This window comes from Chelonoidis abingdonii, chromosome 8, assembly GCF_003597395.2.
Source record: "Chelonoidis abingdonii isolate Lonesome George chromosome 8, CheloAbing_2.0, whole genome shotgun sequence".
NCBI lineage: Eukaryota > Metazoa > Chordata > Testudines > Testudinidae > Chelonoidis > Chelonoidis abingdonii.
In genome coordinates, this window is record NC_133776.1 from 9,666,421 (window position 1) to 9,728,117 (window position 61,697).

Here is a 61,697-nt window from a genome sequence, read left to right on the forward strand (position 1 = left end):
TTTCCAACCGCAGAGCTCCACCTAAAGGTAAAATCACCCCATGCAGTATTTAGTCTCCAGCCATCTGTCTCCTGCATACAATCCCATGATTTTCTCTCCATTCCATGTTGCCATCCATCACGACCTCCTGAAGTGCTGCTGCATCCCATCCAAACGCACGCACATGCTCCTCTGGTCAAATCCTTTTTTTACAAAATTGCTCCCGTGGCAGTATCGACAATGTTTGTGTCTTTAGTGTGGTGACAGAAAGTGTAACTGAGTTGGCGTGAAATGTTCATTTTTGTTTTCAAGCCTCTCATAGGAACCCTAATTGTGAAAGAATCTATTAAACCACAAAACAAACACACACACCCAACAATAACTTTTCCCTCCGTTTCATGATTGGGTGGGGGAAATACCCAGCCACCCTGCAATGTTCCTCTTTCTGGTGTAATGTGTTAAATTTTTATTTGTGGGATCACTTAGGCTCAGTAAGAAACTGTGGTCAGCGGTTAAGAAAGCATGGTCTAGTTGTTAGGTGAGGGGACTGGTATGCAGGAGATCTGGAAATTATTCCTTCACCTCTCTGTGCCTCCATTTCTTCATCTGTGAAATGGGGTGTTGTAAGTCTTGACTCATGAATGTTTGGAAAACATTTAAGATCCCTGGAAGGAACTTGCTGCACGCTTCTGAGGCCATTATGCCAGCAGGAGGAAGAGGAAGTAATTTGGACAATGAAAACTGGCAATAAAATTTGCAAGCAGTTTTCTGAAATGACTCATAGACTCATAGACTTTAAGGGACCATCATGATCGTCTAGTCTGATGTCCTTCACATTGCAGGCCACAGAACCTGTGACTGTATGACGTTTTTTGCTTTTCTCCTGTGCTGATAAGTGACATTTTCTTTCCAAGTGCACCACGAGGCCAAAGGTTGGTGTAGGATAATGGAGAGTGGACGCATCAGGAGAGGAAAATGTCAAGAAACAGAAAGAGGCAAAGCGGAAGCATTACATTTAAAAAGGGACGTAACAGAGGAGAACACACCAATAACCAAAGCATCCCCAAAGTCCTTTAGGCTAAGATCAGGCAGCACTAAAGAGAGAGGGTCTAAGCTGCAAAATCCAGTTCTGGATTTTGACTCCAGAGGATGGCAGTTTTCAGACTTGGTTTGGTCAATTACAGAAACATTTGCAAAAGTCAAAATCAGTTTCAGGTTCGGACTGCAGATTCAGTTTGGGGCTGTTTGAACCCTGGGTTTTGTTTTGGGCCTTTTTCCCTCCTCTGTCTGCAATCATCTCAGTCCTTGTGGGATCTGTCTTCTCTTTCCAGGCAAAGGAGAATATTGTAGTGCTTCCAGTGCTCTCCTTATGGAGCATGGGCATTTCTCAAACTATTGTTGATTTACGGTTTACTCCCTTTAAATGCTAAGCACCCTCAAATCATTGACTTGCATGATCTGGGTCTGACTTATGATTCTTTTCACACATCTAAAACATGCTACATCGTGCATGTGCTTATTGATTTCAGTTTGTTGTTCTGTTCTGTGAGCTCAGGGGAGCTAGATTTGATCCTCTCTTGGCGTGGACAAAACCCATGATGGTAACCGCAATATATATATATGTAAGAATGTCTTGCAGAATGCTGTCATTTCCCTGTGTAGTGATGGGTTGTTGCTAGTACTATAAAGAATGGCTCATCAAGATGCAGTACACATTAGAAGAGGGGGCTTGATCAATAACAGTGACAAGACTATATTGGGGTAGTCTGTATTGCTCAATGGATTTGACCTGGACAATACAAGCAGTGTGGCTACTGTGCGGACACCTTTGCTGAACAACTCTCACCAGGTTGCATAGCTCATGGAAGGAAAAGTCCTATTTAAACGCAAGTAGGTATCTTGGCATTGACCTTTCTAGGTCCCAGTTCTGCTTTCCTGCCACCCTCAAAACTGCCCCTGAAGTCCATGATCTCCCTGATCTTTTAATGTCATCCAGCATGTATCTTCAGGGATGCTGGTGTCTGGACGAGAAAAAAAGTCACCATCAGTATCCTGAAAAAAGGAAACACTAAAGAATTAAGAGCATGAATAGAAAGTGGAATTTTAATTGCATCTGGCCATACTAAATACTGGGCCAAATTCTGTTCTCAGTTACAGCAACATAAATCTGAAGTAATTCAATTATAGTTATGTGTTGCAACTGACAGCAGAATTTGGCCTGTTGTGTTTTTTCGGGATTATAAGTGGGTGTAGAAATGTGTATACACCTGATGCAGAACAGCGTGTTTGTGCTTTTACAGGTAAATTCATATAATAATCTCTGAAGCATCAAATTTCCAAGCATATTACGGAGGCATCAGTAGCAGCACCACAGTAGTTAAGGCTACATTAAGCTTTTTACTGGGCAGCTATGGGGTCCTCCATTGTGCTAGTGTCCCTCATGAGATGTTTTGTCATGAAAAGGTGCTACAGAAGCTGCAGTTGTTAAACCAGTCACACCAATTTCTGTCCCAGGGGAAAGACGCAGTGAGAAGTGATGTTTGTCAAATAGAAATGAGGGAGTAAAAAACCCCTTGAGTGTCTGAACACTGAAATGAGGAAATACAAAGAAAAGAAAGGAAAGGAAAGTGAAAGATTTTTTTTGAGGTCACTACTAAATCTCTACAGTACTGTCGTTCTGTATAGCACACTGAGATATTTATAACATTGTAAGTCAGAAACCACCATAAAGTGTACTGCACCCCAGTGTTTTACTAGTCCTAGGATAACTACAAGTAGGATAGCAACAGAAAAACCAGGGACTCCTTCCCTTTTCATCCTCAGATCTGGGGCACCGATTTTCTCAGTTGCTGAATCCTGGAACAAAAAAGTCTCTGAAATACAATTGCAATCCTGCGAACGCTGAGGCCGTGATTCTGGCCTTAGAATCCATGGGAAATTTCAGTGCAAATAAAACAGTTTTGTTTTCATTTAAATTTTTCTTTGAGTGTTTTGAGGGTTTTGACAAAAATCTGAAAATAACACATTTTCAGGTTTTGGATGAAAATAGAATTCTTTTCACAAAATCTCTCATGGGGAAAAAGTTCCAACAGAACATTTACCCATGTTCGAATGCTAAGTCCCACTGAGGCCATGTGCCATTAAAGTAAATCACATGCCTTAAATGTTTTGCTGAATCGAGGTTTTATGCACATATGGATTGTGGCCCATTGGTATCGATGCAACTACTTGACTGAGTCAAGTCACTTGTGTGCTTGAGTGTCTGGAGGATTGGGGCCCAAGGACCCAATCCAGAAACACATAGAAGTGAGCAAATTTTCTCACAAGTGTGGTCCCACTAAAGTCAGTGTCGTTGGAGTTACTCCCCGGCCTGCTTGTTCGCAGGACAAGTGTTTGCGGGTTTTCAATAAGTTTAGAAATGCCACCTGCCTTCTGAAGCTGGAAGTTAATTAGTCCATAGGTCTATTTTATCATTTAATAAAATACTTTAAGACAAAGTCATCTGGAGGTAGGTGAGTGTAGCTCCCATCAAAATCTGTATAAGTTGTGTCCTCTCTCCAGAACTGAATTTGGCTCCTTGAAAGAAAAGATTCAGGGTTCCAGATCCTGAGCTGATGTTAATCAGTGAAACTTCCTTGTCTCCAGTGGAGTCCTGCTGATTTACATCCGCTGAGTATCAATGAATCCCTAAATACCTTAACAAACCTGGGCCCTAGCTCTAGGGTGACCAGACAGCAACTGTGAAAAATCGGGACAGAGGGTGGGGGGTAATAGGAGCCTATATAAGAAAAAGACCCCAAAATGTGAACTGTCCCTGTAAAATCGGGACATTTGGTAACCCTACCTAGCTCAGAAGTGTTTATTTGTCAGTGTTTTTCAGCCATTGGTAAATCAGTCATAACAGAACCGTTCCAATATTTTTCTTTTAAAAATCCACATAACCCATCTATTAAATGGTGCCATTTTAACTGTCCTGTTCATCTCTGTGTGGTTTGCAATTGTACTTACCCTAGTTTGGTGCTAAGGGATTAATTGGTACTAGTTCCCTCCTGCAATAGGCAGGGTGGTGTAACAGAAACGTTTTAAAAATATATTTTTCTATGCATGTCAATTACTACATTGTACATTTCTTGGCAACTGACCTTCTTCCTCTTTTTCAACTGCTGCTTTGCTTTGGACCTGTATAACCTCTCCTCCTTACTAATCTCTAACCCTGCCTTGCACTGCATCTCTCTGTTCTCCCAGATCCAGAATCTAAAGAGAGAGACGTTACCCGTCGCTTTTCTCTTGCCTCCTCCATCAGCACCACAGTCACCACATCCGCTCTGACCAAAGGTACGGTTGTGCTGCCTGCTAAGCGAGCCTGTTTCCCCTTCCTGCTGATTGTGAGACATCTACTGCCAAACACTTATGTTTAAAGAATAAGTCTGTACATCAGGCTCAAGTCTGATATATGCAGAGGGCTGCAGAGGGAGAATGATCAGGGCCAGAATATGTCATCTGCAGAGAGAGATAGTCCAAGCTAGGCCTATGTATCTGAAACATATGCATACATATGAGACCAATGAAATCATATGAAATCAATGGGAGTTTTGTTGTCAACTTCATAGTCAATCTGAATGAACATACCTTAAATGAGTCCCATCACTATTCACAGAAATTGAATTTGCTTTGCCTGAGTCCGCACCCATTTTGCGTTTTCTTCTTGTGAATAGTCTATCAGACACATTCCCTGGCAGGAATGTTCATAGAAACAGCAGACATGGATAATAGACAATCCAAATGGAAGTAGTCAGTTTTGAGCTCACAAATGCAAGGATTTGCACAAGAAACGTGATTGTAAGAGTCGTGTTCACCCAACAGTGAGGAAACTGAAGCATGTCACCATGAGATGTGTGGGTGCATTCAGGACACCCAGTTCTCACAACAAATCACTCCAGAACAATTTATAGGCCAAGAGCTATTTGCAGAAAGTATTCAGAGCTAACGAAGAAACTGGAAAAAACCGTAAGCCAGGGTGGCCAACCTGAGCCTGAGAAGGAGCCAGATTTTACCAATGTACATTGCCAAAGAGCCACAGTAATACGTCAGCAGCCCCCCATCAGCTCCCACTCCTGCACCCAGCGCCTCCCGCCCACTGGCAGCCCCACCAATCAGTGTCTCCCCCTCCCTCACCGCGTGTCCCGATCAGCTCTTTCGTGGAGTGCGGGAGGCTCTGGGGGGAAGGAGGGAGGAGCGAGGGTACGGCAGGCTCAAGGGAAGGAGTGGGAAGGGGTGGAGTGGGGGCAGGGCCTGTGGCAGAACCAGGGAGTGAGCAGTGAGCACCCCCTGGCACACTGGAAAGTTGGCGCCTGTAGCTCCAGCCCCAGAGTTGTGCCTATACAAGGAGCCGCATATTGACTTCTGAAGAACCACATGTGGCTCCACTGCCCCGGGTTGGCCATCTCTGGCATAAGCTGTTTGTGGGCAGTTCGCAAACAGAAAAAGTAGATAAATTCATTTAGTAAAATTCTTTGCTACAATTTACTTGCTTAACTCTAAATGGGATCAAGGCCCTTATTCTTAGCACAGTTGCCTTTGAGTTGCATTGGAGAATATGAGCTAAGCCATTGTCTAAGCAAAGAGATGATGAGCTCCTGAAACCCGTGTTATGCTCTGGATGTAATGGGCATGGTGTGGAGAAAGAACTTTTCATCTCTTATCCTCATTCGGACTGTGGCTGCGGAGCGAGAATCCTGATTGCCGTTGTAGCTGTGGGTAGGCTGGTGCGATGTATGGTATGACTGGGTAAGAGAGGAAAAGGGAAAACATAGCTGCACGGAAGAGCAGAGAGGGGACGTCATATCCCTGGCGTTGTTTTGTGGATTGGCTTATTAAAGAAAACATGTATAAATGATAATGAAATATCAGTTGCATTGTTAGAGTTTTCAATCCAAAAATCATAATGGAGATTCTAATCAAAACAAGATTGGTGGGCAGGTTTCTTGGCCGGAAGGTGAGAAATGGAACCTGATTCCTAATAATTTTAAGGGATGCAAGGCAGAGTCAATGATTTTCAATTACATATTTTATTGCTGTCAGTTACTTTAAGGAATGTTTTTGGGTGACATGCCCAAAGCATAAACTTTGCCTCACCCTTACCCAAGTACAGAGCCAGTCGAGATTCTCATTTGCTCATTCAAGGGCCACTATTTGCCATTGTCCCCTTATCCTCCCTGCTAACAGACTAACCCCATCATATCACCTCACCTTGGGGACGTGAAGCAGGGCACAGGATGACTATCAGTAAATCAACTTGCAAGGGGCACCCTTTAACCCAGAATACAATGGCATCCTTTCTGATTCAAGAGTATACCTCTGGTCCATTCACTGATCCAAGGCAGAGGCTCAAAGCTGTGTCTTCCCTGAGACCTTTGAATGGCCTAGTGCCACCAAACAGGAGATGAAAGTCCATTAAGTTGGAGCCAGTTACTTTTTCTCAATTGTACTTAAACTGTAAATGATAAAAGCTGCAAGAGGGGGGTTGTTTCTTGGTGCATATCACAAAAGTGTTTTTCTTCCCCTTTTACAGAATTGCTTAGTGGGTTGCTTTGGTTTTTTGGATTTTGTTTAGTAAATGCATTATCCTAAGCTTTTTACACTGGTCAATTCTAGCAATTCCAGATCATGATTCTTGCAAACAGATAATGGGAAAACAAGTTGTGCATCTAACTATATTTATAATCTTGTGCATCTGCAAACTTCACACAGGTCCCCTGGGTTCTGCAGTTAAAGTCAAGAGACATGAAATAAAGAGTGATCCAACTCCCCTGGGGTTTGAAGGTACAAGTATTGGCATCATGCATGGAATTCTTCTCCATAGTTCATTGACACCATCCATCTCTCTTCATCACCGGTGGTAGATTACATTAAAATCCACAAGGATTTATGAGTTTGGTGTCTCAGTTTATGCTTGTCACCTCATTACTTGAGCTGTGTTTAAAGAGCCTCACTTAGGGATGGGCCTTAATCAAAGCCCCAGGTCCAAACTCTCTTTGGGAAGGTGGTAAAGTTCCAGAATCTGGACCCAGGGCCAAATCTGGATTTTGTGGCTGCTTTCTTTCTGTATAAGGGTTAGAGCCCTCTGACTTGGTGGGGATAGAAAGTTATTCCAAAGCAGAATCTGGATCCCATTTGGGTCCTTCTTCATCTCATCGACCCAAAGTAGGAGAAATTAACTGTAAGTCTGCCCAGATGGGAACCCTGCTGACACCATATCAAGGGAATGGCACTTAATTGGCATTAAGTGGGGTCAGAGACATTCTGCCTTAGTTTTAATATAAAGTCTCACTGAGCTGCACCGTCACATTAAAGAGGAGAGGGGCACTGGCAGCATTAGATAACCCCTATGCTGCATTTGACCTGTAAATTCTAGTGTGGCCATTCCTGTCCCTTTCCACTCTCCCCAGACATCACACTTGTAATGGTAGCAGGTGGTATGTGCATGCTGCATAGAGAGGAGGCTAGACTCAGGCATTTTTGTCCATTAAAGGTGCAGTGTTTCATTTCCTTCACGCAGTTTAAGGCTATTACCCGCAGCATATTCTTCCACTGGGGAGAGACAGATCTGAATTGAACAAAGGATGCTAAACAGTTCACAATTCAGGGAGAGATTCGCCACCATTACTTGGAACAGCACATGCTCACACGGTGCTGTGTCCCTTTTTAATGGTTAATGGCTGGCTGTGACAGAGTTAGGGCATAGAGTCAGGGGATGGGGAGGACTCATGAGCCAGAGCTATCCAGGGAGAGGTGAACTGCAGACCGCTTCCTTCATCTGTGCTGCTCTGCAGAAATCTGCATAGGCAAGAGGTGAGTGGCTGGTCAGTGATGGAACCAATCCGATATTTGGGGCCAGCTGCCTTATCAATCCCAACAGAGGAAGCTGGGCTTCAGAGGATGGAGGAAACAGTCCTGGGTATAGTCAGGGAGCTGTGGTTCAGGGTACAGATGAAAAAGGGTTTGTTCAGTTTTCTTCTCCCTGGGGACTCCAGCTCCCGAGTGCAGGATCATCCTGATCCCCTACTGGGTAACATACCCCGCACACTGAGTCCCTCTGAACAGGAAACCATGACCATTGTCACATCTTTACTAGTGGATGCCGCTGCTTCCAGAGCTCCAAGTGAGATGCAATTAGTAACATTAAGGGATTGATTTTGCTGTGAAAAACCCTAACTCTCCCCAACCAAACTGCATTGATTAGGAATTATTTCATTCATTCCTGGTTGAGAGGAACAATTTATGGTTTTTATGAGTCCATTTTATAACAGTTGCCATTTGGATGGTCATTAGAAACCACCCAAAACAAACTCTAGGAGCTACAGAAGTATTGCAGATGCTTCAAGGACAGTATGTTAAGGGGAAAATAAGGAAACTTTGGAGGAATGGAATACTGCACCATTCACCTGACAATTATTTTTCAGACAATAAATGACATCCACATTTCTCTTTGGTTTGTTTTGTTTGCTCTCTGCACATCTCACATTGCATCTGTGTTTTGGTGGAATGCTGATGTGATTGCAGCAGTGTTTGCATTCAAGAGATAAAATTTGCTTTTTGGGGGGGCAGTAGAGGAATACATTTGGTAGTGGGTCCATGTTCAGTTTTTCACTTTTAAGAAGAATCTCAGTAAGTTACAAAATTCTACTTCCTGTCACAGACGCTTTTGAGAACGCCATCTTAGCCCAGACTAAATGTAATGCCGGTTCCATCACAAGACCAGTTCCCAGATCTGCTTCACAGACAGGTAAACAGAATTAAAATGTTCACAGTGCTTCATGCAAATCTGAGGATACTTATGACTATGTTAAACAGTCTTTACCTTAAGCTAAGTCCTCATTAGTTCCTCTCCCCATTCTTTTTTAAAGGAAACATTATTTCCTTGGAAAGAAACATAACCATAAGCCCAGGTCACTGCAGAATGTAGAAATAATGGACCAGATTCTGATTTTATTTAGTGGATTCAGAATAACTATTTTAATTAACTCTGGTAAGATCAGAATGTGGCCTGAGTTATTTTATAGCATCTCTGCAGCGTATGAAAACCTACTGAACATGTGCTGAAATCCTGTCATTGCAATGTTAATTAGCAGAGAAAAGGATGGACAAGGTGATGGAGTTATTGTAGGAATCTTTATTGCTGGGAAGTATTACAGTGAACATCTTGACTCTTGGCTGTGAATGACAATGGCATGAGATCACCAAGGCTCCGTCTGCCTAGGAACGTTTTTTTTTTGTGGCTATAATCTAATGTGTGAATTTAAATCAATGGTTTAGTTTATTTAGCTCAGGAAGGGGTTTAAGCTACACCAAAGCCCACTCTCATATTGGAAGAAGAGTGTCCACCCAGGGGGTTATATTGGTGTAACTCTATCGGAATAACTGGTAAAACTTTCCCATGTCAACAAGGCCTCTGATGTACCTTCCTGAATTGTTCTACGTCAGACCACTCCCCATTTTAAAGCATCTCTCTACGCTTGGTTCTCCAGAGCAGTGCTTCTGGCGAAACGGCGTCTGTTGCTTCGAATGATGGAAGAACAGGTTAGAAGTTTGGCACAGTTCCTTGGCTGACGTAGCAGCTAAAGAGTCAGTAACATTTGGAAGAAGAGGGACTTCAGACAAATGTGAAAAGATTTGGTCTAACTTTTTAGCAATCTTTGATTAATCTCTGCCAGATGGAAATTGAGATATCACTCTGGTGTTCCCTCCCATTCCTTTACCTTTCTGTTCTTTTGCCTTTCCCTCCTCCCCCCATTTGCCACCTATTTGGGGGGAAAGGGGTTTTTTTCAGTAATATATAAATAAAGAAACGTTGGTTCTGGGTTTGATTGTTTTAAACCAACTTTTGCTATAGAGTGTGCATACATGGCTGGGTCGTGCATAAGTATATTGTGAGAGCATCTGCCTTTGCGTCTTGTCTTTGCCAGGGGACTAATTTGTGTTCAGTAGGAGCAATGACCCACAGGCTGTAAAAAGTTTGAACCTGCATCTAAGCTACCTGCACTCTTGGATCTATTAACATGAAGGAAATATCTGCTGGGCCCCTACGTGGATTCTTCCACCTCTCCCTCCCAGCATGCACCTGTTCAGAGGCTGCCCAGTGCCCTTGTGAAGAGTAGTGTCCCTGCATCTTCTTAATAAACACATACTCCACACCTGTCTGAAAGGAGGTGGCAATGGCCCCACCCACTCCTCCGCACCCACCCTCAGAGTTGGCCAAGAAGGGGGCACATTACAGCCTGTCCCAGAGTGGCAGATTTGCCACTCCAACATATACATCCCAAGAGCCCCCTGGGGGAGGGAGGGTGGTTTCTGGATGACTGAGCCAGAATTCCTCTTGGGATATAAAATAACATGACGTCTTGAAACCCCGTCACGTGTCCGAGGGCACTAGGATGAGATGGTTGTGTCCGGGCTGGAAATCTGCCTCTTACGTTAGATCCCTGGTATTTCTTGTTGTGGCACTGTTGGAGGGAGCCCAAGAGAATCCCATCTGGCAGGATGAGGTCACTTCTGCTTCCATGGGTGCCTGCACAAGAATAGCAGAGAGAAAGGTGAAACAGTTTCAAGAAAGTCATTCAGTTCAGGTTCAAGTTTTGGGCAAAGGTTGAGACAGGGTGTGGAGGGAGAGGCAGTGATTCTGTTCATTTGTTCCTACTGTAAGTCTCATGAAGGTTAGCCTGAACGCTGGTCATTTTTCTTCTTTACATATAAATCCATGGCAACGTCTCTCCTTTTGCACCACACTTTGCAGTGGAAAGTAAGTCACCGAGGAGAGAACTTTTTTATTAATTAAAAAAAAATTGCTGAGTGCTGGAGCATTTGTGCTCACTTTCCTGGTGCAGCATCTTGCCATTTGTGAGTGTTGCCCTGGGAGGCATTAGAATGGCTCAGCTGTATGTCACAGGCTCTGTACTGCTAATAGAGAGTCTCCTTTACCTGAACTATTAGTAGCCTGGACAGGAAGATCTGAGTCCAAAGCTGTGAGGTTCCAAGTGGCCATGTGCACCATGACAGCAATGAAATACCAAGTGCCTGCAGATGTGTGGCTGTTTACACATTTCTCTCGCTTATGACATTACAGTATATTTACTGCCATGTATAAAAGCAAGAGGAACCATTCGTTTGATTTTGCTTGATATCAGATATACACTACCCTGATCAGTCAAAAAAGTGTATTCACATTAGGCATGTAAATCAGACCATCTCTTCTTGACATCTTAGCTCTGTTTGTCTCAGTGCTGTGTCAAAAGACCTGTACCCCCCTGTTGTTCTGACTCCTTTCTCTCCCTCACAACTTCTGCTTTTGGCATATGTTCCAGTTTTTGGAAGCTGTTTGGGCATAAGATCAGCTGAGGGTTGGAGCTGGGTGGACTGTGATTCAAAGCCCTTTGGCCTCAAATACTAGACACAGTGGGAGGTGAGCTAGAAGCTTGAAAACTGAAGCAGACACAGCCCACCTGAAAGGCTCCTGAAAAACCCACAGTCGCTTTGCAAAGTCATCGTTTGCCATAATTCTCTGCTCCTTGTGCCCTACATTCTCTGATTCTTCAACTGAAGATATTTAGCAATGTGAAATACATATGTAATATGGTGGGGGGCGTGGTGGGTGGAATCTATAAACTGCCTCTTTAAATGTTTGAGTCCTCTAAGAGCGGATGCCCTGTAGTTAAATCCTGTTGTTTCATTTCCTTTGCAAAGGTTGGCCCAGCAGGCAGATGCCCTCGCTAGACACCTTTGAGGATTTTGAAGCCATCCCATCCAGCACGGATGAACTCTCTAACTCTTCTGACATGGAGGAAGAGGCCAATCCTAACAATGTAATTATTTCCCCACCTGCCTCATTGTAAGCCCAGCCCGGAATGGGCATAAACTGCAGCAGTTTGGATCCATGCATTTCTGATGTTATGGGGTGTTTTAATTATGGGGGTTTGGTTTGGTTCTAGGATGTGTGCATAAGTTCAGAACTGGAAAAGGGTGCAGGTTTCCCTGAAGTTCAGGGTAGTTCACACATTCTTGGTGTTGGTTTGAGACCATCTTAGGCTTGAAAGAACCTTAAGATCTAAGGCTCGGCTGCTGTATGTAGGTATAAGATTTAGCAGTGCCCAGAATGTCCATCCAGCTTGCACCTATAGTATTTCACAGTACTGGTAGCACCAAAGCTCTGTAAACATACTGACATGCCCGGGCATTGCTTTGGGTTGCACTGAATTCTTCCCTAAGTTGTTTTGCCAGCCAGAATCACAGAAAGCCTCCCTCACTTTTAACCTCCTGATTTAAATTATGTTTAAATACATTAGATACAGAAAGAGGGGGAAATAGCATTGTCCCTTCTCCCCATCCCTATGCCTTTTTTGGTTCCCAAAACTTAGAAGGGTTTAAAACCAACAGTTATTTTGCTTTTCTCCAAAGTGAGAAATCATCCCAATGATTGCAACAATATGTTCTCATTAATATTACACCCAAGCTCAGATATTGTCAGTTTCATCCTATAGTTGGCACTGGTCAGGCCACATGTGGACTATTGCATCCAGTTTTGGCCCCCCCACTACAGATAGGATGTGGACAAATTAGAGGGAGTCCAGCGGAGGGCAGCGAAAATGACTGGGGGGCCTGGAGCACATGATTTATGAGGAGAGGCTGAAGGAACTGGGTTTATTTAGTCTGCAGAAGAGAAGAGTGAGGGGGGGATTTGATGGCAGCCTTCAACTACCTGAAGGGGGGTTCCAAAGAAGATGGGGAGCTAGGCTGTTCTCAGTGGTGACGGAGGACAGAACAAGGAGCAATGGCCTCAATTTGCAGTGGGGAGCTCTAAGTTGGGTTTTAGGAAACACTATTTCACTAGGAGGGTGGTGAAGCACTGGAATGGGTTACCTAGGGAGGTGGTGGCATCTCCATCCTTAGAGGTTTTTAAGGCCCGGCTTAACAAAGCCCTGGCTGGGATGATTTAGTTGGGGTTGGTCCTGCTTTGGAAGGAGGTTGGACTAGAACCTCCTGAGGTTTCTTCCAACCGTAATCTTCTATGATTCTTTGGACTATCTCAGCCCCTGCTATAAACCCCATAAATAAAGCAGTGTGGGGTGCTGATTCCATTCTTACTTATACCAGTTTTGTACTAGTCCATTGACATCAATGGGCCTTACTCCTGATCTACACCACCATCACTGAGAGCAGAAGCAAACCCAGGAATGGAGAAAGAAGCCCTTAACTACAGTACAAGTTTATTCATTCGTTTGGGCTCTTACACAGTGCCTCTTTCTGTAGCATCTGGGAACCTGACATTCCCTTTAAAAATAAGTAAATTCAAACACATCTGGATCACCCAAGTCAAACAGAAACCCACTGTCAGAGTGATGGCTGATTTATTAATTGCAGCATTTGAATAGGCCGGTGAGTCCTGCACTGATACCTGAATATCACTAACCTCACGCGCTGACCAAAAATAAAAGAATGAAAAAGCTACGACAGTCCCAGAAGAATAAGTCTCTGCAATGCCTGGCTCAGTATGTTAACCAGAAAGTCTCTCTCTTTTGTTTCCTCTCTTCATAGTAACTGTATGCTGTGTTGTTTCATTGGTTCTAGGGGTCCAATCTTTTACGGGTAGAAGGCAGTTATGAAACCTGTTTCCCAGAGTCTCTCACTCTAGAAAATGGAGATTTAGTGCATTTTGTACAGGAAGGAGAAAATGGACAATGGTAAGTACAAAAAGAGAAAATAGCAGCTAGGACAGCTGTAACCACATGTAGGAGGTGAAAAAACTAATTAGAAGGATCTGAAAACATCTGCAGAAACGAAACCCACAGCAGGAGAAAACCTGCAGAAAACAGAGAGAACCCCCCATTATAAGGGTCTGTGGCAGAGTCTAATATGGCCTAACGATGGGTTGTTATGTACAAGGGATATATTCCCTCTGTGATACATGCACATAACCCATTTGCACCAAGGAAATACATTGGCACCATTGTACACTTATATCAATGGGACCATTGTATGCCTGCCTAGCACCTGCAGCTCCTGTTGAAGTCAAGAACTTTTGCTGTCCGCTGGCTCAGCCCCTCTCTGGATCAGCTGTATATTGAGGGTCGTATGAGTTAACATGTATTTGAAAAGTTGCTGTGTCAGATGTGGAGTCTAAATCCAACCACCGACGTATGAAACAGAGGGATTTTAGTCCTGCTTCCAGAGTGAAAGGGTAATTAATCCCTGGAACAATTTACTAAGGGTTTTGGTGGAGTCTCCATCACTAGCAATTTTTAAATCAGGGTTGGACGTTTTTTTTTAAAAGATCTGCTCTAGGAGTTACTTTGGGGAAGTTCTCTGGCCTGGGTTTGCAGGTCAGACTGGATGATCGCAATGGTCCCCTCTAGCCCTATGGATCACAACCCAGCTTTAACAAAGGGGTCACTACGAATACCCCCACAGTTTAATGAAGTAATCTACTAGTGACTTTTCTGATTCACAGCAGTGTGACAGGAGAGGCTTCTCCCATCACTCAGCAGTGGTGCTGTGTGACTTAAGTTCAGTGACCTTGGCTGGTCCCACCTAGTCCTCTTTGGCCAGTAGTGGCTGGACATGAGGCTTGGGTGGAGAGCGACATGAAAACAGAAAGGATGGGAAATAGTTGGGCCTCTGGCAGGGGTGAGGAGCACCCATCGGAACAGAGGAAAAGATACCAATGGTTGCATCCTGCTCTCACTTACATGATGGCAACTCCATTGGCTCCATTGCACCAGAGTAACTGAGAGCGCACTTTGCCCCCAAGGGTTTGAATAGAGCTGTGTCAAAGGCGATGTGCAAGGTGGGGTAAGTTAGATTCCCTTGCTGTTACTTGGGCTGCATCTGCACTACGAGCTACGGGCGTGATTCCCGGCTCACACAGATGTACTCGCATTAGTTCTTGTCAAGCGAGGATACTAAAAATAGCAACGAAGCCCCAGCAGCACGGGCAGTGACTGCAGCTGCACAGGCTACTGCCCTGAGTACCAACCCGCCTGAACCCTGTTGGCACGTACTCGAGGTGCCAAGCTTAGCACGAGAATGTCAACACAAGCTGGGAATCACACCCCTAGCTCGCGGTGTAGCAATAGCGCTAGGCTCCCGCGACTTGGATGCCCTTAGACCTCCTCATACCCATTTACTGATGAATGACTGTCAGGAATTCTAAACTGGTGTAACTTGCATGCCCAGAAGCTGGGATACGGTGTAAGTTCTAGAGTGGCTCCCTATAATTGACTTTGTGCACTGTCTTAGTAGTTCCCTTTCCTGTCATGCTCTTCTTTGACTAGTCCTGGAATGTGAGAGTTACATTCCTTTAGGCTGCCTTACAGCCAGACTCAGGGGGCCACATTCAGAGGTGATGTGTAGGAGATGGGGTGGGAGTAAGTTTAATGTTGGAAGTCAGGTGTGAGGGGGGCTTAGTCAGTGTCACATTGATACTGAAGGGGATGACAAAGTTGTCAGATACCTCATTTTAGGCACCTCCTGAGCTGCCTCTGAATTTTCCTCACCATCTCAAAACCATTGGCCAGATCTGGAGCTTCAGTGCCATACACTGGGTCTTTGCAGTAAGCAGATTCAGAGACTCTGTAGCACAGTCACACCCTCAGGCTGCTGTCACTTAGCACTGGCCCCATGCAGCTGCCCCAGAATTGGAGAAGTGCTAAGGTGAGCTTTACATCGCCACCCTAGCAATCTACACCTCCCATCCCTGCTGCCCTCTGGCCGTAGCTGAGGACTTACCCCCGTAACATGCATTTTCATGAAGAGCTGTGCCAGTGGGAAGAGAAGTGGGGAAATGCATTGACTGTTCACTCTGAATTTCCAGGTTAGTAAAGAAGCTGGCTTCTGAGAAAAGCGATTGGGTTCCTTCCAGTGTGTTACAGCCAGCAGAAGGCGATAGCAACAGTATCCTTAGGAAGAACAATGCAGGTAATAAAGACAGTTTCTAATGATGTTTTAAAAGTTCACCGATTTTTCCTTTTTGTTTAATGAAAAGGTACTTTGGCACCTGATCAAACATACATGTGGCAGTACAATAGGTATTCAATCTAACTGTCTCACTAGGGCAGGGCTAGAGGTGGCATTTCAATCCCGGCTGGAGTTCAAGCTTCACACCCACAATCAGGGCTACGCTTTGGATTTGATGACACCAAAATCTCACAAGCTGTTGTTGCGGAGCAGGTGCTCTCACAATATTTTCACCACTCTGGGCTAACGTGTTTCAAGAAGGGCTGCCCCGGTGAGATTTCAGTCAAATCAGCACTAGAAATAGTCCTTTTCCAGTTTTGGATCTGACCCAACACCCAAACCATAGGGCAGCGATTGGATTTGGAGAGTTGCATCTGAGCACCCTCTGAAGATCAAAAGGTTGAACATGACAGTTTGGGCCCATCTCTACAATATCAGGCTGAATTCTACCCTCAGTTACATGTTGTTTCCAATGCAAGATGTAACTGAGAGCAGAACTAGTCATGAGCCATTTACTTGAGATCTGAAAGTGAGAGCTAATGATGGTTTTGTTGTTGTTGTTGTTTTTCAATTTGCTAAGATTTAGGAAAGCACTTTTGAAAATTAACAAGATTTTCTTGCTGCAGTTTAAGAGAAACACATGGGTAGTTAAAGCTGGATCCTGATGAATAAATGTTCCACCTAGACCATTGTCCTGCTGCTGGCACTAACTTATAACTGATGCTCCAGAAGAAAACCAAAAACACGTGGTGTACCAAGCCAGTTGTTAAAGGGAATTCCTTCCTGACCCTACCTGATGATCAGCTAATGCCTTGAAGCATGAAGGTTGAGATTAGGTTTTTTAAATTTTATTTTACTGCTGTGTACTCTGGGATATTAATAACAAACCTTCATATTGTAGCTTACAAGTCCTTGAGATATCACTGTAGTGACAACATGTGTGTGTTTGTTTTTCAGAAGTGTACAATGATACATGCAGCACGACCCTGGCAGACACTGAAATGAAAGAAAGTGAGCTGGCCAGAAGCTTAACGGCAGAACAGAGGGCTGGGAGTTGAACTGCAGGACAGGTTTTCCTCAGGACTCCTTCCTCTTCCTTATTTGTTTTGATGGATGCTGGATCAAGTCACCTTTCCCACAAGCTCTGAGCTTCAGACTTCATTCCAACCTCATTGACAGGAAAGCTGCTAGGTCCACGGCATGAACTGAAAAACTGTAGAAGCATTAAAAATTCAAATGGCATCAAAATCATCTTCAGCATTGAACAGAAACAAATGCTTCTCGCATTGTTTATTGAACCATTTGATAGGATGTGGCCTAAATTAGGTCGACAGCAGAGTGGAAAGTTACTATGCACTCACCTTGTGGCGACATCGCTTGGACGTTGGGTTACTTCAGAAGAACATGGTCACCAGTCACTGCTCCACCATGGGAATGTCTGGAGTTTTTCCGTTCATTTGGCTCTGCTGCTGTGCCTTCCGCTGCCTCCCTTAATTCCACTGTACAGAAAATTATATGTTCAGTCATTTCTAACTGATCAGGAGCAGGAAACTGCAGGGTAGTGGTGGGGGAAATACAAGTCCTGAATCAATGAAGCTTAGCACAGTGATGGTGTGACTGCTTCCTCTCAGTGAATGGCCTTCTGTTTACAAGATCTTTGGAGGAGACAGATTGGCAACTTTTGAATAAGAGGTGGCGATTCAGGGTTAAGCAGAAACCAAGATGTGGCAACTATTGTAACATTTTGAAGTCTTTTTTGCAGTATAAACAGATCCTTTCCCCCAGTCTGTGGTTTTTGGATCACATCCCTCCACATTTGGTGCTGATAATTCCGTTGAATTTCATTTAACATTCTACATTTGAGTAGACTGACTGCATGCTGTACACTTCCTGTGTGTGCTGGACTCTGGAGTAGGTATGGTTCATCTCCATATGGTATCAGACTCTACTTAGGCATTTGCAAATGGGCAGGTGGGCTTTAGAAGCACTGAGGAGTAGATAAAGTGTTATTGTTCAATGCTTCTTTCCAGGATATTTTATTAAAGACTGTACCAAATCTCTGCAGCATAAGGATATAATGTAGATCTGTAAAATTCCTACAGAAACCATTAGCTCTTTCAGAGCAGGTCCGACGGCATTTGCATGGAGGCATTTTGATGCAAAATGGGAGTTTTAGATCCCAAAAGCTGCTAGAACCTTAACTTTTGCAACTGTAAATATTGACCTAGGACTGTGAAAACAGAAAAAGCCTGGCCTGGAAGAAATTACACTAGAGAGCTCAAAAGTCACTGATTGATTTTTGACTAAACAAGACCCTTTTTGTACCATGATTAGTGATGCTCCATGTCAATTAAAGGCTATCATAGTTCTCAAAAGGGAGAAAAGGCTAAAGCGAAAGCAAAGTACTCATTATGAATTGATAACTCAGTGGTTTGAGCACTGGCCTGCTAAACCCAGCATTGTGAGTTCAGTCCTTGAGGGGGCTACTTAGGGATTTGGGGCAAAATCAGTACTTGGTCCTGCTAGTTAAGGCAGGGGGCTGGACTTGATGACCTTTCAGGGTCCCTTCCAGTTCTATGGGATAGATATATCTCCATATATTATATTATTATTTACCATGGGCAAAATAATACAATGATATAATGATTTAACAATGGTTTCATTGCAGGGACACAAGTGTTTTTCTTTGTATCGTGGAGGTTTGGGGGATTTTGGTGGTGCAATTACCATAATATAGCAAATCATTGAAGCATGTGAATAGTCCCAGAGAAGATAAAATGAAGGCAGGTGCTTAATTATACCTTGCTGAATTGGTTTAATGATGAGTTTGACTGCAGTACCAAACAGAATGGATACTGGCTTAGGACACCAAGTTTCTCATCTAGCCTCCAAATACCTAACTCCTTTGATTTGTGCTGCTTTCTGTTTTGCTGATTTGTCTCAAGAGGAAACACGATTCAGTGGACCAGAGCCTTCCCTCCTTTACTGAAGTCTGTGCTGTTGCACTGAGATAAAGATTTGGCCCATGTTGTCCTGGGGATAGATCTCATTTACACTAAATAACATTCAGGCTCAATATTGCCCTGAGGAACACACACACAACTCCTGCTGAAGTCCACTGAAGTCATATGAGCGACTTGAGGGCAAAGCTGAGTCCCTCCTCCAGTCCCCAGTGCAATGAAATCTTCTCTGAGTGAAGTCGTTTTCTTCCCCACAGAATAACTTCACTGTGACATCCTTGTTATTGTCAGTAGTATATGCACTGTCTGGTAACAGTGCTTCTCTCTTACCCTCACCTTTCCCCAGACAGTGGGGTGAGAGAGTTTTTATTGCATGTTCATGTGGATGGGGCTTATACGAAATTGCCAAACCTAAGATTTATTTGTACTGTTATTGTTGACTTGTGGAAAAGCCAAAAACTGCACTTTGGAATCTCTCTAGATGAAAGAGTAGGAATCAATGTTGTTGTTGATGATAAAATATCTGACTCCCAGGAGTGGGAGGCAGCGGGGTCTATCTTTTAGAGGACAGGAAATCAGGAATCCTTTGGATTCTGTTCCTGCCTCGGCCTCTTGCAGTGTTAACTTGGCCCAAGTCATTTACCCCCTCAGTGCCTCTGTTTCCCCATCTGTAAAATGGGGTGATGACATTTTGTCATGTGCAGAAGATGTCAGCTTACACACTCTCCTCACTCAGACCTGCAACGGGGTGTCAGCAGGTGCACCTAAGGTGGGGGACCTCCGGTCCTGCACCCAGTCTGTGCCCTCTTGGGCAGCGAAGCATCACCAGATTTGATAGGTGTCTCCCGCCCCCATATATACCCCTTTACATTCAAAGAGCACTAGCATAACATCCTGCCTGGGTCCTACTTGGGTGCCCTTGGGCTAGTAGGGGAACAGGTTCTTTTCTTTCAGTGCACCAAGGCAACAAACAGTTCCCTCCCTCTTTTTTTAATTAACAGGTTCTGCACATTTCTGACACTTTTTTGTTTCAACAAAGTTTGTCCTGGTTTGACCGAGGTCTGTAGGTCATGCTGATACCATGAATGTACCAAAGAGGGAGAGAATGGACAAATCATTTGCTACCATCTGGCTGTGTGAGTTGGATACAGCACTCAGGTTTCAGTCATGTTTGAGGGCGGGTTATAACACAGCTGGTCACAGCTACAGTTTAGATGCTTAATGCTCTTGCTGCATAGCATGCTTTGAGCAGTGTTTTAGCCGTGTCTGTGAACCTTGCTACCACATGCGAAAGCTCAAGGCAGTTGTATGGTCCCATCCCATCCACTTTACAAGCTCAGACCATATTTTATCCATTTTGGCCATCGCCGTGTTGTAGCTAGGTACCCTGAGAGGGCTGGTTTTTACATTGTAGTATCAACCTTAGACTGAGTTCTGTATTGTTAGGGTTTTATGATAAAGTTCAAATGCTTTTGCTTTATGAGGAGTCAAAAGTTTAAGCTGACGACTATTTGTTGAGTAGATGAGCCCTAAATCAGTCTCATAACACGTTTACACTGTTTGGAGAAGGTGGGATAGCTGCCAGGATGTTTAAAAATGGTGGTTGCTAACAGGCTTCAACCAGTGCTTCATTTGTAATGCAGGAGGTGCCGGGGCTCAAGCAGTTTTTTTTATATTTATAACTGATGCAGCAAGCCCAGAGGTCCCGGGGCTATGAAGTGCCAAGCCCAGAGGTGCCGGGGCTCAGCCCTGGCAAGCCCTCGCACACATTAAGCACTGCCTTCACCTTTCAAGGTCTCGGGCCCAGTCTATGCTATAAAAAAAACCAGGCCTCAACCTCCACTAGTTTTATGGAGTAGAGACGTGGGCCCACAATCTTGACACACAATAGTAAATGCTTGTTGCCCAACCATGTTCGAACGGTGGCTTTCATTGCCAGTGTGAATTGAGATTTGTGTGGTTCGTCTTCCGATTGCTTAGCCATTTTAATAGCCAGGCTTTGAGATTTCAACCAGGTTTGGGTGGAAGAAAGGTCAGGAGCTTCCTTTAAAAAAAAAAAAAAGTGCTTCAGGTCTGATTTGCTGTTAGATGATCGGAAGTATTTAAAGCAGCCAAATTGTGTATTTCCACCAGCAGCTGGAGTGGAAAGTTGCTACCACGATTTCTTCTGCCCAGCTGAGAATTGGTACGGTTTCTTACATATTTTCCATGTTGATGATGATGTATTTGTATATTGTGATTGATGAGAGATAATCAGACAGGAAAAAGCACAGAACTTGATAAATTGCCTGTCTCCCCTTCCCCCTGCACCCTGGTCAGGACAGAATGTATGAATTTATAACAACCACCACCAAGTGTGTGAATCTGGAATTTCTGTAAATAGGCCATTCTGAACTGTGTAAAACCATACTTTGGTCTTTATAAAAAGTATAAATACTGTAGTACAAAACACTCTGTGTAGTTGGTATTTCTGTGTAATGTAAGGAGAAAAATGAGCTTGCCATTCATTTTAAATGAGGGGGCTTAGTAAGGTCCCATCTACACAGCTGACAAATTCATGCTTATGTTGAGTTTAGCCTGAGTTATGGCCATCACATATGAAACCATTTTTCCTTTACAGGTCTCCCTTAATTGTGCCCTGAATCATGTTAAACCCTTAGAGAAGTCAAAGGCTTTACTTAGAGTACAACAGCATGGTTAAGACTCCTGTAAGCTAAGACTGTAACCAGATCATGGAACAAACCCAATTTGTAGCTGGGTTCCCCAACCCATTTATAAACGGGCCCTAAGCAATGTATTTGCAGTGTGTCATTTGGACTTTAAGTGGGTGTTTGCAAGCTATCTGCACAGCCTGAGCCAACGGCATGGGGAACGCTGCAAAAGGACAGGGAGGTAAAATGCATGAACTGTAAGAATTTATTAAGACAACTAAACCTGGAATATGTTTTCCCAAGATTGCATGAGCCAAAAATCTCATCTCACATCGGTTTTACGCTAGTGTAACTCCATTATGTGACATTTTGGGGCTTACCCAGGCCAGTAAAGGAGTCAGCTTGACTGACTCCCTATTGTTGTGCTTGTGAGTCATTACAGTAGCTATCGCTGAACTATTGTGGGCGTATGGCAAGAAATGATCTGGGAGTCCCTGAAAGATTCGGTCCCTCCCTTGATTACAAGGAACATCCATCTGGTGAGCAATCTGCCTTTACCGAGAGATGTTAGCCTCTCTCCCCACCTTTGTTGGAATTGCCCCCGGCCACCTTGCTCAGTTAACCCTTTTAATTAGAGAAAGTCTCTTCTGCTCTGAAGAAGGTTGAAAAGACTGAAGGCTGCAGTGACTGAAAGAAAAAGACGACACTGATTACCCAAGAGATTCCCTTGTCAGCCATCTCCCACTCACTCACACCCCCATCACAAAACAAGGGATTCTCAGGGCAGAAAAGAACTTAGAAGTTAAAGGGGTCCAGCCACAGGATCGAGCAGTGGGAGGGAACCTCTGCACTCACCTTTGTGCTGCAGCCCACCTTGGGCTGGATGGTTGGATGGGTCCCCCCTTTCTAGGTGCCCTGAGCAGAGCTGTCACTGTCTGTCCCAGTTGAGAGATGGCAACCCCTCTGGTCTGTCTGAGTGAACTTTCTCAGGCCTCAGAGCTTTGCTCTCTTGTGGTAGAATCAAGCAGTTCTCTCACTTCTTTAGACTGGGCCCAGGATTGCCATATCGTGTTTATCTTCCTTGCTTACCCAGCCAGTATGACTGGGTTAGGTACCCGCGGTTCTTCCCTGTGGGAGTTGCTGGCCAGTGGAGCGTAAAGTGATCAGATGGCCGCCTCAGACCAAGACCAAGGTACTGTTTAATCTTAACAGTAGAACAAAGTAAAACATAAGAGCAAAAGCATTTAAAAACAACGTCTTGTCTGTCTTACCAAGAGTCTAACGGCCCTCCTGATGGGGACCCCAGTAGGTCTAACTTCCCCCAGATCCCACACAACAGGCTGTGGGTTTTTAGTCTCAAAAACCCATGTCTCTGGCCTTAAGGGAGTTTGTGTCTCTTTTACACCTTCCTGAATCTTTTCATTTCTGCCCTTCAGAAGTACTGACTCTTTCCTGAGGAAGCCTGTCTGGCAATCCCAGCAGGGGCTCGCATGAGAGCAGCAAAACAACCGGCTCTGACATCCTCCCTCAAGTGTTTGCTGTGCAGCATATATCTGGATTCCCTTCCCCCTTCCTGGTGCACTCCTGGGCAATCCTACTATTGAATTCACTCAAAATATACATACAGCAAAACCCAGACCAACATATGCAAGTCATGAATTATCACAGGCAACACCATATTCCTCACAATCTATTTTCTGGCTATTTTTCTCTTCTATTTCTCCCTCTGTTCTGCCATTTTTCTCCTTGTCCTTTTCCTTGCAGGTGTGAGGTTTAGGGGGCTGTTTTGTGGCTTCCCCTCCCTATTCCCCACTTCCCAGAAGGCTTTGCACTGCTCTGGGTAAGAAGGATGAGTTCAGTGATAGCCATGTATGGAGCACTTTTACCCTTGTTCTCCAAAAATTACCCTGGCTCCATATCTACACATGGGTGGGATTTACAGTGTTAATAGACTGATAAAACCTGTGCACTTTGGGGCCCTGTCTACCTCTGAGACTTTCACCTTGTGCTCCAACCTGACAGTTGAGCTCAGCTGAGGCACCTCTGCCATCAGACCCTACGCATGGACGTTGCAGGTGTGGAGACAGACTTCCCAGTGAAGGTCCCTCTGATCTAGGACTTGCCTCCATTTTGGTCCCACAGAGTCTCAGAGTTGAGGTAGAGCTCATCTCTCTCCTCATAGGATTATCTGAGGTGCAGCGTGAGGTGAGGGAGTCAGCTGTAAAAAACAAACTGAGCTTTATTTTGTGGTGAGTTTTCCCGGGTTGGTATTTGCCAGCAAGTGATGTGACGCTACGTTGTTTGAAACTTTTGATCATGTGCCCAGAGGCTATATGGTGAGTTGTTTTTATAAATCTGAATGCAAATAAGTAAAAATAAGGTGCATGAGGGAGAGAGCGAGAGAGAGAGAGCAAAAGCAGCCTGTTTAAAAATCAAATCAACCAAGAAATGCTAACCTCCTTCAGTGACTGTGCTCTCTGAAATACAGCCCATTGTCCACTAGAGAGTAGCAGCTCTCTTGTTAACCATATAGTAGGAGTTGGAAATACACTAGCTTAGTTTTAAAGCCCTTCATGGCAAAGATTAATATGGAAGGCACAGTCCAGATCTTATTCCAAAGGCTCTGAACAGAACTGAGGATGAAGTTCATGTTGCTAGAGTGCAGTAGCAGTTTATAAGTACATCGACGGTGAAATTATCATATCATCTTATGCAAATGTGGATGGTTAAATTCTCCTATTGTATAGGAAGGACCCGATTCTCCGTATGAGAATCGGAGTTATGCTGGTGTAAATCAGAAGTAGCCATGGAGTTACACCAGCGTAACTCAGAGGCGAACCAGGCCCTGAATCCTGCAGCTACTAATTTGGCAGGAGCATTTCTTAGTGCAATGTAATTTATAATGAGCACTTCATTAAAGCGTGTGCCATGAATGAGGTAGTGTTGTCAACTGTTTAGAGCAAAGGACTAGAAGAAGCCAAAGATTCCTGGGTTCTAGTCCCATCTAAGCCATTGATTAGATGCGACTGTCAGCATTGTTCCCCCCACTCAGACCATTCCCCTCCTTCTGGCTTCCCAGCTTGTCAGCATTGCCCAAAGTGCTCAAGAACTGCTAGCCAGCCCTTAGGCTTTGCTCTCCCCCCCACACTCCTTCTCGCTGGGCTCTGTCTGAGTGGAGGTGGATGGACCTGGCTTCTTGCACCTGTCCCACTCAGTGCACTGTAAATGTGCAAACCTCTACCTCTCCTAGCCCTGAATTTAAATAAAGAATTTATACCCCCAATTTGTTTTAAACACACCAGGGCAAAGTAACTTTCTCTCGCTGGTCCCCGTTTAATGCTCAGTATTTTCAATCATTAAAACTGCAGCCTTCCAAGACAGGCATCAGACAGCCATAACTAGAAGCTAGAAACCTAGGGACAACATTAAGCCACTCTATATAAACTCTTGCTACCCACTTGATGGTCTGCCGGGAGGGAATGAAACACCTTGCTTAGAACACCAGTCCTTATTCTTGTTTTCAATTGCCAGCCATCATCAATCTTTTCCTCTGTGGTGGCTTAACACTAAGACACTGACTCCCCCCGCTCCACCCCAGCCTCTCTGTTCATGTGACTTGGTGGTATCTGCACAGTTTGAAATGTATCTGCCTTTGGGCAGGCATTTGTTCCTTACCTTTCAGCTCTGCAAAGAGGTAGAGCAGCACCTTACTTCACAGCTGCAGCTAGTCTCGATCCTGCCTCCACCATGGGCAGGCGTGCTCTGGAGGTGGTCCTGCTAAACGTCGCCTGTGGTGAGTTATAGCCTTCTTAGTGCTTTATAGCATCAAATGCAACTTCTGGTCATTGCAAGTTTTGTGTTTCTTTGCATTAAAAAAAATAACTTTTCATAACAGATTGGCACCTGGAGAACAAATTTGCTCCTATAAATAACGATGCAGTTAATATGTTCCCATTGCTCAGAAATGTGCTAGTAAATAGGATTATAACTTAAGTACTGTTCTGAGTTTTTGCTTTAGATATTTTTCCTTGCATTCTGTGTTGAAAGTAACCCTGAGCTTATGGTAGGTAAGGTAAATGCATGAATAAGAAGCAGGCAGTTTGAGTTAGAGATCCCCAAACAGATCCACAGAGCTCACAGAAAATATTAAGAGTTAGAAAAAGACCTTGCTGGGCACCTAAATTGGCTAATGCACAGTTAATTGAGATACATTCATCTGTATGGTACCAGGACAGGAGCGAGGGGAAACCCAGTTACAAGGGATTAATCTAAACAAAAGTGTAAGTAAAAGTCAATCTCCATTGACATTTATGACATCAGCTCCACTGAAGGGTGGAGCTACACTGATTTACACCAGCTGAGGATCTAGCCCAAAATATTAAGACATCTGTGAATACCCGCATTAACTACAAAATATCAGTTGAGGAAAGAGATGAAACTATCTAGCCTTTGAATAACGGCTGGGTGGCTCTGCCGTGTCGTTCTGCACTGATTATTAGCACCTAATGTGCAGGAAGCTTATAAGAATAGTGTCAAAAATCTTTCCCTGAGCAGCACGGACCACAGCAATATGCTGAGCAGGAGAAATGGCAGATCAATTGTACGAACAGCAACTTCAGGGATAAACCTGGACAAATTCTGCTTTCTGGTCTCCTGGGTGTATCGGGAGTAGCTCCGTTGGAGCTCACAAGAGTTGCTCTGAATGTACGTCGTTGTAAAGGAGAGTGGAATGAGACTGGGGGAAATGAACTGAGCAGATAATGTTGTGCTGCCTTTAATCAAAGGGAAGCTGCTCCCTAGGATCTTTTCCTAGCTCAGAGTTTCCCTTTTAGAAATTCTATATGAGTTTTTGAAAAGTCTGCAGAGTAAAACATGTGTGTGTGGTTGGGGGAAGGGATGCCTGGAGTCAAAGGCTGGGGGCCTGATCCAGTGTTTGGGGGCCTGAAAAGCTCCCATGGAATCTGGCCCTTTATACAACTATACTAAATTAGGTGGATTCCCACTTCCAGGGCTGGCTCCAGGGTTTTTGCCACCCCAAGCAGCAAAAAAATAACAAAAAAATTTTTTAAAAAATGCCGCGATTGCAATCAGCTCGACCACCGCCGCTTCAGTTTTCGGCGGCAATTCAGTGGCTGGTCCTTCGCTCCGAGAGGGAGTGAGGGACTTGCTGCCCCTCTCCGTTGGTCGCCCCAAGCACCTGCTTGCTGGGCTGGTGCCTGGAGCTGGCCCTCACCACTTCCTGAAGGCCTTGATCCAAAGCCAGCTGGAACCAATGGGAATAGTTCCATTGACTGTAATAAATGCTGGATCAGGCCTTCTGTTTGTCCCTATTACCAAGTCCATCAATTAAAAGCAGCCATGTATTGGGTTCAGCATCAAAAGGGAAAACCTGAGTGGCCTCTGAGCACTTAGTGTCTCCGAGCCTAAAGCTGGACAAAGGGATTTGGATGAGAGAAAAATATATTGACCGATTTCTTTATTGCCTCACCCTATTGCTGTTATTAATCCAGTTTACTATGGTCGTGCCTAAGGGTCAAGCAAGATCAGGGCCTCATCATGCTAGGCACTTATAAACAGAGTAGCAAACAGTCCCTGCTCCAAAGATCTTACAATTGAAATAGACCAGCAAGACACAGGGTCAGGGAAGGGGTAGAACACACAAGCCGAGAGAAGAATGCGATGGCAGCAAACATGTTCGTGCCATGCTTTTTGTGGGGGTGGGGTGGGGATGAGGGTGGGGGGAGTTTACTTAGGAGGAGATATCTTAAACAAAGTAAGGGAAAGGAAGGGGAATGAGGGGGAACAGGTAGGGGAGAAGAGTATAGAAGGGGTTCAGATCGCTCTAAAAACCATGGGATATTGTCTTACTTAAAGGAACAAAGGTTGAGATTTTCAGAGCCACTTAAGGGCTTCAGATGCACAATCTCCATTGACAGTCATGAAAATTGGGTGTTGTCTAAATTCCTTTGGTGGCAGTAACAATCGCAGCCTGAATCAGTGGCCATCTTCTCTGCCATCGATGCGTGAAAATGGAGATTTCAAACCCGGATTAGTAAAAGGGAACTTTGAAAACTGCCCTGTTCCTTCGATTTCAGAACTCTTGAGCTCTATTAAAGCTGAAAGAACTGCAGTGGGGGGGAAACTGAAGTTCAGGGTCTGCAACATTCACGAAATGAATCCTACATCAGCCAAGACGGAAAAAGCAATTAAAAAAGTTAAAAGTTCTCAGCACCCCAGCAGTTCATTTTTTGAGAATCTATATAAACTCCCTGCTGCTCCTTTACAGCTTTGAGTCACTCAGACACAGAAATGAGATGGGGGCTGTGACAGACTGACAATATCCTGAAGTCTTATAGAAATACGATAATTCAATATGCAGCGGTTTAAGTTACACCTGATTGAATTAGGGTTATTACCTTTGGGGTACATTGTATTAAAAATGCAGCTGTGTCTGTGTCATTATATGCAACTCCTCTAGTGAAAGGGGGATGGTAATGTATTTCCTCCATTATCAGCCCATTGAAGCCACAACCCTGCCCCCCGCCCCTTGAAGAAAGGGTAGTTTGAACTGGATTCTTCAGGGAGCAACAGACAAGGAGTTTTAGATGTAAACAGGCTGATTTTATTCAGGCTCAGGGCCTTCTTCCTGATCCAGCCAACACACAGGACCCCGGGTTCATGGAGACCCCAATCCTTAGAGAAGGGTTGGAAGAATTGGGGCTACCAAGGCCCATAAGACTGGGTGCTTGTTCTGAGCTGGAGCTGTGCATAGGTGCTGACTCTATGGGTGCTCTGGGGCTGGAGCACCCACAGGAAAATTTAGTGGGTGCTCTGCACCCACTGGGAGCCAAGCTCCCCCAGCAAGCATGGGACATGTTCTCTGGGATGAAGCTTTCTGTCCAAGTCTTTTCAGAAGATGGAGCAAGCCATCTGAATGATGTTAGAGTGGCAACACTAACTCAGAGGCACAACCCCCCGCAACCTCTTTGTGGACTGGCTGTGGACGTTAGTCTGGCGGAGAGATCTGGGGGTTTGCTAGTGACCAGGACAGGCCATGTGGAGACTCATCAAGTGATGGCTTCATTTTTGCTTTTCTAGCCTAACTAGAGGAGCTGGTTGAAATTTTTCAAAGGAAACATTTTTCCATCAAAAATGACATTTTAATGAAAAATATATTTTGAAAATGTTTCCTTTTGGTGAAAAATTCCCTGCCTCTTAATTTTTCCCTCTGAATTTTAAATTGAAAACATTATCAAAATGGATATTGAAATTGTTTTGTGTACCAAAATCTGAGCAGTACTGAACTCGTCATGTCTTCTCTATCTAAATTAATTTAAATTTAAGGCTGTTTCACAACCTTCAAGAAAACAAGTTAACTTACAGCTTCCTCTTTTCTATTTTTGTTGGGCTAATGCACCAAACCGCAACTCTGGGTAGTGTGACAAAGCTCCGACCTTGTCTCAGTGGGTCCCACGCTTCCAGGCAGATTATGCCAGCCTTAGAGGCTTACTGTGATCCTCCACGTAGCCCTTTTCTCTCTAGGGCAGGGATCTCAAACTCAAATCACCACGCCGGCCACATGAGGAGCAGTACATTGGCCCGAGGGCCGCGTCACTGACCACCTTTTCATATAAAGATACAAAAGCCCCCTGCTCTGCCTCCACCCCCACTCTATCCCTTCCATGAGGCCCCACCCCTGCCCCTTACCTGCCCCCATTCCAACCCCTTCCCCAAAGTCCACACCCCAACTCCACCACCCCCAAACTCCAACCTCTTCCTCACATCCCCACCCTTACCCCACCTCTTCTCCGCCTCCTCTCCTGAGCGTGCGGCTCCCCACTGCTCCCCCTTCCCTCCTGGAAAGTGCTAAGTGCAGCAAAACAGCTGTTTGCCGTCGGGAAGCGCCTGGAGGTAGGCAGAGGAGCAGGGACACAGCGTTCTGGGGGGGAGGGGAGCTTGGCAGCCACAAGAAATAACTCGGGGGAGGGGCAGAGAACTTGGCAGGCCACAGCAAATAACTCCACGTGTTTGAGACCCCTGCTCTAGAGGCAAGGGACACAGCCTACTGACCCATTTTCATCATAAACCAGCAAGGACAGTGGAAAAAAGCAACCCCCCCTCGCACAGTCTCAGTTGTCTCACCATTTCTGTGATTAATTGGGTAGATGGGCGGGGGGAGTCCGGGCCCACCCTCTATTCCGGCTGCAGCCCAAGGACCTAATAGTAGTAGCTATTGGTAGCTGACTTTCTGAAACAGGACAAGGACAATTCCCTGGGCCACTTCCCCACAGCAGCTCCCGCTTCTTCAACATCTACTTCACCCCTACCTCAGGGCATCCTTCCTTGTTCCTGATGGGGTCTGTCCTGCCCGGTTTCTCCAGCAGTACAGCTTCCTCCTAAGCTCTTGACATGCACCTTTAACTGGCTCACTGGGAGGCTTTTAACTACTTCCAGCCAGCCCTTGATTGGCTTCAAGTGTCCCAATCAACCTAGTTGTCTCCACTGCTTTCTAGAAGGATCTTAATTGTCCCCAGGTGTCTTGGTTAACCTGGAGCAACTGCCATTTGGTTATCCTGGTAACAGGGATTTGTTTAGCCTGGGGCTAACATACCTGTTTCTCACTACTTTTGTATAGTCATCTGGCCTTTCCCCCTCACAGTAGATAGAACAAAGCAACTGCATTTGCTCTCTTTGGACCATGGTGAATATGACCATAAGCAAGGGAATAATGCAACTGCTACCAGAGCAACTAAACTAAAGTCCAGGAGAGTCTGAACTGGGAAGATAAGTTCAAATATGATATAAAAGCATGTTGGCATAATTAGATCTCTACTGATAACAAATATTTATTTTCTGAGATGTCAGTCATGCTAACTAGATGTGACCTTTCTATTGCATTGAATTGTATTTTCAGGTTATAGTAATAGCTAGAACTAAAGTGAAATATAGTCCTTTCAACACTGAAATGAAAACAGGTCAAGATTAGAGGCAAGGCTGATCTGGGGCATGTAATTCACAACCCTCCGTTCTGTGAACAATTTTTTTGAGGGGTAGAGGTGGGGTCAGAATCAGACCCATATATCTGGATCCACTCCAATGGTTTTGGTTCAAGACTGGATCCAAAATCAAAAAGGTCTTATTTTCTGGATCCAGTTTGGATATGTCCTATGATGGTGGACATTTTGCAAGATCAGATGTTGTGCCATTTTGAACAAACAAACAAACAGTTTATGAGATTCCAGCACCAATTAATCTGAACCTTCCTCTAGGCCTGATTTAACCTAGAATCTGAATCTCAAATCCCAGCCTCTATATAATTTGGGTGCAGATTCTTATATAGCCCCCCTCCAGATGGACTAAGTTAAAATAAACTTCTCAGCTAATTTCGTGAAGATCTTCACTCATAGACCATATGCTTTGCCTGGAACATGAATCATTTTGGATCTAAGGGTACCTGTTCACCCATTAGTGGGGAAGTGATTTCTGTTCTGCTATTTCAGCTAAACAAGAAAGGAAACCGCTTTACCTACTTCCTGGATTTGCTGCACTTCAAAGAATATATAATTGGGTAGGACACTTATGACTTCTCTTAACGTGGCTGTGTTTTTACAGTGCCTGTCCCCTTCCCCCACCCCTACACTCACACAGAGTTATACTCACAACCTTTTATACTTCAGAATGTTCTTTTTTAAATTGCTTGTGTAGATTTAGGAGCTGAAGAGCTTTTTTTGTGTGTGCCTGGAGTGGGTGTGCAAGTGGTGAGATTGTAGCCACCTCATAGGTTCTGCAAGAGGCACAATAGAAACTTTCTGTAAATGTTGCAAAGTCTGAAATCTCATCCTCTTGAATCTTTTTAGATATTTACCAAAAAGCAACATAACATTAGACTTTGAAGCTTGTTTCTCTTTAAGGAGAGCTACTTTAGAGGCCTGATCCTTCCTTGGGACTATCCCTTCGGGAACACCCAGCGCACCACTTCCCTTTTTGAGCGTGTAGACACATGCTTTGCACTCATTCCTCGGGACTTTGTCTCTCACAGACATTTCACTTATGCAATGGAGTTGTGCTGATCCTGCCCAGCCCGAGTCTGTTAAGCAGTTTAAAAAAAGTAGGGGGGGAGGAGGATGGCGAGGGGTTGGGACTAGAGAGGCAGTCTGCCAGGGAAAGCTTCCATAGTCTGTCTGCTGGACCCTGACACTGGCTGCTACATGGCTGACCATTAAAGTGTCCCATCTGATCCTGCCATACTCCTCCTAAAGTGAGCCCTGATCAGAAGTGGAGTGCTACATTGATGAAATTAAACTTTTCTGTGGTCCTTGGCCAGCTTAATAAAAAGGATACTTACCACCACGTCCTGCCCCATCTAGGGATAATAAAATCCTTCTTCCCAGTGTACACTGTAGGCTGCCTATGGTACTGGTGAGACAATGGTGAGCATGAGGTAATAGCTTTTATTGCACCAACTTCTGGTGGTGAGAGAGACAAGCTTTCAAGTTACAGAGAGCTCTTCTTCTGGTTCAGGTCTGGGAAACTAAAGCCATGTCTACACTATCACTCATAGGCACCGATTTCTGCTCCTGCTGGTGTGTGCTCTACCCCTCTCTGCCCCCAGCCCCACCCTGACTCCACCCCTACCACCCCTGCCCTGTCCCCATGCCAACCCCTTCCTGAAAGTCCCCACCCCAACTCTAACCCCTATTCTGACTCCTTCCCCAAATCCCAGCCCAAGTCCCGCCTCCTCCCCTGATCGCACCAAGTTCCCGCACCTCCCCCACCTCCCGGAATGGCCAAACAGCTGTTGGGCAGCGGCCGGGCAGGTAGCACTGGGAGGTTGGCGGAGGAGGGGGTGTGTGGAACACTTGGGGCGGTTGTAGGGGGGTGGGGAGCTTGGCTGCCGGTGGGTTCTAACTAACTAATTAACTATTTAACTAACTAATAAGTTGGAGCCTATGCTACCACTTATGTTGGCAAAATGTATATCTCTCCAGGGGGTGACTATTCCACCCCCGAGTGACATAAATTATGCCAGTATAAGTGGTAGCAGGCACAACACTATGTCGGCAGGATCCCTTGTCCCACTGACAGACCTACTGCCGCTCATGGAGGTGGCTTTATTATGTCAACAGGAGAGCTCTCTCCTGTCAGCATAGAGCGGCTACACCAGTGATCTTACAGCAGTGCAGCTGCATCGGTACAGCTGAGCCGCTGTACGCTCTCTAGTGTATACATGGTCTAACTCAAAGTGTCACTGCTAAATACAAGGTTTAGCATAAGAGTTATGCTACTTACAGTACTGCTAACTATAGCTTGGTTAGCATAAAGAGGTAACACACATTTCAAGGGACCATTCAAGGTGGCCCATTAACACCCCTCCAGTCATAGGGAGGAAAATAAGGAAGGGCCTGGAGAAATCAGCTGGGGGAGTGCTGTTAGTCGGTTACAGATTGTTGTGCTAGGTCATAAATCCAGTGTCTCTATTCAGTCCATGATTCTTAGTGTCTAGCAGAGTGATGAATTTATGCTCCCAGGCTGGACATTGGAAAGTGTCGTGCAGGTTTCCTTTGAGGTTGAGGACTGATAGGTCAGCTATAGAGTGATCACTTTGTGAAAAGTGTTCACCCACCAGTGATAGGGTGTTTTCGTCTTGTCTCATTTTCCTGCGTGAGTTCATTTGGCATGTAGTGATTGTCTGGTTTCACCCATAAAGTTGCTATTGAGACATTGAGTGCACTGGATGAGGTACACCGGATGTTGTGCTAGGCATGTATAAGATCCATGGATCTTGAAAGGTGTGCTGTGGGAGGGTGTTGATCACTGTAGCAGTGGAGATATATCTGCAGGTTTTGCATCTGGTGTTCTGGCAGGATCTGGTGCCGCTTTGATTTGATGGGTCCTTGTCCGTGGGGAGCTTACTTCTGAGGATGAGCTTGAAGAGGTTGGGGGGTTGTTTGAAGGCCAGAAAAAGAGGTTCAGGAAAGATTTTTTTCAGGATGGGTCCCCATCGACTGTGGGTTGTAGTTGTTTGATGATACCCCATATGGATCCTAGTGTGGGGTGGTAGGTGACAACTAGGGGGCTGTGCAGTCAGAGGGAAGGTTATTTTTGTGTTGAAGCTGGACAAGAGGTAGCTGCCTGGGGCACTAGCCTCAGTGGCCTCCCCATTCACCTTCCGGACAGAGGTAGCTTGCAGAGGGAGGACCATGGAAGTCCTGCACCCTCGGGATCCTTCCCCCAGAGCAGCCAGCAACAGCAACAACCAAGCACACCTGTGATAAATAAAGTTTGTTTTCTTTCTCAGCTCTTCCCCCAAGGGGGGTGAAAAGGCTTGAGGGTACCCCACAAGGAGGAATTCCCAAGTGCTCTTTCCTGGGTTCAAAGGGGTTTTGTTGCATTTGGGTGATGGCAGCATTTACCAAGGCAAGGTCAGAGAGAAGCTGTAATCTTGGGAGTTTAATACAAGCCCAGAATGGCCAGTTTTAATTTTTAAAATCCTTGCAAGTCCCCACTTCCTGCACCCGAGGTGCCAGAGTGGAGATTCAGCCTTGATATGGTGGCAGGAGTGGGATTATACAGTTAACTGGATGGCTGGTTGTCCATCAAAAGGAGTTGGCACCATGAGTGCAGGACCTGGGGACTTGCAAGGATTTTAAAAATTAATACTGGCTACTCCAGGCATGTATTAAACTTCCAAGGTTACAGTTTCTCTCTGACCTTGGCTTGGTGGTAGCAGTGGAGCTACACCACCACTTTATTTATCACAGCACCAACTAAATCTGGGCCTTCCAGTCACCACTGCCTGTAATGGTGGTATAATGGAGCAAATGCACCTTCCCTCACCCTCTCCACACTAATAGGGCTACACAAATAACCGCAACTTTAGAAATGTTATGAGATGATTGAGCACCTATGAAAATCGGTACCTTCTACAGATTCCTGCCTTCTTCCTTGAAAAAAAGACTTGACCTACCTGAAAAATACCTTTTTTCTTCTCTTTTTTCCCCTTGTGTTACTGATTCAGCTAAACTCATCGCCTCCCTAATAGAAAAAGGCTCCAACGAGGATCAAAATCCCAGATCTTCAGTACCCAGCAGACATGTGGTGCTGAGAGTATGTCCTGTGACTATTTTAATGGCGTTTCTTTGCTTCCCATTGCGTCACGCTTCAAATGAAACGTCCGAATGTGCGAAGCTGCATAACTCTCCAGTTAGCAACAATATAACAGACTCAGGTATTGTTATAAAAAGATTCTTTAACAGGAGTTGTTCTACAGAATGTCAGCTCTGTTTCTTGCATTATAAATGGAGTGACAGGAGGAATCAAAATATACCAGACTCCTTATTACAAAACAAGAGGGATACTGTAAATATCAACAGGTTATAAGCAATGAAGGTTACTAGTCTAATGACCTGTTTACTCCTTTGCAGCATTTTTATCCTGCCTCGCCAATGTGGGGAATTATGAGATGGAGCTCAAATCAACCCCACAATCTACTGCGTTCCTACAGAGAACTACTTCTGTTCAGTCAGTTTCCCCATATCAGATAATTTCTTCCAGCCATGCAATCGCCACGCTTTTCTCCAGCAGGACAAGTAATATTATAACCACCTCATTAAGCCAAAAAACATCTGTGCTCCCTGCCACTCAAACAACAAACCGTCTTCCGGTAACAACAGCATTGGCCCCTAACATGACAATGCAAGCAAGAGAAAACAGCACCCAGCTGACCAGCAAGATGACCCATCTAATATTAACAACTACGGTAGCAGGTAAAAAAACAACTGCAAAGCCCCCACTGCCGACCAATGAAACTACAACCCATGTAAGAGTTACAACTACAGCACAAACATCTAACAAGACAACCATCCAGAGAACCGAGAAAACCACCCTGCCAACCAACCAAACAACCCATTCAAGGGTAGCAACTACAGCTGCAGCTAAGAAGACAACTGCAAAGCCTACATCACCAACCAATCAAACTACAGCCCTTGCAGTAACAACTACAGCAACAACCAAGAAGACAGCTGTAAAGACCACCGCACAGACAACTAGACAAACAACACATACAGCAGCAAAAACTACAGCCAGAACCAACATGACAACCATTCCTCCAAGGAATCAAACAACCAGACCTGCTACGACAGCCATCGTGGGGCCCACTCTTGCACCTGATCCATCATCACCCACTACAGGAGCCTACAATGTTTCCAATGGAAGTGTGATCTGCATTAAAGCATCAATGGGATTGGAGCTGATTGTTCAAAACTCTAAGACGGTGAGATGCAATATTCATTAGCATTAAAGAGATACATGATCTGATGCTTGTAACAAACTTTCTTCATTAGTTTGAGTTTATCCTGCCTCCTTCAAAGCAATTCCCATCAATTACCAGATGCCGCAAAATTAGACATCAGTGTAAGAAGTGTACCTTTTTCCCAGAACTATAAGTGAGTTACAATCTGAGTTGTTTTAAAAAGATGCTTAAACTGGAGAGTCATAGGAGGGATGGGAAATTATAAATCAGTTTTTCAAAGATGGAAGTCTTTGATTTGGGCTTTTTGATATTTTAGAATCATAGGAACTGCCAGGAGGATCAGACCAATGCTCCAGGCAGCGGCCATATGCCTCAGAAGAACATGCAAGAAACCCCATTCTAGCTGGTTACAGAATAACCTGCCATAGGGAAAAGATTGTCCTAACTTCCATTACTTAGAGGTTAGGATTATACCGTGAAGTATTGGAATTTATATCCTTTCCAAAGCAAATGGTTTCTTGTTTTGTGTTTTTAATCCTAACGATAGTAAATCTGGATGTTTTCATTTTGATTCTAAATGTTGTTTAAATGTGATGACTGCTAAGTGCAGATGAAAGTATCTGATACTCACTATGGTCCAGAGCTAAGCATAGCGCCTCACACCACTAAAGGACCTTGTTTCTAACCTGCAGACCTGGTCTGCTCCGGGGTTTCTCCTCACCAGATTGTGATGCATTGTTTTATTATGTGAGAAAGGCCCACAGAGGGTTAGACTGAAGTGTTCTCAGCCTTGAAGGGCCCAAGTCAAACTAAAGTCCAGGTCTGCAGAAATGATGTTAGAGACAAACAGTGCAATCTGCAGTGCTAAGTCCCTGGAAGCACAAGATCAGACTGGGTCATGCAGCCTACAGTCTCCTGCATGTAGTCAGCCACAAAGCTATTGATCCAGACCCATCAAGTCAATTTCAGAAAGCTCTTAAGTGTCTGAGGGTTTCTTTTTTTGTTTTGTCTCTAACTGAGCTACACTGGAAATTTTTTTTTTGTCTCCACAGCAGAAGAAGGGATACTTCAATATTCATCCCAGTATCACACAAACATCTGGAAGCTGTGGAAATCTGCAATCAAATCTGAACTTAACTTTTAACGGCGGCTTTATAAGCTTTACCTTTGCAAAGGTAATTGTTGCACACTTATTTTTTACAGCAAGGCAGACGTCTGAGCTGGGGAATTGGGATTCAGTTCCTGGGTTCTATTCCCAGCTCACTCAATGACTCGTTGCATGATCATGGGCCAGTCATTTCATCTCCCTGTTCCTCATTTTCTCCATCTGCAAAGACTTCTCAGGGTGTTCTGATGCTCAATAAATTAATGTCAGTAAAGTGCTCTGAGATCCTCAGGTTGAAGACACTAGAGAAGGGTGAAATATTGATATTACAACAGGGTATCACTCAAAACCTGAATGTGGATTGCACACAGCTCAAAATATGTGGCTGTTTATACCTGAATTTTTCGTTTGGCCCATTATAAAGAGAGGAGACTTTTGCAAATTCAGATTTCCTCCACCACCAAACTTCAGAGGTATTTGGGTCCAGGGTTTAGTTTGGGGCCATTTCTATTCCAAATATCTATGTAGAATACAGTATGGCATGTCAGTGACCATGTTATTCTGAACAAATACATCTCTGTGCATGTCAGGAACCTGGCACTGGACCCTAAATTAAAGAGACAAGGGACTCTGGTTTATATGGGGCACCCGTGCCTAGGTTTTTGGTGTGCAGAGGGAAGAGATTCAGTGATGGCTAACAGGGATTGTACCGTGACACCAGCAGTGCTATAAAGAGCAGTTTGTACTATGAATGCAATAGACAAGGCAGTCAACAAAAGGACTTTAAAATGGAAAAAAGACTGTAATAAAACTGTAACATCATCAACTGCCTTTGTGATTTAATCTCACAAAGCCACAAGATTGTTACATGAAGAGGGGCCCAAATCTGAACACACCTGAACTTTGGAAACATTTGGGTTTGGGTTTGGGTCTGAACTTCATAGCTGAACCGTATCTTTTTAAACCAAAACCTTGATTTTGGTTCCATCAGTCTTCCAGGACAGAATACCTCTGTCCTCCACACCTGTCAGGGAAATCATCCTAGACCCCTGTTAACAACAACTGTGTTAGGGAACATGCAAGTGGTTAATCATCCAACATTCACAATTTACCTTTGGACAAAGGGCCAGATCCTCAACTGGTGTAAATTGGCATAGGTCCATTGGAGATATTGGAGCAAGCAATGCCAGTTTATACTGCCCAAAGTTATTAACATTTGGGCAATGTGACAATATTAGATTCTGGTGAAAAACATGGCTACCACTCTGAAACCCATCTCCCTTGGTTGACTGGAGACAGATTTCTAAAACTGCAGAGGAAAGAGGAATAAATGTGAGGCAAAGGAAAATATACAGAGGAAATGTTTTAAAACAAAGGATCAGTTAATATTTTAAGTGTTTGTTTTGGATGTGTTCTCCTTGCACTCAGAGATCTGCATTCCTACGCTGCAAGGATCCTTAGACCAAGTCCTGTGATTCAAGTACCTATAAGCATCAGCTGGAGCAGCAGCACTAAGGATACTGATATGAAACTTGGGAGCTGTGCTTGCGCTCACCCCCAGAACAAAGAGATTAATGGCACAGCATTGCACAATCTATCCTTCACTTAAAGATAAGCTCTCACAAGAGTGTCAGGGTTTTGAAATATGAGCTGTTCAGAACTCCGTTTGTTACAGTTTCAGTCTGGTATAGTCAACCTTCAGACTCACAAGGACTGATTCTGGTCACAGGCAAACTGGTTTTACACTTGTATAGCTCCAGTCACTCCTGATTTGCATCAGTGTAGCCGAGAACAGAATCAGACCCTCAAGTCACATGTCAGCAGTGCTGAAATGTGATGACAGATAAATGAGTAGTTGCTTCTATGAGCCCACAGGCAGGTGTCCTTGCACAGGGTTTGAAAACAGGAAGGCCTGTAATGTACCCACCATGTACTCAGTAAGAACACATGTTTTATTCCTAAGACTAGAATTGGTCCCATGTCTGGACAGAATGCAAGGTTGCTAATGGAGATGGCAACTTTTTTGTGATATGGACACTTGTTTGTCAGCAATGTCACTGACAACTGCTTCTCACTGGAGGATAGTGGTTAGAGTGGGATACTAGGCGTCAACATTCCTAGGATCGCTGTGTGATCTTGTGCAAATCATTAGCCCTCTTGGTTTAACCATCTGTAAAATAGGCTTTCTAATATTTCCCCCACAAAGGTGTGATGAGGTGCAAATGACATTTGTAAAGGGCTTGAAATCTATAGAAAGTGCAAGGTATAATTATTAGAACTTCTTTCCTCTTTTTCTGACTATGGAGTTTTCACACATTTTCTATTATTGTTGTTGAAACCTGTGAGCCTTAAAATTCTCCTTAGTTCGAGAAGGAGAAGTACAAGAGGGGAATAGTTGCCAGCTGGCAATTATCCAGCAGTCTAACCCTCCAGTCCTTCCATACACAGAACTGTAGCTGAAGCTATAGGCACCGACTTCCCCTCTTTCCTGTGAGTGCTCAACCCCTCCTCAGCTCCCTGCCCTGCCCCAATTCCAACTCCTTCCTCAAAGTCCCTGCCCCAACTCCACCCCCTCCCTGCCCCTATTCCAACTCCTTCCCTAAATCCCCACCCTGGCCCCGCCTCTTCCCTTAAGTGCACCATGTTCCCACTCCTTCCCCCACTCCTGGAGTGTGCTAACGCTGCCAAACAGCTGTTTGGCAACGTCCAGGTGGAAATGCTGGGAGGTAGGCAGAGGAGAGGGGTTGCAGCCCACTCAGGGGAGGGGGAGGAAGTGGGCTGGAGAGTGAGGGGAGCTTGGCTGCCAGTGAGTGCAGAGCACCCACTAATTTTTCCCTGTGGGTGCTCCAGGGCTGAAGCACCCACGGAATCGGTGCCTATGGCTGAAGCCACTGGTAATTCAGCCTCGCAACAGGGCTCCAAGAGGAGGGCCAAATTCTAAACCTGAAACTTGCGTTTCTTTCATTTAAAATATTGCTCCTTGGGAATAGCCTCATAAGATACAGCTCTCATTTCCATGAGGGTCCCAGGGCAGAGCAATCAGACAATTGCACTCCACTAGGCTTTAGTGAAATATGCATGGAGGATGCTCAGCTGAAAATACCACAGTCAGCTGGCACGATCTCAGGTATTTTCCACTCCACAAAGCTGCAAGCATGTGAAATCAAGCTGGCCTTGTGGGAGGTGTGTGCAATTACAGAAGTTACAGAAAGGACCATTCCTGTTACAGTTTCCTCTCTTGTTTTGCAATGTGCTTTCACCTCAAATTGTTGTTACAATAATGGAAGGTAAGCAAAACCCAAACTGGAAACTCACAGTGGAAATGCACAAATTGTTGCAGACATCTTCCTGTCCCAAGCACCTTGAATCTCAGTGCTGTGAGACGGATTTAAAGCCACCGTTCAGCTCTGTGCAATTCTTACATAAATTCAACCAAAGACAGCAGTGTGGAGAGTCTCCCTCCAAGTATAAAAGCAGAACACGGAGTAGAAGAATAAAAGGTGTCATCTTGTGATTATTAACTTGTGTAATACAAAAACTTGTTGGACCCTCCCCTACATGCAGTTACCACAAATGACATGGAAATGTTCAGACACAAGGTGAGTTAGGTAATATCTTTTACTGGACCAACTTCTGTTGGTGAGAGAGACAAGCTTTGGTGCTTACACAGGTCTTCTTCAGGCCTGTGTAAGCTCTAAAGCTTGTCTTTCTTACCAGTTGGTCCAATAAAAGATATTACCTCCTCTATCTAGTGTCTCTAATATCCAACACGATTACAACAACACTGCTTATATATGGCTTATACTCTCATAGAACACCTGCAAATCGCACCCACATGATCCACTTATACTGAACTGAGCATTAGCTGCAGTGTATATGGCAGGGTGCGTGCGCCAGACTCTGGCACCAGAATGTTAAAATAAAGTCCCTATGGGCTGGTTGAGGGAGTTGATTCTCAGGGTCTGATGGCAGGATTTTTTTTGATATGTTCCAATCTTGAATAATTGTGTGATCTCGTCACTGCTACCTTTGCCCATTTTTCCTCATTCACCCTCGGTTTATTTTTAATGACCCTCATGGGTCATGTCAAATTTGAATCATAAACTCATAAAATCAGGGCCGGGACTGTTAGCTAGACCCTCTATCACTATAAATCAGCACAGCTCCATTGAAATCAATAGAACTGAGATTACACCAGATGATAACCTGGCCCTGTGACTTTTTGCTCTTGTAAAGCATCTGGAAAATTAATAATAATCTTGAAGCTCCACAGAGCAATGGAATTTAAGTTTCTTTCACAAAACACTTGCTTTGTTTAGTGAGACAATAACTATTTCTTCTCATATCCTCCATGAGTCCATTTTGCTGGGTTCATCTTCCCTGCCCCGCAGTATACTGTGTATTATATTTCACAAACATTAAGGCGCAATGGCAGCTAATGATATTAATTTGTTATTTTGCAGAAAGATAGAATCTATTACATCAGTACAGTTGAGGCCAGCTTAAAGATACCCTCTGTGGGTAAGTGGTTGTGTATTTTATATTCACAGTGTTCATTGCATTCCAAACCAATCTTGATTTAATTTTGTTGTAATTTTTTTCTTATCAGTTATTTTCAGTTTTCTGCATATCTGAGGTCTACATATCTGAGGGTGGACTCAGGCTGCCTTAGCTTAAAAGCAGTGATTTTGTTGATAGGTTACTGTAGGGGAACAAAGGCTTTTCAGAATCAGCCACCACTCAACTTCAGAAATGTTTCCATAGAATTATTGTCTATTCCTGTTTGTCTCTCTCTCTCTCTTTGTGGCCTCCAGGTTCATGGCACAATGTTACAAGCAAGCAGCTGTTTACAACTACGATGGGGAATTCATTTAAGTGTCTCAGCAAACAGATGGTGAACCTGGCAGACAACTTCCAGCTGCTCACTGTTAACACCCAACTCCAAGCCTTTGCCATTGTCGGTGACCAGTTTGGGAAAGGTACGTTAGAGAGTTAGCTCATCCAGGCTTATTTCGTGGCTCCAGGAGCTAAAGATTTGCAACTGGGCAGCATTTCAATTTTATTAATATAGCAAGGAGGCTTTTCTCACTGCGGGCTGGCAGGCTGGAAATATGGTGGCTCTGTTAAATATGTGGAAAATCAATGTAAAGTAATGGCTCTCTAAGTCAAACTGCTTCCCCAGTGTTTCCACCTGTCAGCTGCTGTTGTCATCGGTCTCTCCCAGTCACACATCAGGCCAGGGCATGAAGGAGAAAGCCTCTCTATGACTTTTGGCTCCTTTCCCTCTGCCTATAAATATGCTCCATTTCCCTTCATCCTTAAAAACTCACCATCCTCAACCCTACCTGTCTCTCAGTGACCGTTGTATCCCCCACCTCCTCTTGCTTTCCCAGTGCTACTGGAAGTGTATTTACAACCATTGCATTAGCTTCCTGCCCTCTAGCCCATTGTCTACAGAGTCTAATTCAAGGTCTCTGTTGTCAAAGCCGTTCCTGGGACTAGCTACCTGGAAGAACATCTGTCCCTTTAGAACCATGATCTCCCACAACACTGCACTTCACTGGAATGACGAAATTGCCATCCAGCAGGGAACAGCTGTGGCATGCAGGAGATGGAACTTTTAGTGGGTCTTGACTTAGAGACTATGAAACTCACTATCAGAAAAGGTGCAGCAAGAACGACCACCGGCCTGCCCATATTCAGCACTAAATGCAAAGCTCATCTCTTCAAGTTGGCTTTCCTTGAACAAGTTCCTCTTGCATACAGACACGCAAACACAAGCCAGTCAAGTAGCTTAGTCCTACTGACTCAGAAGAAAGGGAGAGGATGATCAACATTTTCTTTTGCTTTTAATTCGTATAAGGTGCGCATATTCTATGGTCATGGCACCATACCCGAACCTAAGTAGTCAAGCAGATTTCTCATTTCTCCTGCCATTTACACACATTAAAAGAAAAGGCGCACAGCTCTTCCTTTGCCCTCTGAAGTTCTACTTGCTTTCAAAAGATCATTGCCTTAATTCCCCTTCCCTGTCTAATTCTCTCCTTTGAATCTGTTAAAACTGAACTATTGTTCTTCCTTTGCTAGTTCAGCATTTCAGCTTCTTCTCCTCCTGGCAGGCTAATACTTCTCATTATGCATAGAAGGTAATATAGTGGGAAACTGTGTTTTTTTTCCTCTGCTACTGCTTCCTGGCTCTGTAGACTATGGAGAACCTTGGCCACTCTCACCATTTGTCCCCATCTCGTTCTTTCAAGGGCATATTTTTCCAGTTGAGGATAATTCACATTAAAAGCTCTTAGACGTTGCTCACTGTTATCCCTCCATCTTCTCCTTGCTAGCCATGAGGTTGGATACCACAAGGATGTCCTTCCAAGAAATGACTTGTTTGGTGTATCTTCCATCATCCTACCAACATGCCCTGTCCAATGAAGTGATTGGGACTTCACTACATTTACTATACTGGGTTCTCCATAGACCTCCTGCAGTTCCTTATGACATCATCTTCTTCATGTTTTTTCCCCTATACATATTTTTAAAAGTTCTTAAAATTGAAGCTGGATTTGCAAGATTTAGTTGTCATTTGTTTTAATGTAAACACATTATCACAAAGGGTTTTTCCATACAACAAAACTGAGCTGATGTGGATCATAGTTGGTCTCCAAATTCAGATCTGAACTTCCTAAAAGAATGGGTTTATTCAGACCTGGGATTTTGGTATGGCCCCATCTCCAGTGGTAACACATAGAAAAGGCCTATTAGATCACATAATCTGTCTCCCTATAAGAGGAGATAGCCTGCTAATCAAGGACATCTCCAAAATGATGTTATTTTGGAATTTAGCCAAAAGGCCAGAAGGCAGGTAACTTTGGTTAAAAGAACTCCTCCAATGGCCAAGAAAGTTACGAGAAAGTTACATACTGTTCTGTATGCAGATGATGAATGAAAAATCCCCAGTGAAAGCTGGCTCTGTAAAACAGCCACACAAAATGGCCTTCTTATGTCACGTCTCTGAGACAGTGGAGTTTCACTTCCATTGCACCAGATTTGCTTATCTTTAAAAAAAAAAAAAAAAAAAGGAAGGAAGAAAGAAAGAAAACATCAGCAGCAATGACAGTGGGTTTCAAAATACTTATGGTTTTGCATAAGCCACAATGGAGTTACATCAAGGAGGAGTTTGGCTTGTTCGGAAAAGCCCTAAAAGTTACTTTTGAATCACACTTCCATATACTGGAAAAAGGTCTCAGTGCTCACAACCCAAAGTTGCCCCCAAACCAACATCCCTGATCCAGACAGCCGCAGACTTGTGGAGAGTTTGAATGCAGATTACAGAAGCTGTGTAGCTTTACTACAATCCTGAATTTGCCAAAGGCTTACCTTTAAAAAAAGCAGCACCCAGCCCTAGATGAAACCACTGAGCTAGGTAAGAACTGCATCAGGAGCGGGGTAAGCAGTGTGGTGGTTCTGGAGTTATAGATGACGTTTTATACGCCAGAATATGCTCAAGGTTAGTTAAATGCTGCTGGTGTAAAGATTCCCCCCTGCTGAGAAGATTAAACCAAGCCACAGCTCACCACAACCTATCACAATGCAGACCAGGAGGTTAAAAAGAATTGAAGATAAGATTAACAGCAGGAAAAGGAATCATATAGTTTTACTAACACTTTATGATTTAATATTGTATGTCACAGACATGGAGAGACTTTATCTTTCTTGGAGGACAGTCAACACCTGACCTTCCTGCTGTGCCCAAGGTATTAGGCATAATTCACAGTGGAAGAAAGTTACTTGGACCCGAGCATATTTTGGGTGTAAATTGGAGTGGCTGCTGAGCTGTGATGATTCGTGATCATATATAAAGGATTTAATTGATCAGAGGAAACTACTGTACTCAAAGCATCATATAAGAGGCCTTTCTCTGGAGCATTGAGTGAGCACGTGCATTAAGATCAGGTGGACCTATGATCAATTTCCTGCAGCTGCTAGCACTGGGCAATGGTGAAACTCAGACTATCTTCTCATCTCTAATGTTACTCTGACTGTAGTGCAAGTTTAAATGATCCAGATCCTTAAGTCCTATTCAAGTAAATGTCCTAAATTTTGCAGTCTTTATTCAGTTCTTCCTCAGGCCAACGTCCCATTGAGCCAATCCCTAAGTCCTTAGTCGGGCAAAATGCTCACTGATTTCAATGGGAGTTTTGCCTATTTAGGGACTGACTAAGGACGTCAGGATTTGTCTCCCTTCTTTACAGGTAAGAGGCATGTTTGGAGTTAATATTTAGGCACATTTAAAAGATATACATTACTTGCCTACAAAAGCCCATGGAGTCCCATCAGATATATAATAAATTTCCCAAATATTATTTAATTAGTAAATGGATCTATCAGCTAAGATCTCGATACTGTAAGTCCTTCTGTTATGAGCTATTGTGCTCTAGCCTCCATGATAGTGGATGCTATGTATGACTCCAAGTAAGAATCAGCATTAGGCATAATCCTCCGTCCTGCATCCAAAACTCTCACCCTCCACCCCCAATTTCCTCACTCGCAAGTGTTCAGAGTTAAATATGGGATTCTGTGCATGGAGAATTAGTAGGTATGAGGCAATGTGGAGTTAGGTGTGATCCTTATCATGCTAACGAAGTGCTTGGCTATGGACTCCCTTCTTTGGCCATACATAAGAATGGCCATATTGGGTCAGATCAAAGGTCCATCTAGCCCAGTATCCTGTCTTCTAACAGTGGCCAATGCCAGGTGCCCCAGAGGGAATGAACAGAGCAGGTAATCATCAAGTGATCCATTCCCTGTTGCTCATTCCCAGCTACTGGCAAACAGAGGCTAGGGATACCATTCCTGCCCATCCTGGCTAATAGCCACTTATGGAGCTATCTTCCCTGCATTTATCTAGTTCTTTTTTGAACCCTGTTAATGTCTTGGCCTTCACAACATCTTCTGTCAAGGAACTCCACAGGTTGACTGTGTGTTGTGTGAAGAAATGTTTTCTTTTGTTTGTTTTAAACCTGCTGCCTATTAATTTCATTTGGTGACTTCTAATTCTTGTGTTATCAGAAGGATTAAATAGCACTTCCTGATTTACTTTCTCCTCACTAGTCATGATTTTATAGACCTCTGTTATATCCCCCATTAATCGTCTCTTTTCCAAACTGAAAAGTCCAAGTCTTGTTAATCTCTCCTCATACAGCACTCTTCCATGCCCCTAATCATTTTTGTTGGCTTTTTCTGAACCTTTTCCAATTCCAATATATCCTTTTTGAGAAGGGGGCAACCACATCTGCACACACTATTCAAGGTGTGCACGTACCATGGATCTATATAGAGGCAGTATGATATTTTCTGCCTTATTATTTATCCCTTTCCACATGATTCCCAACATTCTGTTTGCTTTTTTGACTCCTGCTGCGCATTGAGTGGATGTTTTCTGAGAACTATCCACAATAATTCCAAGATCTTTTTCTTGAGTGGTAACAGCTAATTTAGACCTCATCATTTTATATGTATAGTTGGGATTATGTTTTCCAATGTGCATTACTTTGCATTTATCAACAATGAATTTCATCCACCATTTTGTTGCCCAGTTACCCAATTTTGAGAGATCCTTTTGTAGCTCTTCGCAGTCTGCCTGGGACTGAGCTATCTTGAGTAGTTTTGTATCATCTACAAATGTTGCTGCCTCACTGTTTATCCTTTTTCCGAGATCATTTATGAATATGTTAAATAGGACTGGTCCCAGTACAGACCTCTGGGGGACACCACTATTAATCTCTCTCCATTCTGAAAAATAACCATTTATTCCTACCCTTTGTTTCCTATCTTTTAACCAGTTACCAATCCATGAGAGAACCTTCTCTCTTATCCCATGACTACTTGCTTTGCTTAAGAGACATTGGTGAAGGACCTTGTCAAAGGCTTTCTGAAAATTTAAGTAAACTATATTCACTGGATCCCCCTCATCCACATGCTTGTTGACCCCTTCAAAGAATTCTAGTAGATTGATGAGGCGTGATTTCCCTTTACAAAAACTATGTTGAGTCTTCCCCAACAAATTATGTTCATCTACGTGTCTGACAATTTTGTCCTTTACTATCGTTTCAACCAGTTTGCCCGGTACTGAAGTCAGGCTTACCAGCCTGTAATTGCCGGGATCACCTCTAGAGCCCATTTTAAAAATTGGCATCACATTAGCTATCCTCCAGTCATTTGGTACAGAACCTGAGTTAAATGATGATTACAGCCTACAGTTAGTAGTTCTGCAATTTCACATTTCAGTTCCTTCAGAACTCCTGGGTGAATACCATCTGGTTCTGGTGACTTATAACTATTTAGTTCAGGGCTTGGCAACCTTTCAGAAGTGCTGTGCCGAGTCTTCATTTATTCACTCTAATTTAAGGTTTCGCATGCCAGTAATGCATTTTAACATTTTTAGAAGGCCTCTTTCTATAAGTCTATATATAACTAAACTATTGTTGTATGTAAAGTGAATAAGGTTTTTAAAATGGTTAAGAAGCTTCTTTTAAAAATTAAATTAAAATGTAGAGCTCCCCTGACTGGTGGCCAGGACCTGGGCAGTGTGAGTGCTGCTGAAAATCAGCTTGCATGCCACCTTTGGCACGCGTGCCATAGGTTGCCTACCTCTGGTTTAGTTTATCAATTTGTACCAAAACCCCCTCTTATGACACCTCAATCTGGAACAGTTCCTCAGATTTGTCGCCTAAAAAGAAGGGCTCAGGTTTGGGAATATCCCTCACATCCTCAGCCATGAAGACTGATGTAAAGAATTCATTTAGTTTCTCCACAATGGCCTTATTATCCTTGAGTGCTCTTTAGCATCTCGATTGTCCAGTGGCCCCACTGGTTGTTTAGCAGGCTTCCTGCTTCTAATGTACAAAAAAATGTTTTTGCTATTACTTTTTGAGTCTCTGGCTAGCTGTTCTTCAAATTCTTTTTTGGCCTTCCTAATTATATTTTTACACATCATTTGCCAGAGTTTATGCTCCTTTCTATTTTCCTCACTAGGATTTAACTTCTACTTTTTAAAAGATGCCTTTTTGCCTCTCACTGCTTATTTTACTTTGTTGTTTAGCAACGGTGGCTCTTTTTTGGTTCTCTTACTGTGTGTTTTAATTTGAGGTATATATTTAAATTGATCCTCTGTTATGGTGTCTTTAAAAAGTTTCCGTGCAGCTTGAAGGGATTTCACCTTTGGTGCTGTACTTTTTAATTTCTGTTTAACTAACCTCCTCGTTTTTGTGAAGTTCCCCTTTCTGAAATTAAATGCTACAGTGTTGGGCTTCTGTGGTGTTTTCCCCGCCACAGGGATGTTAAAGTTAATTATATTATGGTCACTATTACCAAGTGGTCCAGCTATATTCACCTCTTGGACCAGATGCTGTGCTCCACTTAATCAAGAATTGCCTCTCCTCTTGTGAGTTCCAGGACTAGAGGTTCCAAGAAGTAGTCGTTTAAGGTGTCAAAACAGCAGAGAATCCTGTGGCACCTTATAGACTAACAGACGTTTTGGAGCTTGAGCTTTCGTGGGTGAATACCCACTTCGTCAGACGCAGGAGGTGTCAAGAAACTGTATCTCTGCATCTCGTCCCCTAAGATCACATGTGCCCAGTCAATATGGGGATAGTTGAAATCCCCCATTATTACTGAGTTTTTAATTTTAATAGCCTCTGTAATCTCCCAGAGCATTTCAGTCACTTCACCATTCTGGTCAGGTGGGCCGCCGTATATATCCCTACTGATGTATTCTTATTATTAGCATGGAATTATTATCCATAAAGATTTTATGGTACACTTTGGTTCATTTAAGATTCTTACTTCATTTGATTCTATGCTTTCTTTCACATATAGTGCCACTCCACCACCAGCACAGCCTGTTCTGTCCTTCCGATATATTTTGTACTCTGGTATTATTGTGTTTCATTGATTATCCTCATTCTACCAAATTTCTGTGATGCCTATTATATCAGTATCCTAATTTAATATGAGGCACTCTAGTTCATCCATCTTATTATTTAGACTTCTAGCATTGGTATATAAGCATTTTTAAAACTTGCTACTTTTTAGCTGTCTGCCATTATATGATGTAATTGAATGGGACTTTTTTTCATTTGACGGTTTCTCATCAGATCCTACCTGTATTTTATCATCTTCCATCCTCTCCTCTTTCTGGGACATAGAGAATCTCCATTAATAGATCCTCCCTAAGGGATGTCTCTGTCCAAACCACGTGCTCCTCCGCACCTGTCAGCTTTCCCCCAGCCCTTAGTTTAAAAACTGCTCTGGGACCTTTTTAATGTTTAGTGCGAGCAATCTGGTTCCATTTTGGTTTCAGTGGAGCCCAGCCCTTTTGTATAGGCTCCCCCTTTGCAAAAGTTTCCCCATGTCCTAATAAATCTAAAACCCTTCTCCCTACACCATCGTCTCATCCATGCATTTAGACCCTGCAGTTCTGCCTGTCTAACTGGCCACGTGTGAGGAACTGGAAGCATTTCAGGGATTGCTACTATGGTGGTCCTGGACTTCAATCTCTTACCTAGCAGCCTAATATTGGCCTCCAGGACCTCTCTCCTATCCCTCCCTATGTCACTGGTACCTACATGTACCACGACCACCGGCTCCTCTCCAGCACTACATAAGTCTATCTAGATACCTCAAGAGATCTGCAACCTTCGCACCAGGCAGACTATTAGGCAGGAGTAACTGAAAGCTGCACAGCAGAGGTTCTCTTTCATGTCGGATACTGGTCTTACTCATTATTTTTAACCTTGCACTGTATGCATGGAGTGCTTCACAGGTTCAAGCCATAAATGTGTATCAACAGATCTTTTTTCCATGTGTGTATGTGATAAAGCAGAATAGATTCCCCACAAGGAATATAGCTATTTCCATGTAGGCAAGTATGTTTTTGTGAGATGTGATCCCTCCTTAAAGAAAAACATACTGAGTTCAGCAATGACATAGAGTTCTGGGTTGTCCTGGTAGCTATGTTCTAAAAGTATCTGCGTCGGCTTACATTCTAGGAGTGTGTTGTTTTGATCTAATGCCTACTCTATATTCTAACTTTAATTGCAGAGGAAGAATGCTCTCTTGACAGAAACAGTAGAACAATCTCTGTTGCATTGGGCCTGAGCATCCTGGGATTGTTTGTCATTGTGCTTGCCTTGGGGCTCATTTCCAGAAGAAAGCCAAATAGAGGATATGAACGCATCTGAATTGCCCACACACTTCAAAATGTGCGTTGCAAGTATAGAGACCTTGGGAATCTTGGCTTCCAGTTGTGAAACCTATACAAAGACCTATAGTTTTAAATGGGATGAGGCCATGTGTTTAATGCACATGCACATGCAAGAGGTACCACTTAAGATCTTATGTGTTCTTGAAAAAGAGCCAACAAAATTATGGGTGCTTAGAAGACAGAACAAATGATAAAGGGATGAGTCTAGGAATATGCTTTTAGGGTCTAAGGAGATGGTTAACTATTAGGCATGCAAGACACTCTCTCACAAGACTAAGTCTATATTCACAGGAGATTCTGTAGAACCAGTGCTTGGTGATGCTTTTATGGGAAGCCATGTGTGCAGAAGCCCTGGGACAAGTATCATCATGGTTGGACAGGTTGCCTTTGCTTCCCTCCACAAAAATGTGCACACTCATCTTATGAGTATTAGGGGTAGTATTATACTAATCTCTTCCCTTTCCTACTAATTCCATTGGTGAAACAGAGTGACAGGTCCTGCTGTGGCAATGTGAGGTACATATTAGAGCTGTTGCACTTTCACAGACAGATCGGGCTGTTTTGATGCCTACTCCAGAGTGAATGCTGGATAATTTTCTATTTTCTTAGGGGCTTTATTTCCATTTCAAAAAAAAACATAATAAGGAATAAGAAATATATCTAAGACAGTGGATTTCTTTTAAAATGTCTGCTCTAGGGGGATAGAATGAGCCATCTGTGGCTATAAACAGCATGTCAGTATTAACCCTATATCACAATACAGCATAGAGAGATCTAACACAGAAGGGCAGAAAACATGGGCTAGTGTCGTGAGACTTTACTGAGCATGTGTAGGTTGAGGTAGGGGTGAGTTCAAGTGGGTTTGAGGATCCAGTTAGACCAATATTTTAAGACATTTTCTCTTGAGAGCTCATGAGTAAAATCACTTCCTATTCAGAATAGTTACAGTTATTGCCACAAAACTCAACAATTGCCACGCTGAGGTAATGATGATACTTTCTCCTATTCTAAGTACAGGAAGACACCAAGGTTATTAAAAACACACTATCAGTGAATATTTAATATTAAATGGTGTCAACTGCAGAGGGCCCACAAAGGTCTGGGAACAAATGAAGATGAACTTAAGCTACATTTTGAAGGTTCTTGTGGGATTTAAATGGTGTGTAGGCCCTCTGCACAAGGATGAATTTCATGCTTGTAAACTGAGGTGCTGGATCTGCATATGGAGATAGTTTAGATTAATTTTAAAGCATGCTGTACGTAATGCTTTGGTCTCTGTTTCCTACTAATCAGGTGATTGAGAGATATATACAGTAATTGATTTTGAGATGATTTTAAAGTGGCATTTTTTGGTTGATTTAAATCTTCATCTTACAAAAGATTTACCGAGTTTAAAAGACAAACATACAAAAACCAAAAAACCTGACCCACTGTGACAAAACACATCAAAGTGAGGAGAAATTAAATATGAAAATATTTTAAAATGAGAAAGTAGTATAAAAATATGAGAACAGTAAAAATCCTCCCTACTAATAACGGTAACAAGCTAAGTTTTGCTGTGAGTGGGAGTTTTGCCTGGATAAGGACTGCAGGATGAGAGCCTAGAAAAATATGTTGTACAAGGAATTCTTCATCACTTAGTTTCGTTTGAAAAAAAAAAAGCAATAATAAATAGATAACATTGGGCCAATATTTTATACCGCTTAAGTAATACATTGATCTGGAGTAACTTCATTTACTGCAGTGGACTCACTCTGGATTTTCACCAGGGTAACTCAAATCAATATCTGGCCCATTTTGTTTAAAGTTTAAAAGTCATTTTGATATTTTACTACTGCTTAGTTAAACCATTATTGCTTACTCACTTACACAGTGGAGGAGAAAAATTCCCTCCACATGGATGCTGTGATGTGGGGCTGGCCTGTGTTATGCAGGAGGTCAGACTAGATGATCACCATGATTCACTCTGGCCTTAAAATCTGTCTATGAAAGTAACAGTGCATTACCAGAAATGTTCTCTCAGTTTGACTGTAAAAATGAAAGACTATTTTGCAGCACCCATAAGTCCACAAAAGTATCAAACTAAATTTAAAACCAGTCAGCAAAAGGAGAGGTACTTGGATATCTTTGTAAAGCAGCATAATAAGCAGAAGAGATATGGTCCTTTCAAACGACTGCAACTGATCAAATGATTCTAATGTTCCAGTATTCAAAGATCACTTCGTGAAGGGCTGAAAGATTCAGTCAGTGTCGGCATCACTAAATTTTACCCAACATATTTTTTCCCCTTCTAGTGGAGGAGTGCGCAGCTGACTTCAACATCATTTTTCCTGAGATCGGTTTCTTCGGGATCTTTATTGCCGGCGTCTTGGCACTCATCCTATATGCAGTCTGCCTTAAGCGTAAATCGTCTGTGTACCAGAGAATCTAGCGGATCAAAATAATTTCATATAAATAATGAGAAGCATTTCATGAAAAGATTTTAGAATTTCAGGTCTGCCATAATTTTCCTTCTAATAACACTGTTAGAACAATGTAAAATGCCACAGTATTTTTAGTGACCTATTTCAATTCAACTGTTTGTTTTTACAACACAGTTTATGGATCATATGTAGGAAATGCGTTAATATAAGGAAGAGCATAAATTTGAAAACTGAATTTATAAAGAACGTGCAATGTAACTATTATTCTGTCAGCACGTTACTGGCATTTTAAGGGCATAATCCTGCAGGCTACTGAAGGAGTGTAGCATCTCACAGGATCAGGTCGTAAATTGTCCTGTCTGGGTCCTTTTAAAGTTTTGAATGTATAAATTTTGTTTGTTTTATTCACAATTAAGGCTTTGAATAGCTGCAGTGCAGCGTATTTAACTGATCTCCTTTCTTGTATGTTCCTAGCCATTTGTTAGAATCTCAAATATTGGGTTTCCTCGTCTGTCCAGTTTTTAACCTTGTATCAATGGGAACCAAAGCATTTTCTTGTTATGTTCCTTGCCTAGGAAACTCTGTTACTATTCAGTCTTTTAACATTTGATACCCAGTTGAAGAGAGATCTATTCACTCTTGCTTTAACTGGTCTTAATTACTAATAATTTAACTGAGTTTCCCTGTGCAGTGCCCTGTGCCATTTTTATGGATGATGCAAAATAAATACATTTTATTGCATATTTTGGACTAGAATTATAAATCAAACTGTTAGTGGTGAACAATGTTTGAATTCATGTTTATCTTTTTTTTTTTTCCTGGTGTGTGGGGGGGAAGGGGAAGATCTTTTCTTATTTAAAAAAAAAAAAGAAAAAAAAAGGCTAAATGCGATCGTTTTCCATGCAATGAGTAAAATGATAGATTTATACTACCTAGCACTGGTGCAGCGTACAATTCAAATGCAGCCATAGGGCCAGATCTATAGCTGGTGTAAAATCAGCAAAGCTTCATTGAAGCCGTTGGAGCTATGGCCATTTACACAAACTAAAAAGCCAGTGCAGATACAATGATTTTTACAGCAGCTAAGGTGTCAATGGACCTTCACTGCTTTACAGCTGCTGAGGATGTGAATCTATTCTCTGACAAGCAGTAACACCCTATCGACCCAATCCCATGAACAGATGTTTTCAAGAGGCATGAACAAATGGCAGTAGAGATGTAGGTAGAGGAAATTGCTTGGTCAGGAAGTGTTGAGTTTTATGGGAAGTAAGACTAGGCAGCAAACTTGCTGCCTGAGTTGCTACATGCAATTTTTTGACAGCTGCTCATGCTCATTTCCTGCCAGAATTTAGCTTAATATTGGTGGGTGGCTTATCTTCTGAGAAATTGTTTATATAATGTTGTTCTTAGGAGCTTCCAGCTTCAGAGGGAGGAAATCTACAGATTTAGTGGCTCTTGGTTGCAAGGTTTTGTTGCCAAATGTTCTTTTTGAGGAAATATTCCATACGAAGTATGGGTTGAAAAGGAGGAACACGCAGTGAGATTTTTACGATCTTACCGTATAATATTCTGTATATTGGACATGCTGTCACACTAACACCTCTATTGACGCCATCCATTTCTTCTACTATTTGCTTTTGCTCATCTGTATGGATGATCAACGCTGACAATGCTACCTAACCTAGTGGCCCCACTCCTCCTTGTAGTTGTTCTTTGCCAACATCTGCCATTTGTCCAACATCTCGCACACAGTATAGGATCATAGACGCTAGAAACAAAAACACTCTGCTAAAATCCCTAACTCCCTTAGGCGCCACTGAAAATCACAACCTAGATAATGTACTACATCCTACTGCAAATGCAGCATACAACCTAACAAGAAAGGGCGTATCACATATTATACCAATCCCATACTTGTTCTTAGCCAAAAGGCCAATAAGATCATAATGCAAAGCTTTATTTCCTTCTGTCCCTTATTTCTCCACAAAGGGCAAATAAAGGCCAATCTAAAAATTGGCTGCGAAGTGCTGCAAGGAGAGTGGTGGGAGATTTAAATGTACTTCTTGAGACTACAGACACCATTAGCTTATTGACTTTACTCCTTAACTGTTATCCTGCCATTATCAATGGGTCCCAACATAATTACTCAGTTATGAAAATTGTGTATGCTCTGTACTTTTCTACTGTTGGAGTTTCTGTAATAAAGATTGTTTTCAGTCATTTTCAATGTGTGTGTTTTGTGAATTTGTTGCATCTGTTGAGTGCTGTTACATTGTGATGGGGTTTACAGACCCCTCACTAAGACTAAAGAGTATTGGGTGAAGAAGGCCCTGCCCCTCAGCAGCTGAAAAGCATGCTCCAAATGATGGTCCTGCTTAAAAGGAGACTCTAAGAGGCAAGCAGGGGGAGTGGGAAGGAGAGGCTAGTTGAAGTCTCTAGGACAGAGGGACCTACAGGGGAAGAGTCTAGACTGGGTAAGTCCCAATTGGGAGGCCAAGGGCCTGACCCCCTTTTTCTTCATCCCTGCTAAGGGGGAGCAAGCAGACACTGGAAAGTGAGCTGGGAAGACCCAACTGACTGTTTTAACTATTTAGGCTGTGGGAGAGATCCTCTGCTGAGAGGGAAGCTGAGTGCCATGACCATGCCCCGAACTCAGGAGAGAATGGGCCAGGGAGGAAGTAGCCTAGGGGAAGCTGGGCAGTTGTACCAGCTAGAGATTCCCTTCCCCCTAAGTTCCTGGGCTGGGACACCCCCCTCCCCTTTTCCCTGGAGGCTCTGCCTGACCAGAGGAACCTGTGGAGCATTAGGGAATGGTAGACTGTAACTTGACCACTAGGCCTTCAGATTGCCTGGCAAGGCCATCCCAAGACTGAGACTGCTGAGCCATGGCCATAAGGGGAGAAGATTTGGTCAGAAGAGTGGGAGGAGAAATAGATCTCCTCCAATGGCAGTGTGAATCTGTGAGGTAATATGAGTACTATGAACTTAGATGTTGGAGTCAGTGCTAGATGAAGGTACTAGGGGAGGTAATTTCCATCAGCAATAAGTCAGCCAGAACCATTAGTGCTTGATTGTTGGTGCCAGCTCCAATGTCCACACTACCATTTTCAGGGTTGACAAATCTGTACTGGACACATGGACCAGGATATTCTTAGTGCCCTTCAGCACTGAGCCAGAAGTTGAACCAGTAGCACTTATCCCTGTAGTAAGAGCTTTGTGCTCTGAAGGAAAGAGAAGATGAATAGCTCTTCTTCAGCCTCTAGACTTTTCCTTTCTCAGGGGAGGAAGATTGGTGCCAATAACCATATATGATCTAGTGGTCTGATTTACCTTGTCTTTGGACAACTATTAGGGCTGAGCTGTCTTTGGTGGCTGCTTCATGGCCTGTAGGTGCCAGATCAGACTTCTTACTGGTACTGGTCTTGGGAGTCACTTCTCAGCAGCTGCGGATGCAGACACAAACTGGGGTTTAGAGGCAGAAGCTCCCACCTGGGAGTTTGATGCCTGTTCTTCTGAGTCTGAAGTAGTCCTTTTAGGTTGCTCCAGACCATATGTTAGCTGGCTGTCTCTAGATTTTCCTCATTTTAACGAGAACAAATGGCAGATGGAGCAATAGTCAGGCACATGGCTCTCGCTGAGATAACTAAACAAGGGCTATGATCATCTGTAAGCGGAATGTCATAGGGTTGATGCCCAAATGGTTCAAATCTGTCACGTGAGTGGTTTTGGTGCAGAGTAATGAGAGAAAAATAGGGGTTTGGGGGTTTTTGTGTTAAAGAAAGGGAAAAAAGCAAAGGGGGGAGGAATCTAGTGTTTTATCTAGCTAGATAAAATTGGATTTGGTGAATGTGTTAAGGGTAGCAAGCAGACACAGCCTGGTTCTGTCTTGCTGCCATGGGCAGGGACAGGGTACTGATGCATGGTTTAAGCCCTAGGTTGTGGAGGGGAGACATGCAGAACATAGGTCCAACGGACACAGCTATGCAAAGATTTCAATCATGCACATGGTATGCATGCATACATACAGTGGGATCCACACAGATGAATACTTGAATGGATTTGTATTTAATCATATAACAAAAAATCATTACGTCAATGTACAAGAAATATGGTCTATACCAAAAGAGATTACATAAAGGATTGCTTATGGGTCCCCCACTCTTTCTCTCAGCTTTCCTCAGGTCAGTGGTCTCTGCAGATCATTGTCAGCGATGGAGTGACGTACTTTTGCTGCAGGCATGTTGGGCCACAGGAACAACTCTGTTGGTAGCCGTGCTTTCCCAGCCAGCCACAAAATACCCAAGAGTTCACACTTCCTTTCCTCTACTGGCCCCTTCCTTCACCGCACCCCATGTAACTTCCTGATCCTCACACCTGAGCATTCTAAAACACGTTATTGTCTCATCTGTTCAGATGCTTACTTCACTGTTTATTTAAAAAAAAATTAAAAATGAATAGGCTGCAGTTACTCTCCTGTTTTTCACAAAGAACAATATAAGGTTGTGAAAAAACAGGAAGCTTTTAACATGAAAATCAAAGTCCATACAGATCAGGGCCACAGAAATGTGGTTTTGGCACACATCTTTGCAGGGACTTTCCTATTTCCCTTAAATTTCAAATGTATAATGCATATGGAGCTTACCAATATTTTAATAGTTCTAATACTGTCTACTCTATCATGACATGGCAAGTTTTAGTATCTCTCCTCTTCTTAAGTGTAACCCTTCTGCCCCTCTGAGTTGGCAGCAACAAGGGCCAGGTTCAGTATCCAGGGGTTCCGTTTCAATAACACCATGCATAAGCGGCTCGAGCCCCCATCCAGTGACCTGGGACACTTACATACCATACCCTCCTGGGCGCCTCTAGGAGGCAATACTTCCCCTCTCGCAAGCACGGAGTCTGAGTGTAGCGAAATCTTTTTAATAAAGGAAGGAATCAATGTGGCATCCCATTGGAGAAACACCACAAACAGAGTTATAACACAAACCATAACCACCCCCCCAAGTACATTTGGCAATGTCCTTTCCCCCTTAGGGTCTTAAGTCCAATCACTCCAAAGTCCAACAACCCAAAAGTCTCTGGTCAATGCCACCCCAGAATTCAAGAGTCTATCTGTAGAGGTCCCTCCCCCCAGCCTGGGTGAAAGGGGCACCTTACGTGGTCCAGGGCCAACTGCCCTGCCTCTCCGTGGGTTCTGCTTCCGCCTTCTCCACGAACTGCTCCGCCTTACCAGCCGCTCCACTCTGCTCCTCCGGCCGTCCTCACAAACTGCTCCGCTCCACCAGCTGCCTCGTGAGCTGCTCCAGTTGTCCCAGCAAACTGCTCGGCTCCGCTCGCTCTGTGGGCTGCTCCACACGCCCCACAGCTACTCCGCTCTGCCAGCCGCTCCACTCCACCAGCTGTCCTGTGGTCCGCTCCAGCCATCCCCATAAACTGCTCCACTCCGCCAGCTGCTCTGTTCCACAGTATAGCTTCAGGCTCCCCCACTAGTTAGCACAGTACTCAGTGCTCCCAGCTCAGTAATTTCAGCTCTTTTGTGATTTCTACTCTTAGTGATCTCAGCACATAGTAGGGGAGCCCACTGGTAGTGCACCATTAGCCCAAAGTGAGTTCAGCTCAGCAACCTGTATCTAGAGTCTTAAGGGAATAAAAAATCAACTCTGACATTCCACAGTGGAGAGAGGAGGAGGTGCAACTGATGCTTCTAGCTCCACAAGGAGCCTGCACCACCAGGCACAAATACCTGTCCCCAACCTCTCTCCCTTCACAGGGTTTTGGAACCCATGTCCCTTGTCTAGCAAGTACCACCCAACTGAGGTTGAGTCATTTCTGTCACAAAGCAGTCCCACAGCTCGGCAGTCTGGGATGGGGTAGGCGTGCCTATGCAAATATTTGAGATTTCGCATTCCAGACATTCTTTCCACACTTCCCATACTTCACCACCGGATGTCAGGGTACAGCTCATCCTGACTCTGCTTACATAAGGAAAATGTATTCAAAGTTCAAATGGACTATGCTGCTCACAGACTACACATATAAATGTGTGTGGGGGAAGAGGGGACTAGTATTTGGACTTTCCTTATTAATCTCATCCAACTCTCTAAATATGCCAAACTTTTCCCCTCCCCCACTTAATTCTCCCAATTCTAGCTAGAGTATAAAGCCTTTGGTTCTGCAACTATGTCCTTATCGGTGCCATATACAGTGGTAAGCACACTGTGGGCGTTTAAAAATTATTTACATTGTAATTTTACTATTTTTCACTTTCAACTTCAGTACATGCACAATTTCTTGGGGTCTCAGGGAGACTGTCTCCTTTAAGGGGAACTGGGTCAGCCACACCTGTGCCATAATTAATTAGCTGCTTCCAGCCTGAAGGGGCAGGACTAAGGGTCAGGTGACAGTTTAATTGAGACTTTAAGCTATTAACGACTGCTGCTTGGAGCATACGGACATAAGAACGGCCATACTGAGTCTGAAGCTCATATAACCCAGTAACCTGTCTTCTGACAGTGGCCAATGCCAGGTGCTAGTCCTGGAACCCAGCAAGGGAGATACAATTCTTGATTTAGTCCTAAGTGGTGCACAGGAGCTGGTCCAAGAGGTGACTATAGCTGAACCACTCAGTAATAGTGACCATAACGTAATTACATTTAACATCCTTGTATGGGGGGAAATACCAAAGAGACTGACCACAGTAGCATTTTACTTTTAAAAGGGGAACAGCACAAAAATGGGGATGCTCGTTAAATGGAAATTAAAAGAACAGTCATAAGAGTGAATTGCTTGCAAGCTGCATGGAACCTTTTTAAAACTACCATAACAGAGGCTGAAACTTATATATACTGCAAATAAAAAAACCAAACAGGATGAGGTCCAAAAAACCAGCACCATGGCTAAACAACAGTGTAAAAGAGACAGACAAAGACATCCTTTAAAAATTGGAAGTTCAATCCCACTGAAGAAAGGAGAAAGGAACATAACTCTAGCAAGTCAAGTGTAAAAGTATAATTAAGCAGGCCAAAAAAGAATTTGAAGAGCAGCTAGCAGAAGACACACTAACTAACAGCATTTTTTTTTTAAGTACATCAGATGCAGGAAGCCTGCCAAACAGTGACTGGGGCCATTGGATGATCAAGTTGCTAAAGAAGCATTTAGGACTGCTGCAGAGAAGCTAAATGAATACTTTTCATTCGTCTTCACTGCAAAGGCGGTGAGGGAGATTGCCACACCTGAGCCATTCTTTGTAGGTGATAAATCTGAGGAATTGTCCCAGTCTGATATGTCAATTGTAAACTGATTTATTTTAAAATGGCTCCAGAGGTAATCATCTCAATTACAGGCTCAATTACAGGTTCAACTTCAGTACCAGGCAAATTGATTGAAACTATATTAAAGAATAGAATTATCAGCCATATAGATGAACACAATATGTTGGGAAATAGTCCACATGGCTTTTGTAAAGGGAAATCATGCCTCACCATTCTATTAGAAATGAGGTTACCAACAAACATGAGGACAAAGGTGATCCAGTGGATATAGTGCACATGGACCTTCAGAAAGCCTTTGACAAGGTCCCACAGCAAATGCTCTTAAGGAAAGGAAGGAGTCATGAGATGAGAGGGAAGGTTCTTCCATGGGTAAATAACTGGTTAAAACATAGGAAACAAAGGACGGAAATAAAATAGTCTGTTTTCATAGTAGAGAGAGGAAAATAGCAGGGTTCCCCCAAAGATCTGTACTGGGACCAGTTCTGTTCAACATATTCATAAATGAGCTGAAAAAAGGGGGAAACAATGAGGTGGCAAAGTTTGCAAATCATACAAAACTATTCAACAGAATTAAGTTCAAAGTTGACTGTGAAGAGTTACAAAGGAATCTCACAAACCTGGGTGACTGGGCAACAAAATGGCTGATGAAATTGAATATTGATAAATGCAAAGTAATGCACAGAGGAAAATATAATCCCAGCTATACATACCAAATGAGGGTCTAAATTTGCTGTTACCACTCCAGAAAGAGCTCTTGGAATCAACATGGCTAGTTCTCTAAAAATATCTGCTCAAAGTGCAGTGGCAGTCAAAAAAGCTTACAGAATGTTAGGAACCATAAAGCAAGGGATAGATAATAAGACAGAAAATATCCACGATATAAATCCATACTGTGCTTACACCTAGAATACTGCATGCAATTTTGGTCACCCCATTTCAAAAAGATATATTAGAAATGGAAATAAGTACAGAGAAGGGCAGCCAAAATGATTTAGCGGTATGAAACAATTTCTATATGAGGAAAAATTAAGAAGACTGAGACTGTTCACATGGGAAAGAGATGACTGAGGGGGGATATGACAGACTTACAAAATGTTGAATGGTGTGGAGAAAGTGTTTACCCCTTCACAATAACACAAGAAGCAGGGGTCACTCAATGAAATTAATAGGCAGCACATTTAAAACAAACATAAGGAAGTACCTCTTCACTCAATGCACAGTCAACCTGTGGAACTCATTGCCAGTGGATGTTGTGAAGGCCAAAAGTATAACTAGGTTCAAAAAAGAATGAGAGGTTCATGGAGGGTAGGTCCATCAATGGCTATTAGCCAAAATGGTCAGGCATACAACCCCATGCTCTAGCAGGCCTTAAACTTCTGTCTGGCAGAAGCTGGGACTGGATGACAAAGGGGTGGATCACTTGATAAATTGCCCTGTTCTGTTCACTCCATCTGAAGCATCTGGCACTGGCCACTGTCAGAAGACAGGATGTTAAGTAGGATGGATCACTGGTCTGACCCAATATGGCCATTTTTATGTTCTTACTTGGGCCTTATAAAAGAACTGAGAGAGATCAGTGTGGGTGTGGAATTACAGGGGATAGGTAGCTTCCTATGGAAGGCCCTGAGGCCAAGTCTGCAGGAGGCTAGAAATGCCTGGGGACCCAGGGCTGTATACCAGAACAGGGGAGAAGACTTTCAAGGTAACCCATCAGGGGCTGGGAACAGGGCACACAAGGCAGGCTGAAGAAAAGCCCTGCAGGGTAGAGGAGCCTTTTTTGTTTGCCTG

The 61,697-nt window shown here is 43.6% G+C and overlaps 2 protein-coding genes across 5 annotated transcripts in view; both read left to right on the top strand.

Moving 5' to 3' along the window:
* MCF2L2 (MCF.2 cell line derived transforming sequence-like 2) overlaps positions 1 to 18,254 on the top strand; it is a 318,915-nt gene extending 300,661 nt beyond the window's left edge. For both annotated transcript variants that reach the window (XM_032803865.2, XM_032803866.2), the window contains exons 27-34: positions 1 to 27; positions 4,225 to 4,314; positions 6,730 to 6,801; positions 8,678 to 8,764; positions 11,719 to 11,837; positions 13,600 to 13,712; positions 15,842 to 15,945; positions 16,942 to 18,254. The exon at positions 1 to 27 is cut by the window's left edge and continues 69 nt beyond it. In XM_032803865.2, the coding sequence (XP_032659756.1) occupies positions 1 to 27; positions 4,225 to 4,314; positions 6,730 to 6,801; positions 8,678 to 8,764; positions 11,719 to 11,837; positions 13,600 to 13,712; positions 15,842 to 15,945; positions 16,942 to 17,042 (713 nt within the window). In that variant the 3' untranslated portion in view covers positions 17,043 to 18,254. The remainder of the gene's footprint in view (positions 28 to 4,224; positions 4,315 to 6,729; positions 6,802 to 8,677; positions 8,765 to 11,718; positions 11,838 to 13,599; positions 13,713 to 15,841; positions 15,946 to 16,941) is intronic.
* Positions 18,255 to 25,259: 7,005 nt separating this feature from the next.
* On the top strand, positions 25,260 to 54,865 carry LAMP3 (lysosomal associated membrane protein 3). Of its 3 annotated transcripts, none has more exons than XM_032803851.2 (7): positions 25,260 to 25,388; positions 35,020 to 35,867; positions 36,902 to 37,021; positions 41,415 to 41,472; positions 41,766 to 41,930; positions 50,053 to 50,213; positions 52,510 to 52,594. In XM_032803851.2, the coding sequence occupies exons 1-6, from the start codon at positions 25,343 to 25,345 to the stop codon at positions 50,190 to 50,192; spliced, it is 1,377 nt and encodes a 458-aa protein (XP_032659742.1). In that variant the 5' UTR covers positions 25,260 to 25,342; the 3' UTR covers positions 50,193 to 50,213; positions 52,510 to 52,594. The 3 variants fall into 3 exon arrangements, with proteins under 3 accessions (XP_032659742.1, XP_032659743.1, XP_032659740.1); XM_032803849.2 differs by having other exon boundaries at positions 25,261 to 25,388; positions 36,899 to 37,021; positions 52,510 to 54,865; XM_032803852.2 differs by lacking the exon at positions 50,053 to 50,213 and having other exon boundaries at positions 36,899 to 37,021; positions 52,510 to 54,865.
* Positions 54,866 to 61,697: the final 6,832 nt, after the last annotated feature.

What these genes read in the sequence shown, in the direction of transcription:
- LAMP3 (XM_032803849.2), top strand. Translation starts at nt 25,343, where the DNA reads ATGGGCAGGCGTGCTCTGGAGGTGGTCCTGCTAAACGTCGCCTGTG. An exon ending in CTTAAAGATACCCTCTGTGG is followed by an intron (nt 41,473 to 41,765) that starts GTAAGTGGTTGT and finishes TGTGGCCTCCAG; the next exon opens with GTTCATGGCACAATGTTACA. An exon ending in CGGTGACCAGTTTGGGAAAG is followed by an intron (nt 41,931 to 50,052) that starts GTACGTTAGAGA and finishes CTTTAATTGCAG; the next exon opens with AGGAAGAATGCTCTCTTGAC.